The 72,089-nt window shown below is 43.5% G+C and overlaps 1 protein-coding gene, 1 long non-coding RNA gene and 2 pseudogenes across 2 annotated transcripts; 3 read left to right on the forward strand and 1 right to left on the reverse strand.

Annotated features, from left to right (window-relative positions):
* Positions 1-4,008: 4,008 nt before the first annotated feature.
* On the reverse strand, positions 4,009-7,541 carry LOC143269302 (uncharacterized). Its single transcript, XR_013045702.1, has 2 exons — positions 6,762-7,541; positions 4,009-4,279 (listed from the first exon to the last, which is right to left on the reverse strand). It is a non-coding gene; the product is annotated as an uncharacterized LOC143269302 (long non-coding RNA).
* A 4,872-nt stretch (positions 7,542-12,413) lies between these two features.
* LOC143269272 (serine/threonine-protein kinase PLK1-like) lies at positions 12,414-17,440 on the forward strand. Its single transcript, XM_076554384.1, has 3 exons — positions 12,414-16,100; positions 16,198-16,398; positions 16,532-17,440. The coding sequence occupies exons 1-3, from the start codon at positions 16,050-16,052 to the stop codon at positions 16,736-16,738; spliced, it is 459 nt and encodes a 152-aa protein (XP_076410499.1). The 5' UTR covers positions 12,414-16,049; the 3' UTR covers positions 16,739-17,440.
* Positions 17,441-25,141: 7,701 nt separating this feature from the next.
* On the forward strand, positions 25,142-26,763 carry LOC143269251 (nitric oxide synthase-interacting protein pseudogene; annotated as a pseudogene).
* A 2,087-nt stretch (positions 26,764-28,850) lies between these two features.
* On the forward strand, positions 28,851-30,818 carry LOC143269320 (SIN3-HDAC complex-associated factor pseudogene; annotated as a pseudogene).
* The last annotated feature ends 41,271 nt before the right edge of the window (positions 30,819-72,089 follow it).

The following is a 72,089-nucleotide window of genomic DNA, read 5'->3' on the forward strand; positions in this document are numbered from 1 at the left end:
AGATTCCAAAACACCAACAACCCCCTATGCTTGCTACCGCACACAGAGACTGGATGCCAAGGATCACAAACCGCATTCCCTGTTGTATAGCAGAGCCAAGATAAAGAGCACTATTGGCTCTCAGAGGCAGAACAAACTGAAGCTTCTCTTTCCATGCATTCATTCAGAGCAGCATCATGAAGGACTTTAGTATAGATATGGGAATGTGATTGAATTAACCTGCTACACACAGCAGAGCGAGCTGGGTATTTCAAATGGAGGTTCAGCACAGGGGTTATTCAGAAGCCTTAAGGACCCTCACATTCTCTTTCTCTTTGGTGGTTGACTAAAACAACATAGATGCTTCCATTGAGGATGACAAATTCTGTGGAGTAGATGCAGATGAAAGTATTTCAACAGAGAGAAAAACCTAGGTGTTTGGGGCCAAGAAGCATGAGGGCAAGCCATGCCTCTCTAAGGTCTTCAGTGATTTTTTTCCCATGGTCTCCCATGACCTAGTTTATTATAATTACTTAAGTAGTATAATTAATATTATTTTTTTTTCTTTTAGTTTTTAAAGACAGGGTTTTTCTGTGTGATCAACTTGGCTGTCCTGGAACTCACTGTATATAACATAGTGTTCTCAAACTCACAGAGAGTGTACCACAAGGTCTTAGCTGAAAATTGCAGAAAAGACACTATGAAAGTAGATTGCTTTGGAGCCTATGACATCTGTTAATCTTGATGTTTGAACTCAAAGATATCTGTACCTGTGAAACTGAAAGACCCTAGCCCTTCAGGCTTACACCCCCAAGCCTCAGGAAAGGAGAAACTTGAAGCACCAGGAAATGAGAAACTAAAAGAACTAGTTTTGAGGGCCACCTGACTCAGCCATTATTCAACCACCCCTACAATGTAACAATGTAAAGAGATTTCTGTTAAGAGATGTGCTCAACTGGGACCTGGATAGTTGCAAGTGTTCCAGGAGGATCACTGTGACCTTTTTGTAAACTCCACTCCTGCCCTGTTACCCCCTTGAGGTTTCAGGAAAAAATGTACCTGTTGACGTAACTGTCCCCCCGCTGTGATCACTCTGTAACCAGACCTTGTAAAACAAAACTATATGGGAATTGTAATCTTGTGAGGTTTCTGTGTTTTTCCCAGACCACGGCTCCTTCCATTCAGGACAAAAAGGAGTTCATTCTAACTATCTCTGTCTGCTGTCTGTCTTGGGACTTTGAAACCACTGAAGAGAATTTTATTTTTTTATTTTTTTCTGTTTTTAACTTTTTTTTTTCAAGATAAGGTTTCTCTGTGTAGCTTTGTGCCTCTCTGGGAACTCATGATGTAGCCCGGGCTGGTCTTGAACTCACAGAGATCCTCCTGGCTCTGCCTCCTTTAACTGGTTTTTAAATTTAGGTATGTGAGAGTTTTGCCTACATGTGTATGTGATCAGTATCTACAGAGTCCAGAAAAATACAAAAAACAAGAAACAGGAGGTGCCCAGGATTGGAGTTACAGCAAATGGTTAGCTACCATGTGGGTTCTGGGAATAGAACTTTGGTCTTCTGTAACAACCCCCAATACTACTAATTGCTGAACCATCTCTCTACCCCACTTTTTATTTAAAATATATTGCTATACATTTTATTTAAAAGATATTACACCACTTTTCCCTCTTTTCTCTTCATTCCATCACTTTCCTTTCCACTCCATTCTTCCTTGTAAACTAAGTATGAATTTCCATTCCAACTTCTTCCTTGTAAACTATGTCTGAATCAGTATGCTGATATATATGAAGACAATCTACTAAGTCCACTTTTTGGAGCTTTTATGTACATGGTTACAGGGATGAAAGCACTAAGGAATTATACATTAGTGACACAGAAAAAGACTCAAAGTTGTGTCTCATAGATCACGATTAAAAATGTATTTCAAGTTAAAGGTCTGGTAGATGTCCATGAATTGTCAATCTGGATTCTTTTCATTTTGAGCAGCAAACAGGGTGGTAGAGTAGTCTCTGTTCTGTTAAGTGGATAAAATAACCTGACCCAAAGTAACTTTGGGTGGAAATATTCATTTGACTCATAATTTTATAATACATCCCTATCAAACAAAATGTTTCTATCCATGTTCCCCAGAGTCTCATGTTAATCATAACATAAACACTTTCAAATTCTTAAATCCCATAGCCTTTAAAAATTCCAACATTTAAAAAGTCTACAGTCTCTTAAATGTATATTCTGTGAAAAAATAAATAACATCCCACTGTTTTCAAAGAGGGAAGAACAGGAGCATAGCAAATAATCAATCACATTTAAGGAAAACAAATTAGGAAGCAATACTTCTGTTCTTTCCTTTTTGAACAGCTTCCTGTATCACATTGTGCAAATTCTGAGCCTGTTAATGATATTCTGGGATCTCATGGACTAGGGAAGCTCCGTGTTTTAGATTTTGCCATCCCTAGTACACACAACTTTCCTTCAGTGCCAATACTATTCCACACTGGCAAGTCTCCTTATTTATCCTATGGTTCTAGAATCTACCACAGGTTCGGGTGTCTGCTGTAAGCAGTGTCCTCTCAGGCCCTTTCTGCAGGTGTTTTGAATCTCGACATGGTCATCAGCTCTCCATGAGCCCTTCAATCTTGGATTGGCAGTCAAGACACCAAGGTAGAAAAATCTCAGCAAACTCCCAAATAAATGGGCTCTAGCCAGATAGCAAGCAAGGGTAGTTTCTATTCCTTCAACCTATTGTATGTTAATTCTCCTATTAACCTGATCACCTTGTATCCATAGTCAGGAGTCAGAGAATGGTAAATGTTGGTTCTTCTTACATAATCCAGTAACAAGACAATGGGATGAAATGGTACTATCACTCCTGGAAGGGACAAAAGATTTCTCATCTCAATGAACTTCCTATACAAGATAATCTCTCATAACCACACCCCAGAGAAAAACATGATCTAGATAAGTCCTCAAATATGGGCCTGGAGGAGTCTCCCTTGGCTGATTTTAGATCTTATCAAATTGAAAAATCAATATTAACTGTCACACAAAATTAATAAAATTTGCTGTGTAGATAGAAAATTTTCCATTTTAAAGTGATATCTCAAATACAAATGAGCCATATTTAAGGCCAAAGTATGTAAAACCTTTTGAATAAGGACTTACTCCTTTCCCAGATGTGAGCAGCAATTGTCTGAGGATTGCAGGGCAGAATTATGAACCTCATGTAGCGTAAGGCACAGTGCAGAACTCTTCTGACCCATGTTTTTACCTCATTAAAACAGAATCACACCCAAACATCCTCAGGAACAGAACTATGATCTTGTTTCCAAAGAGAAGGAGACAGAAAGACACCGAGAAGTGAGACACAGAGAGAGAAACTCCCTAAGAACCCATTGAAATGGATCTTAGAAAGGCACACACTGTCACATGGCTTTCTATCAATTAAGTGTGGCTCTCCCTCACAAGACTACACTTTCCCAAACTTATTTCTACTAATATCTGTGCTAAATCCATAAGAAAAATTTCTTTTTACCCAGGTATCATCACATGAGGCAGAGGCAGGTGGACCTCTTCAAGTTCCAGGCCTAGCCCATCTACTACATAGTGAATTCCAGGCCAGACAAGGTTAGAATGTGAGACTGTCTCAAAACAGACTCACTCCAAAATTCTCTGTTTCATAAACTTTAGGGCTGTGAAAATGGTTCAACACATGAAGTGCTCACTTTGCAACCATCCCTTTACTTGTGTATTACAAATACAGTTTCAAGAGTGCATGCCTATAATCCAGTGTTTTTAAGGCAAGAGAAAAGGCAGACAAGAGAAATCCTGCAAGCCTATTTACATGAGATAGCAAACTAGAGACCCCATCTCAAACATGCTGAGGGGAAGGGACCAGCACTCCAAATTGTTCTCTGACTTTAACACCCAAACCATGACACATATGCACACCTTTCCACAAATAAATGAGCACATACATACAAACAATCATAAGTAAATAGATAATAAAATTAAAATTGGACAATGTGGCAAATAACTTTTATTCCAATACCTGTACAGCAGAGGCAGAGTTCTTTGAGTTTGGGGCCAAACTTGCCTACATTCTGAATTCAGTAACAGCTAGAGATACATAGAGAAACCCTGTCTCAAAATAAAATTCCAACTCTGATTTGTTTTGACTCACCCTGAAAACATTTTCCAATATGCACTCAAGGGTCCCAGCTTAACCACTGCAGAGGTCCTCAGGTTAACGACAATATCTCCAATTCATTTTAGGTGTGAGCCATTGATCCCTGAAAAATCATTTTCATAAATGAATATATTTGAGTATGTTAGCAGAGTCAGGTAGATCTCCTTGAATATGGTCTACATAGTGCTCACGTGTGCATGAGCACACACACACACACACACACACACACACACACACACACACACACATAGTTGAATATAATCTTACTTTGTTGTTTGAGACAAGGTCCCATTAGAAAATTCCAGCTAGTCTAAAACTCACACTGTATAGTTTAATGAATAATACGTATTGAAAATATGGAATATATAAAACAGATATAAAATAATATATATTGAACATTAGACAAATTTGCCATGTGGTGATGATACATGTCTTTAATCCAGGCACTCAGGAGGCAGAGGCAGGCAGATCTCTGTGAGTTCAAGGCCAGCCTGGTCTAGAGTGAGTTCCAGAATATCCAGGACTGTTTCACAGAGAAACCCTCTCAAAAAACAAACAAACAAAAAATTCCAATAAACATTTTATTCTATATCATTGACTCATTATTCAAAATATGACAGTTTCCTATATAAGAGGGAGCTTCCAAACAATTGTCTAACGCTGACTTGTCAATCTATAGGAAGAGCAGCAATTTATAATATCAACAAGCTCCATAATTTTGATAATAGCAAATATAACTAGATTTTTAAATACAAAATTAATAATGCTTCAAAATATAGTTATGAGTGTGTTTAGCTTATAACATTTCCAGTTTTACCAAGGAGCTTACCTATGAATATCACCCATGCTGTCTCTGGAACATTCCAAGACTCTTGCAGTACCTGAAGTCTCAGAAGGCATTGGGGCCACCCTGGAAGGCTCTGTAAAGCGGCTGGGCACCAGGAAGTATTTGGAATGGTTTTGGACTCAAAGAAAGGTCTGTAGAGTGCTTTGGGACTAAAGAATCAGAAGGTAACCTGGTGGCAAGAAGGTCCTGAATAAGACTAGTTGTATACCTGCCTCACTTTTCCTCCATCAGGTTCTCACCTATATGACCATGGCCAGCTATTCCTGTGATGTTTTCAGCTTCCTGCTATCCCAAAAAGATACCGTAGCAGCACTATGACCTCCACCTATCTGGGTTTCATCAGAAGCTTTGGTTGGACTCCTTTTTCAGCTAGATCCAGTTTCCTGGAGTTTCCAGGGACTAGTTTGAGGGCTGCAAATGATCAGGGCAGGTGACACTCCATGAACACCCCACTCAGCTTCACAGATATTTGAGATAGGCAAGGCAAGAACTGGGTTGGTGCACAGGGCCTGTGAGCTTGTGCATCCCTGCCTCCCTGCCTCCCTGCCTCCCTGCCTCCCTGCCTCCCTGCCTCCCTGCCTCCCTGCCTCCCTGCCTCCCTGCCTCCCTGAGCCAAGCCTGCCAATCACTTGGGAAAAACATCTTCTCCCTGAGGCAAACCCAACAGCAATCATCAAATGCACCTCCAGGCAAGTCCTTCACAGACACACCCATAAAACATGCTCACAAATATTCACTATCTCTGGAAATGCCCTTCCAGACATCATTTTTAGCCTGACTTGGAGAACCTGGGAATCCTGTGGTGACCTCAGATTTGAGGAAAGAGGTCCAGTGTGGAGTGATTGGAAGCTAAACTGGAGAGCTCCTTTAAGATCAAGGCCTGAGGAGACAGCATGGCAGCCCATCCACTACAACCACAGGGCTCTGGAAGAGGAGACCTGGACCTCCAGAGCTACATTCATACAGGATCTGGGAAGCCAAAGACACTGCTAACAAAATAGACAGGCCCTGAACCATGCAAGAAGATCTCATGTGGAAGAGAAAACATGGCCAGTACACATACTAACACAGAAGGTGTGAGGGGATCTAATGAGACCCTCTCCCTAGATCAAATACTACAGGAAACTACAGACTATTGAGGGGGAGAATTGTTTTTCCCAGGGATGAGTCCCCTAGTTGGTTATTCAAAACAAAGTGGTCTGCCCTGTAATCATATAAATAGAAGAAACAGCAAATGGACCCAGTAGCTCATATTTATTTATGTGCACAGACATATAAAGATATATGCCATAGTAATAGCAAAAGATAACAACCAGTTTCAGATGTAGTAAGTGTAGACATGTAGCAAGCTTTCTTTTGAGCCACTTTTCAGAATTCTCTTCTCTGCTTATCCTTCCTATACTTCCTGCCTGGCTACTGGACAATCAGCATTTTATTTGTACAGAGTGATATTCACAGCACTTCCCATTTTCTTTTTTTTTAAAAGGAAGGTTTTAACTTTCACATAGTAAAATTACAGATAACAAAACAATTATCAAGCAAGAATTACAGTTCTAATATCTAGTCTGTTTATAATAACTAGTCTATTTGTGTTTGGCAAAATTTAGAAGATATCCTATCTATCTTATATTTGTGAGTTCAAGGTTTTATATCTAACTTATCTCTTATCATAACTAAATAAAATTATAACTATCTAGTTTTCAACTCCATCAAAGACCTCAGAAGGATATAAAATTACCTGAGAAACGGGAGAAGGATCCAAGCAACTTTCAAGAGTCTTGCAGTGTAGACAGAGATAGCTGGCAGCCTGGACAGTCATCCAAAGTTCCCCTGTAAAGTCGGTGCATCTGTCTTCAGCCCACAGGCCTTGAGTCTCTCAGCCACTTCTCTCTGTGTCCTGTAAAATGTCTGGCAGTTTCCTCTGTGAAGCAGGAACCTGAAGGACCATTTTGCCAAGCAAAGTTCAGTGGTCACCTTGCTACGGGAACTGCATATCCAGTCAATCAAGCAGTCCAGTGTAGATGTAACCAACCGTCTTATTAAATAAGAAACACAGAAACAATGTAAAAGAGAGAGCCGAGAAGTCAGAGCTCAGAGCTAAAATCTCACCCTTCCTCCTGCTGTCCCAGCTTCGCGAAAAGAGACGTACTTCCTGTCGGTTCGTTTTTTTATAGTATGTTGTTCTGCCTTCTCATTGGTTGTAAACCCAAACACATGACTGCCTCGTCACTGTCTGAATGTACACCCCCTAGGTCTTAAAGGCATATGTCTCCAATGCTGACTGTATCCCTGAACACGCAGAGATCTTATGGGATTAAAGGCGTGTGCCACCACTGCCACACTCTTGCTATGGATCTAATAGCTCTGACCCCCAGACAACTTTATTTATTAACATACAATCAAAATAATAATTCAGTACAATTAGATTACCACCACAGTCCTGGTACAACAGTTTCTTTCCCAAATGGCTATTTTTGCCAAGGTGAAGATAAACTCCATATAGAGTGTCTTTGATGCCCATCTTTGTCTCTGAAGTAAATCGGTGCTACCAAGAGCTGACATGTCTCATTGTCCAGAAAGTCTACATTTTTAAAAACATTTTAAATGCCATATTCTGCAGGTCTTTGAAGTATTTGAAAATTATCTATCTATTTGAATCATATCTATGTATACCTAGAAAACTTAACATGACTATAAGTTTGACTATCATGGAAGATTAATTATTAATCTATTTCTTAATTATCCATTACAATTTTAAATGAGCTGTACAAACATACCTTAAACAAGAGTAAAAATATACACACAGTATAACAAAATTAACTTTAAATTTGTATCAATAAACTAAAATCCATAGCAATGTAAAACATTTTTAAACAAGTTGTTGCTCTTTAAAAGGAGGGTCAACAATATAACCTTTTATCCTATCGTATATATATCATATATATCTGTATCAGCTGGTTAATCCTGGGAACAAACATTTATATCTTATCATACTAATTTCTAACTGGCATGGTTAGCATATTACTTATCTTTCAGGTATTTGTGATGCAGTCCTCTCTTACCTAAATTTTAGTTTGTGAATTAATGTCTCCTAAGGACTGTAAAGACCTTGTACCATCAATTCTGTTACCATTGATTCTACTCTTCTACATCACAGTTTAACATGGGAGTGCAACTCTATGAAGAAAATACTGTATACAAGGTGCTAGAAGTAATTCCAGTTGGATCCTAAACCTTAATGTTAAATGTTCAAAGTGTAGAACTTCTGGAAGATAAGGGAGGGACCAGGCCTCTTTGAATTTGGCAAATCTGTGTTCCATAGAAACAACACAAGCATGGTGGTGCCAGTACTTCACAGTGATGTCACCGAGGACATTTCAAAGCACAGTCCCACTCCCAATGCTCTGCAGCAGCAGACTGAAGTTATTCAGAAGCTGCCAGCCAGCCCCAAGAATTGCAAAGACTATGCAGGACCATGCAGGACCACAAAGATCCACACTGTCGCATGCAGGATGAGCGGGATCATGCTGGACAATGCAGAATCATGCAGGAACATGCAGAACTCTGCATCTGACCACTTCCTTCCACCCAGCAAGTGGAGGACCCACCACACTGTCTCCCATGACTCAACAGCATGTCCCTCACTCACCATATCTTGCTTTTCAGCTCAGCCTTGCCCTCTGCTCAGCTCCCTGCAGCAATACTACCAGCACGGCAAACAAAACTACTGGTGACAGAGTCTCTCAAAGACAATTCTGAAGCTGGCAGCAGGAAGGACCCTACACACCTTCTGACTAGCAGGGCACCTGTAGGCCTGATTGGCTAGTGAGACCTGAATGACAAGAGCACCCCCATATGGCTAAACTGTGCTTAAAGACATAGCACAATGATTCCTGATGCTACTTTCCATTGCAGACCCAGAACTTTTGTGAACCAGCAGAGATTTGCATTTCAATACCATGTGCCCCTGGCTCTAATAACAGACCATGTGATCTTCCTGATCTCCACAGGCACTTCCCCTTCATCCTCCTGGACACAATGTGGCTAACATGTGTACTAGTCCCACATAGTATAGTATTATTCCTAAAATTCAGAGCAAACTGTTGGCAAAAGAATAATAATAAAGAGTAGTCTTCATGGATAGGTGAATATTTAGAGAATAATGGAGCTAGGGAGAATGTGTTTATGAACACTATTGTTAGTCAGCACATATTCCTCAGTGGGCAGGTGAAAAAAAACTGCATTATTCAAGGTTCTTTACATTATCAGAACTGGTAGAATGAATCTCTCCCTGTAGGAAGAAAGTGGAACTATTAGAATGTTGTACAAGCTGTGTCCATCTTTAATCTGAAGTGCTCTTAACTAGTAAGGTGTTTTTCTACCCTAAGTTTTCTATTCTTGATCATGTTTCCTATCCAAGGCAGCCTAGTCAGGGGCACAAACCTGGTGCTGACAAAAAAGTAGAATTTTCTTCCATTTGAGAGAATAAGGCAGAGATGAGCTCCCTAATTATTTGTCCAATACAACATGATCAGCCAACTATCCATATAGGTACAACCAACAAACCTGGATGCAACAGGTTGTGTTCATGTATTTCAGCATACTTATTCACCCATAATTAAAAAGGAAGAATTTAGAAGGGGTTTGGGAAGGGATGGAATGAAGAGATAAAAGGGAAAAGGAATGTAATATCTTTTAATTAACAATTTAGGAAAATAAACTTTAAATAAAAAGAGGGGCTGGAGAGATGGCTCAGCAATTAAGAGCACTGGGTGTTGTTACAGAGGACCTGTGTTCCATTTCTAGAACCCACGTGGTAGCTAACCCTTTTCTGTAACTCCAGTTCCAGACATCTCCTGCCTTTTTCTGACCCCTGTAAGCACTGTGCAATGATGCATGCATGCAAAACACTCACATAATTTAATTTTTTTTTAATGTGAGAAAGAGGGAAGAATGAAATTTTCTACAGTGATATCACAGCCCAGAGACAGACAGCAGCCAGGATATCCCTATGTTCTTGCATGGAAGGAGCTTTTCACTTCCACCGAGTCAGCCTGTTAAGAGGCAAAAGCTGCTTCATTCTGAGGTTAATATAGTTCATCATAACCACTCATCTAAGAGCAGAGTATACAGTGATGTAAAATGTCTTTTCCTTGAAGTCCTCTGTATTTTTGTTCTCTCTCTTTTCCATCTGTGGCAATGGCATTGGTACAGTTATCCTTTAGACTGAACAACAAGATTGACAGGTTGCATAGTTTCCAAAGCAATATTTTTTCCACTGTGTCATTTATTAATTTTCAGCTAAGACCTTGTGGTACAAGATGAACCTGCCAAGGGATTTCTTTCCATCATTTTTATAATTTACATAAGTTTCTGCATGACATTGCACTAAGAATATCCCTAAATATCTCTGCTTTTACATTCTGATTATGATCAAAAGTGGTTTTCTTTACCTGCCTGTTTAGGAATAGGGAGAATTCTACATGAACATGTTCAGACTTCCTAAGTAAAATCCACATACTTCCTTTGTTTAGGAAAAGCATGCTTTCCCTGCCTCCTGCAGGTAAGAAATTTTTCTCATTTCTTCTTTGTTGGCTATTGTGATGGCTATTCTTGGTAGTCAAACTGAGTACTTCTGAAATTAACTAAAACCCAAAGAGTTGATATACCTGTGAGAGATTATTTTTACTGTTTTGAAATTAAAGACCCATCTGAGGGGAAATCCAAAATTAGCTGCTTGCTGGTTGTGTACACCTTTAACTCAAGCACTCAGGAGGCAGAAACAGTTGGACTTTCCTGAGTTAGAGGCTCTCCTGGTCTACAGAATGAATTTCCAGGGTCACACAGATAAACCCTGTCTTGAAAACACATACACACACACACACACACACACACACACACACACACACACACACACACACACACAAATCAAAGGTTAAGATCCACCTTTAATCTGGATTGTACCTCTGGAAGCTGCCTACATATATAAAGTATACTGAAGGAGGAAGCTCTGTCTCTCTCTTTGGCTCCTTGCCCTAGCACCAAGTTCATTCCTTTACTAGCATTAGAGCCTACTTCCTTGGTATTTTGGTGTATAGTTAAGACCAGCTAAAATATTTAGCCTCATGAACTGAACAAGTACTGTACTCTTCAAATTTTCATTGGTAGGCAGCCATTGTTAGACTTCCTGGAACACAGCTTGTAAGACATTCTATGAAATCAACTTTCTACATACATGGAGAGATTCATTTTCCCAGTCCTGATCATGTAAAGAACCTTGAATAATACAGTTGATTTTTTTTCATCTGCCCACTGAGTAAGATGTTCTGGTTAACAATGGTGCTCATAACCACATTCTTCCTAGCTCCATTAGTCTCTAAGTATTCAACTTTCCATGAAGACTACTCTTTATTAGTATTTAATTTGCCTACAGTTTGCTCTGAATTTCAGAAATTAAACTCCTGAAGCAATAGAGCCCTCATTCAGTTTTCTGATGGGAGAAAGAGCTATTATCAAGTTTGTGGTCTAGCCATTTTATACTTAAACGAAAGTACATCTGTGAGTTCGAGGCCCGCCTGGTCTATAAAGCGAGTACCAGGACAGCCAGAGCTGTTAGAGAAACTGTCTGAAAAAGAAAACAAAGGATTAAATAGGTAGAAGAATGAACAAGAAGCATCTGACCCTCTTTTCCCAGTCTGTTTACATTTCTTTTGATGTTTTCATCATCAATCCTCTATGCGTTTCTCTTAACTGATTGAGAGCAAACTTTGTTTTTTTTTTTTTAAAGATTTATTTATTTATTATGAGGACACCAGATCTCATTACAGGTGGCTATGAGCCACCATGTGGTTGTTGGGAATTGAACTCAGAACCTCTGGAAGTGCAGTCAGTGTTCTTAATCACTGAGTCATCTCTCCTGCCCTAAGAGCAAACTTTCTTCTGTTAATGCTTCTGTGTATACTTCTTGAAAACAGACATGACAGACACCAGCACAACCTTCAGGACTGTGAGCATTAATCTAATCCCATTTTGTCTTCACAGTTTCTTTTTCTTCTTTCTTTCTTTCTTTCTTTCTTTCTTTCTTTCTTTCTTTCTTTCTTTCTTTCTTTCTTTCTTTCTTTTCTTTTCTTTTCTTTCTTTCTCTCTTTCTCTCACTCCCTTTCTCTCTCTCTTTCCTTCCTTCCCTTCCTTCCTTCCTTCCTTCCTTCCTTCCTTCCTTCCTTCCTTCCTTCCTTCCTTCCTTCCTTCCTTTTTGAGACAAGATCTCACTATGTAGCTCAAGCTGGCCTCCAACTCACAGACATCCACCTGTTTCTGCCTTCCAAGTGCTAGGATCAAAGGCATGAGACACCTCACCTGGTAGCATTCCTTTTTTTTTTTTTTTGACTCCCTCCCTTCCTCTTTCCTTCAATTTATTTATTTGTTTGTTTTTTATTTATTTATTTATTGAAACAGACTATGAAGCCAAGACTGGCCTCAGGTTTGAAATCTCTGGCCTCACTACCCCCTCTCCTCCCAGATGCTGGGCTTATAGGAATGTGCCACTGTATTTAGAATTACTAATTTTTTCTTGCAGTTTTGTTTGACCTTAATATATTTCATTAAGGGTTGTAGTCTTTGAGAAGTAGCTTGAAGGACTTTGTTTCTCTGTGTGGATATACCTCCAATTTAATACAGAGTTCTCAGTTAGTTCAATTAGATTTACATTTTTAGGCAAATGACTTGCGATGATTTAGTTTTGGTTTTGGTGCTTTGAGACAGAGTCTCAGGTTGTTCAGGCTAGCCTTGAACTGCCAAAATGCTGGCATTACCAATGTGTGCCTCACCCCTGACTCAATGACTTGGGTTTTTTGGAATAATTTTAGGGCTATACAAAGTGTTATAAACATAACAGAGCTGACTTCCTATGTGCCCTTCCCCCAGCGTCCTCCATTATCAGCATCTCTCTACTATAGAATAATTACCAAAACTAAAAAGTTAACCACAAGATAATCCTGTCAACAAACTCCAGTCCTCATGTCAATCAAACAGATTCCCCATTAACATCACCTTGTTCTGTACCAGGGTGCAAGTCAGTACTGCACATGGCATTTAGAGACCTCAGCTTCTTAGTTCCTCCAGCCTGTGACAGTCTCTGGGTTTTTCCTTGTGTCTTGTGACCTTGACACTTTCAGAGGGTGCTGATGAGTGTCTTTCCTGTTGGGTTTGTTGCTTCCTCGTGATTTAGGGAAGATTCTATATTCTGAGCAGGAATGCTGCAGAGGGAATGTGCTCTTTTCAATGTGTCCGGGAGACAAGGCTGTCTCTGCTACAGATACTGTTTTTTTTCGGTCATTGGTAAGTATTTTGCAGGAAGTTGTTTGAAAAACTGCTGCCCATCAAATTTGGCACCCACATGTGGGTCTTGGTGCAGTAATTATTGCTGTAATTTTTATTTTCCCTTTTAAATTTTTGAGAGAGTGTCTCATGTGGCCCAGTCTGCTTAGAATTCCCAGTAGCCAAGGATGACCTTGAGCTTCTGTTCCTTCTGCCTCTGTCTCCCAAGTGCTAGGATTACAGGCGTGGACCACCACGGCTAGTTTATAAGGAGCTGAGAATGTTAATTCAGGGCTTCACACTAGACAAGCACTCTGTTAATTGAGCTATTGCTGAGCCCCCTTTTCTGTTTCCCTTTCCTGTAGTGCTGGACTTGTGGATCCTATCTTATGGGGAGCTATTAAAATACTGCTCCTTTAGGAGTCTTTTTTTCTTAGTAAAGTAGCAATAAATGAAAATGTTTTATAGACATTTTCCAGATTATCCAAAGGTAGAAGATTGTATCATGTGTTATGTGATCCTGGAGTAGTCGTCCATTTTCAATAGTTTTATTTGGACAAATTTGATTTTACATATTCTGCAAACCGTCTCATTTTGTTTTTCCTGTGAATGGGTGTTTTACATGCATATATTAATGTGTAGCACATGAATGCCTGGTGACCACAAAGGCCAGAAGACGGTCTTGGATCCCCTGGAACTGGAGTTACAGGTCGTTGTGAGCCTCCATAAGAATGCTGGGAACCAAAGCCAGGTTCTTGACAAGAATAGCCAGTGCTCTTAGTGGCTGAACCATCTCTCCACCCCTTTTTGTCTATTTTTAAAGTCAGAGCTTAGATATTTTATTTTACACTTAAGTTCTTAATACAGCATGGTGGGATTGTTGTTGCTGTTTTTAATTGAAAATTTAGGGAATGTCCTGTTTCACGGGAGAACTGACACGTGCTGGTTTGGGGAAGTGAATTGTTCAAGAATAAAGACAGCAACAGTGACCAATGCAGCCCCATCAACATAGGCCAACTAATGTTTCAGTGTGGATTTCATTAGACTCAGTTATGTGTAGGCAAACAATGCATAAGAATTACACTGAGCTTCATCCATCCTTCCACCTTCCTGGATGCACAAGGTGCCCTTCGTTCTTTGCTTCACTCAGTCCCTTCAGGCTCCCTCCCTGAGGGACAGCAACAGCAGGTGTCCTGGAAGGGCATCCTGGAGCAGAGGCCTGAGCTCTTAAAGCTTTGTGGCCTCTCAGTAAGCACCATATACCTGACACACCAACCGAGTCCTCACTCAGTTCCCAACAGCAGTGACAGCCAATGGTACTGTGGGAAGAGTGCTAGCTGTGGCAGGCCGGCCTGTGTTCCCTCCAGTGGTTTTGTGCTGGCTAATGACCATGTCACCTTCTTAGGTGTAGAGAGACCCTTGCCTGACCATCCCTGGGAAAAGGAGGAACCAGTGGTTTGGGGGACAAGTGAGGCCATCGAGTGCCACCTCAGTGACATGCTGCAGCAGCTGACCAGGGTCAATGCCTCCAAGCCCTCAGAGCGAAGGCTGGTGCGGCAAGGTGAGTCCTGTAGGGGCTTCCCATCTGGAGAAGGCAGGGTTTCTCAGTCAGCAAGCAGAGCCCCCCATTTCCTGGAGATCAAAATCCAGATGAGTTAGCCTGACACCCAAGGCCCTCCTGGTGTGCCTTCTGCCTGCTTCTGCCCCATCTCACTCTGTAGGTGACTGATAGGTCACCTCTGCACAGCTGTGTCTATTGTCTCCTTTCTGCCCAGGGAATTAATCCCTTGGTCCTCAAGAGACTCAGGTCAGCTCCAGCCTCAGGGTTTTGTGCCCACTGTCACCACCCTGACTCCCACTGCCAGCACTTCCTAACCTGACTTAATTCTCCATAACATTTCTTCCCGACACGTTCATGTATCTGCAGTTGGGACTCGTGTGCACTGAGGTGGTTCCAGCGTTGCAGGAATGGTTGGGTCTGCTCAGTTTCTTCAGCACTTTAATCTGGGGCACTAGGCTTTCCACCAGCCCTGATGTTAATGACTTTGATTACTCTTCATCCCTCTGGTCGGTATGTGGGTCCTTCTAGAAGCCTAGGGTTTTCTTTTTCCTATCCACACCTACCACAGTTCCTGAGACACAGTAAAAGGGCCCACTTAACGAATTGGGACTTGACATCCTGGGCTGCAATTTGGGTGTCTGGGTTTGTGCTGTCAGAGCCCTCCACAGGCTTCATGGGGTGCACCCCCCCAGCTCTGGGGAGGATTATCTGAGAAGACAGAAGAAGGGACTGGCCTAACCAGTGCTCTGTTTCTATCCCAGAGGAGGCTGAGGATCCTGCATGTATCCCCATCTTCTGGGTCAGCCAGTGGGTAGACCAATCAATGAAGTATGGACTTGGTAGGTGTCTCCAGAATGTGCGATGGGCAGGGGATGGTGCTGCCATAGTAGCCTTTGAGTGAACAAGTGAGTGATATCCGTAATTGTGTGGCTGTGTTACCAAGAATTGTTAGGGCCTAATACATGCAAGCACTGTACTACTGAGCTATTCCCAGCCTTTGTCCACCTCTTCCTGCCTTTCTAAGACAGCCCTCCCCCCGCCATTAGGGTATCAGCTCTGTGAAACAGCACAGGGGCACTCTTTAATGACTCAACATGCCTCGTCCTCTACAATGATGGCGACAGCCTCCAGTACATAGACCATGATGGAATGGAGTCTTACCCCACCATGAGCTCCCACCCTGACTCCTTGATGAAGAAGGTGGGAACTGGCTGCTGTAAGAGGGTGTGGCAGGGTATGGGGTCTGCCTCAGGGTCAGGCTCTCATTCTGCAATCCCTGCCTCAACTTTTCAACCAGATCATTCTCCTCCAGCATTTCCGAAGTTACATGAATGAACACCTGCAGAAGGCAGGGGCCACCATGACAGCAGGGGCCAACACCACACCCCGGGAAGGTGATGAGCTTGCCCGGCTGCCCTACCTGAAAAAATGGCTCCGCACAAGCTGCGCCATCGTCCTGCACCTCAGCAACGGCACTATACAGATTAATTTCTTCCAGGTGTGCAGGGGCCTGTACTTGAGGTGGCTGGGTGGGGTGGCTGTCCCTTTCACCAGATGGGGGGTCTTCCTCCCCTTTGCCTCAACCTCAGGCCCCAGCTGAGCTTTTCACTCACTCCCTTCTTCCCTCCAAGGACCACACCAAACTTATTCTGTGCCCCATGATGGCAGCTGTGACCTGCATCAACAAGAACCGGGACTTCCACACATACAGCCTGAGCCTTCTGGAGGAATATGGCTGCTGCGAGGAACTGGGCAGACAGCTATGCTATGCCCACACCATGGTGGACAGTCTGCTGAGCTCAAAGTCTCCCAGCAGCAGACTGGAGGACAACACCTAGGCCTCTGTCCTTTGGGCTGGTGCCCCTTCACTCTGCAAGCTCTGCCTGGGACTGCGTTGCTGGGCTTCCGGGACTGCTGTTCAGTGCCCGTGGCCTTGGGGCTGGGTGGGGAAGGGGTTGCTGTGTGAGTTATTTCTGTATATATTTGGATCTGAGTTTATAACCTCTTCCCCTGCCCTCAGTCTAATGTGTAACTTGTATAGATATATTTCTATTGAATTTGACTGTTCTTTCCTTGGCTTTATATTTATTCAATATATATGCATATCTTTTCTTATCCTGTGTTTTTGTGAGTACCCGGAACCCAGAGTATTCCTCTGTTCCAACAGCCTCAGGCTGCTAAACTGCTGTCCAATATTTTGATGCTCCCTAGACAAGGTTGAGCCATAGCCTTAACTCCTTGGTCCACCTTTGGGGCACCTGGTTGTCTCAGATCTTTGACATCTGGCAGGACCTCCCAGCATCCAAAGTTGGTGACTAGTAGGGCAGGAAGAAGCTCTCAGAAGCACAGGTTCTCAGGGCATGGTGAGTGTGTAGCAGCAGCCTCGGGAAGCGGTGTGTGAAGTAAAGATGTAGCCAGTAGGGACTTGGCTCAGAGCCTGGTGTACTTCAGTTGGGAGCTCCCTGTAGTGGTGCTTCTGGGGATGGACAGGACAAGGACACTGACTCAGTTATGGCAGGCCATCCCTGATCCATGTCCCACCCAGGCTCTAGAACACAATTTATTCTTCATGACATGGAGCAGGTCTTGCACTGATAATCCTTTTAGGACTGGAACATCTTCAGAGATGTGAATGGAGAAATGGGCTGTAGGGATAACCCTCTGTGTCCCTTCTCTCAGGAAGAGGCCCCTCCAAGCCTGCTCATCTATTCCCAGGGGATAAACCACTCCCTCTTCCCCAAGGCAGTCTCCATCAGGGCTGATCTACAGCTGAGAGGACAGTAGGCAATGCATGCAGGCATTTTGGCTGGCTTGCCTTGGGAAGAAAGTACCTCTATCAACCTGTGAGGCCAGGGATGCTGCTAAGCATGCCAAGTATAACATGGCATAGGATATAGGGTACCACCCACCCTTTCCCTGACAGTTTTCTCTTCTGAATCAGTACTCCAAGGTTGAGAAACCATGACTTAGAAAAGGATTTTGTTGACATGGGGTTTTACTCCCTAGTTTAGGCCGGCCTTGAATTCTCTACTTCCCACTTCCTGAGGGCCAGGGTTACAAGCATCATGCCAGGTTTAGAAAATGACTCGTTAACCTTCACTATGATTCACATGATTGTGACTGGATAGGTAGCCTGTAATTGTGGCACTCAGGAAGGTGAGGCAGGAGGATCCTGAGTTCAAGCTACATAGAAAAAAAAGGTGCTGGTTCTCATCTGTTCTGACCTAATGAGCTAGGTAGGACTTAGTGTTTACCTAAGGTTAAGAATGTGGGGAAGTGAACTAATGTCACAGCAGTACAAAGGACAAAGTGGCACCTTCTGATCCTCCTGCCTCTGCTTCTCATTTTCTGAACTACAGACATGCACCACCACGTGAGGTTCTGTGCAGTGCTGGGAATAAACCCAGGGCATCATTTACACTAGGCAAGAACCCTACCAAGAGGATTACTTTCCCAGTCAGGCTATGGCACACCCCTTTAATACCAGTACTTAAGAAGCAGAGGCAGGGGTATCTCTGGACTTGAGGCCAACCTGGTCTATAGAGTGAGTTCCATGACAGCCAAGACTACAGAGAAGCCCTTTCTCAAAAAAACCAAAAGTCTCAGAAAATGATTATGAAATACAAAGAAAACTTCAGAACTAAGCTTCTACACTGAAGTCACTCAATTCCAACAAGTTTATGTATAATTTCACTAGATTTTTATAAAACTTGAGAGAAAATTGTCAGATATTCATACATACAAGCACTTACAGATTGGAAATACTCAGTTTGCGACCCATAGGCTTCACATCCCTGAAAGACACCCAGTCATCAAACACTCTAAAATTGCTCTGTAGGCTGGGCTAACAATCTGAATACAGGTTCACACATGTTTTGGAGGGAGGCTATTGCCAAGTGGTAGTGACACATGCCTTTAATCTGACACTCAGAAAATGGAGATGGTTACACTGGCATTTGTGTTAAGGGTACAGTCATGGAAGCCATGTGCTAAGCTTTAGAAAATTGCTCCAGGATTCCCTAGCAGATTGAGAATGCATCCAACAGGGTGTTGGCAGCCTCCAGCCTCAGATTTCCTGGCCATAGGAAAGTCACAAGGTTGGAGGCCGACTTAGCCATCTCATCCAGGAAACAGGAACCCCTCTTATCTGCCCTTGATGGGATACTGTTGCTGTGCTAGACACCAGGGTGGGATGGCAGCTGACATTGCTGCCATCAGCTGGCAGGTGCCAAGGATTCTGCACGTCTTGTGGCAGACACAGGTGTCCATACCCAGTCTATGCTAACATCAGGAGCCTAAGCAGAGTGGGCAGATTGCAAGAGGTGACACCCTGACCCTTGCTCCCTCATGCATCCCTGTCTTCAGGAACATTCTCAGACCCACCTGGGCATTCAGGATGGCATTCTGCTCCTGGTCTTTCTGCTGGAGCAATAGCTGGTGCTGAATCTCCAGCACCCGTCCTGTAGCCTCTCCTCAAGGGCATGACTGCTGATTCCTTCTCATCCTTCTCCAGCAGAATCATGTTCTCTTCCACCTGTGGGTGCAAGACCAACTCAGGTGGGGTGGGGAGATGACAGAAGACACACTGGTGCTCAGAGGTCCAGCTAAGCTACCCACACAGACAGCAGGGTCAGCAGCATCTGCGACTCCATCATGTCCATGGTCTGCTGCAGTGTCCAGCTGTTCAGTTCTCAGTATGCCACGTTCACCTGGTTCTTCTGGGTATGGCGGAACCCCCAACCTCTGTGTACTTCATAGGTTCAAATGGAAATAGTGTCAGAGGGGTTGTGGGTGGAGCTAGGTCTATACTTGCCTGGAAATTGTATGGGTGTCCCCCACCCCACTCAGTATATGAACACTCACCTGAGCAGGTCTAATGGGCACCACAGTCCTGGCCTCTGTCCTAGAGGAGGACTGGCTGCCTCTGACCTGAAGCCTTAGGTGCTGGGAGTCAGATATACCCACCGCCCAATACCTTTGTACTTACCTGTCTCTTCTTGTGAAGGGTTCACTTTCTCTGAGGGGTGGTAAAGGGCTTGGAGTTGGCTTTCTTTGACATTGTCCTGTCTAGCTGGGGAGCCTCCCTGAACATGCTTTTGTCTAAAATAGACCATCTTATTTATTTAAAAAAGAGTCTTTCACTTGGTTTTTGGAGATGTAGTCTATGTTGGCCTAAGACTTAATAATCCTCCTGCCCCAGCTTGGGGCTTCAGGCTTGTACCACAATAAGTGACCAAGAACATAACAGGTGCCTCTTGACTCATGACTCAGACTGTCACAAGAGGAAGACGTCACCCTCAACCCCAGCACCCAGGCCCTCGTGCCCTTTATGACAGAAGCACTGCCTGGGACCTGTACCTGCTGCTGTTACTCTGCCTGGGACCTGTGCTTGCTACCTCCATCCTGCCTGGGACCTGCATCTGCTGATGCCACCTCATCTGAGACTCACACCTGCTGCTGTCATCCCACCTGGGACCCACACCTGTTACCACCACCCAGTCTGTGACTGCACAATGAGACCTTGTCTCAAAAACAAACAACAACAAACCCTGTCAACTCTCCAAGTACAGGCATTCTAGACAGACTAAAGTGACCATGGGTGCCATTAGGCTAAGTGTTTCTTCTTTGTGGTGCTGAAGATGAAGCCCTACTGAGCAAGTTTTGGGATGATCATAACCCACAAACCACAATAAGTAATTCTTAAAGATAAACATGAATCTATTCAAAGTGGTGACCTATAAGAGAGGTAGGGAGGGGCGCTATTTGCCTGCTTTTACAACCGTGCTATGCAGGGAAACAGTTAAGAAACTTCACAGCACCACAGGAGCTACTGACTTCTGGAGCTATGAAGTTAGAAGTTCCTGTGCTCAAGACCCAACCCAGCACTCAGGAATTCAGAGCTGCCCTCAGATGCAAGGCAACTTTTGGGCCAGTCTGGGCTACATGAGACCCTGTATCAAACAACAACAACAAACCCAAAAACAAACAAAAAACCCCAAACAACAAAGACAAAACAAATAAACAAACAACCCCCCCCAAAAAAAAGAAAAAAGAAAAAACACTGGAATGGGTTGGCTGGCTCAGCCCATAAAGGCTCTTCCTTGCATAGTAAGACTGATGATGGACTCAATCTGGGGAATGCACAGGAAGCTAGAAGGAGAGAAGAACTCCACAGAGCTGTCCTCTGATGCCACATGTGCCAAGGTGCCAGGCACAACTACCTATGATGACAAAATGAAATAAAATAAAAGTAGTTCCTCAGCTTTGATACTGCTGACCTCTGGGCTAGTCAGGGCCTATCTAGGGTTACTGTGTGCATCAAGGGCTCAACCAGCAGCTGTAGTTCCATCCACCAATGACAAAAATCCAAATAAAATGTCTGCATACATCCCTAACCAGTCATCATCACTGTTAGATGAGCACTCTGTTTAATCCAGACAGGTCCTGGACCCTGACTGGCCCAGCTTTAATCACAGCCTTCACTCAGTCACATGAGAAAACCCTAGCCAGACTCGTGAGCTGCTCTCATCCCCACCTGGAGAATGTTTTGTTGCTTTTTTTTTTTTTCTGAAGTAGGGTCTCATGTAGCCCAGACTGGCTTCAATCTCCCCAGTGTGGTCAAGGTGACTTTGAACTCCTGATCTTCCTATCTCCAGCTCCTAAGTGCCCAGATGTCAGGCACCCAGTGGGGTCTAATTCTGCAGAGCCCCTAAACCAACAGCAAACAGTAGCTCCTGGCCAATCCCCACATGGTCCCTGGATCTGCAAGCAGTTCCTTGGACATATGGCTGTGCCCTCAGACACACTGCCCATGCTCCCATCACAAACTCTTGAATCACATCCTTTCTGACAGAGACCCCTTGGTGGTCAGTTTTCACTGCCCACCTGACACAATCTAGGATCACCTGGGAAGTGAGGTGTTGTCTGGATCAGGCTGGACTGTGGGCATGTCTGTGAGAGGTTGTCTTGATTGCTCTGGGGGAGGCCTGGCAGCTCCTTCCCTGATGCCAGAATGCCAACCCCCAAGCCCCAGCCAGGCCCTGCTTTTGGTCCTTGGCAATGCATTGGTCCTTCCTTCAGGTGGCTTTCCAGCAGCCAGTACAGAACCCTGTTATGGAACAGTCAGAGGTCAGGCCACTTGACCTTTGATGTACTTGCTTAGAGGTCAGAGAGAGATGCAGGAGTCTTGAAACTGTGTATACAGGACAAGCAGGATTTGTTTAACAGAGACATTCATCAGACATGGGAAATTAATGGCACATCTGCTGGACTGCCTTCAACACCCAGCCATCTCGATGGGCCTGTGCTCCTGCGTGCTGTGGAGGTGCTGGCAACTGACTTCCTATGGCATTCTCAAGATGTGCTTGTTTTCTATACCTGTTGCTTTAGACTTAAGAGGACACCAAATTTCTACACTGGCGTAAGTCTTCAAAGCTTACAAACAGCAACAGTGGGTGCCAGGCTGCCAGTGACCCCAGGTAAAGCAAGAAGGAGCACGGTGGGGCAATGTTGTGGTCCATGCCCTTCTCATTCACCACTGGAGCCGGGGACCCTCCCTAGGAAATAAAGGGACAGCAGGGTGTGTCGATGTAACGGTCTTATTAAATAAGAATCACAGAGCCAAATGCAGAGTTAAAAGCCCAAGAGGTCAGAGCAGTAGCTAAGAGCTGAGACTAAAACAGTCTTCTTACCCCTTGCTGCCACTGCATCCTTCTCCTGAGAAAGAGACCTACTTCCTGTGTGTCTGTCTACTTCTGTTCTGCCTTCTCATTGGTTGTAAACCCAACCACATGACCTTCTCGTCACTACCTGTCTGTACAGACCTCCAGGTCTTCTATGGTTGGTATTGAAATTAAAGGTGTGTGTCTCCATGCTGGTAGTGTCCTTGAACACTCAGAGATCTGCCTGTCATGTGATCGGGGATTAAGGGCGTGTGCTACCACTGCCAGACTTCTGCTATGGCTTGCTATTAGCTCTGACCCCCAGGCAACTTTATTTATTAACATACAAATAAAATCACATTTCAGCACAAATAAAATATCACCATAAGGGTGGAAGAGGAAAACTTAAACCTATTCCTTGCAGAAACTACCCAAGCAACCATAGAACTCCCTGAGGTCTGGGAAAAGGTCTGTGCTAGGACTAAAGTCATGTCACCATGTTGGATCGTGTTTTTCTTTAAAAAAAAAAAAGAAGGAAAAAGATTTATGTGTACAAAGTGTTGCCTGCATGTGTATCTACACACCATCACACTAACATTAGTTAGATCAGGGTTACATAGAATGCAGAAGACAAAAATAATTAAATCTCAATTATAATAGAGTTAAGGGGGGGACTGAAGAGATGGCTTAGTGGCTAAAAGCACTGGCTGCTCTTGCAGAAGACCCAGGTTCAGTTCCTGATGGCTCATAACTGCCTCTAACTCCAGTTCCGGGGCATTGCTCTGGACTTCATAGGCACCAAGCATGCACATGGCGCACAGACACACATAAGGTAAAACACTAGTAAATAAATAAATAAAAGTAAATAAAAATATGGGGCTAACAGATCTATAATTTAGGGATTTCTGTCTCAGTGGCTTTGGTTATCACTTCTCTCTCCTGAAGACCTGCTTTCCTGACAATTCAGCCCTATTGGCTTCTACGATAACACCTACCTCCATAGGGCATGAACTAGTAAACAGTAGGCCAAGGTTTCCAAAGCAATCTGCACCTCACTATTACACCTTCAGTATGGTTGTCCCTAAGTGTACAGAGTTGGAAGGGTACAGGTCCAAAGCCATAGTCAAATCTATTACTGTCCTCAGTATACAACATGAGGGATTTTGTTTTGTTTTTCTGAGACAGTGTTTCTCTGTGTAACAGCCTGGTGGTCCTGGAACTCTATCTGTAATCCAGGCTGGCCTCAAACTCAGAGATCTGCCTGCCTCTGCCTCCTGAGTGCTTGGGGCTGTAACTCCGTGGTGTCTGCCCAGTGCTGAGGTCCTGGGTTCCATTCCCAGTGCTGAAAAGAAAACAAAAACAAATCCCCAAAACTCTAGTGCTGTGTACACAGGAGTATGCCACCATGCCAGTCTTGTGTCTTCTAAGAGTGGCATACATTGCATTTAGGGCTTGTTCTAATTTCCTACGATATGTGCTCTACTCTCAGTTTCTCTCAAGACCCTCATCCCAAGAAATCAAGGCTCTCAGTGGGTATGGATGCCAGCAAGCAGCCCAGACAACTTCCTGCCTGGCTAATGGTGCCCTCTATGTGGGCTCACATTGAGAGTTCTGGCTAGAAGTTTCAGACTCCTGCTTTGCTCCTAGCCTTGTGGCACTTCAGCATTCTGGAATGTAGCCCTTCAGCAGTGTGTGGGCCTCTAGACACCCACAGTTCTCTTGGTTTTCCACATTAGACTGTGGCTGGAGTCCAGTCAACCCATGATGCATTCCTGGGGCCACCTACACTGTTGTTATTTTCTTTATTATTTTCAGTGCTGGGAATGGAAGCCAGGGCCTTCTGCAAGGTAGCCAAGTGCTGTAGCACTAAGCCAGGCCTGCAGCCCCCTGCTGGGGGATTCTAGGCAAGGGCTCCATTGGTGAACCATACTGGCACCCAGCCACTCACTGTGAGGTTTTAGGCACGGACTCCACCCATAAGCCACACTACTTCCACTTGGGAGAGGGAGTTCTGTGGTTGATATATTTGTACCTTAATAAACTTATCTGAGGTTCAGAGAATAGAACAGCCAATAGATTAAACATAGAGGCCAGAAAATGGAGGTACACACACCTTTAATCCTATCACTTGGGAGGCAGAGATCCATCTGGATCTCTGTGAGTTCAAGGCCACACTGGAAACAACCAGACATGGTGACACACGCCTTTAATCCCAGGACTTGATAGCTCAAGTCTTGCTTGGCAAAGACACACGCCTTTAATCCCAGGAAGTGATGGCAGGAAACAGAAAGGTATATAAGGTGTGAGGACCAGGAACTAGTGCCTTTTCAGCTTTTAGGCCTTTAGCAGCAGTTCAGCTGAGATCCATTCTGGCGAGGACTCAGAAGCTTCAGTCTGAAGATTCGTGGAAACAGGATCTGATCAGGAGTTGTCGAGGAAACAATTACTCTTTGTAAGAAATCCCAGTTGAAAGAAAATTTACAATATCTACATTTATTTCCCAGTGTGTTATTAAATGGAACTTTATGTGTCATCACAATACAGTAGAAGCAGCGACGGGTCGGATAACCGTTTGTGAGGATGACGCGGCACAGTAAGAACTGTACCACAGGGGCTGTCTACACCTACCATGAGAAGAAGGACGCAGCGGCCTCAGGCTATGGGACCCGGAACATCCGACTGAGCCGGGACGCTGTGAAGGACTTTGACTGCTGCTGTCTCTCACTGCAGCCCTGCCATGATCCTGTGGTCACCCCAGATGGCTACCTGTACGAACGGGAGGCGATCCTGGAGTACATCCTACACCAGAAGAAAGAGATTGCCGGGCAGATGAAGGCCTATGAGAAGCAGCGAGCAGCCCGGAGGGAAGAGCAGAAACAGCTTCAGCGAGCTGCAGCCCAGGACCAAGTTCGAGGCTTCCTGGAGAAGGAGGCTGCCATCGTGAGCCGGCCCCTCAACCCCTTCATGCCCAAAGCTGCCACCTTACCCAACACAGATGGTGAGCGGCCAGGGGCCAGTGCGGGTCCCCAGGCAAGGACAAGAACAAAGCGCTGCCCAGCTTCTGGATTCCCTCACTGACGCCTGAGGCAAAGGCCACCAAGCTGGAAAAACCATCTTGCACTGTGACCTGCCCGATGTCTGGGAAGCCTCTATGCATGTCGGACCTGACACCAGTGCGCTTCACGCAGCTCGACGACTCTGGAGACCTCGTGGGACTCATCACACGCAGTGAGTGCTACGTGTGTGCTGTGACCCGAGACAGCCTGAGCAATGCCACACCATGTGCAGTGCTGCGGCCCTCTGGGGCTGTGGTCACCCTGGAGTGTGTCGAGAAACTGATCCGGAAGGACATGGTGGACCCGGTGAACGGGGATCCGCTGACAGAACGTGATATCTTCATGCTGCAGCGCGGTGGTACAGGCTTCGCAGGCTCAGGAGTGAAGCTACAGGCAGAGCTGTCCCGGCCAGTGATGCAAGCCTGAGCTGAGAACTAATAAACCTGCCTGTGAATGGAAAAAAAAAGAAATACAATTTAATGCCAGGTGGTGGGAGAGCATGCCTCTAATCTCAGCACTTGGGCAGACAGGCAGATCTCTGTGAGTTCAAGGCCAGCCTGGGCTACAGAGCGAGTTCCACTAGAACTAAACTAGAGCTTTTGTTACACATAAGTTAAAGTTCATCAACACAGTAATGTCATTAAGAACCAGGAATGGAAGTAGTCGTAAGAAGATCCTGGCTTCTTCTGGGCATTTGAGTTGTTCTTCTCCTCAGGAAGGGCATCTTACAAAACCTAAGGATTTCATAAGAATCTATTGGATAGGTCTTAGGACTCCCCAAGATTTTCACTGCCAAAGGGCACATACTGGAATTATCTGGAAATATAAGCTCCAGAGAACAGCAAGGACCTCATTGGTAAATAATTATCAGGAATAGAAGTGGCCAAGATGAGAAGATTTTAATCTTTCATTTTATCTATCATCTATCTATCTATCTATCTATCTATCTATCTATCTATCTATCTATCTCTATTTATCTATCTATCTGTCTATCTCATCCTCTTTCTTTTTGTTTTAAGTCTAGCCACCCAGGCTGATCTCAAACTTGAGTATTTCTTTCTTTTATGTGTGCTACTGTGCTTGGCACCAAGATTCCATACCCTGAAGCGTGTCTGAAACCTGTTAAATAAATCTCATCAAAAGTGAGTACTGACATAATTCAATTCACTCTCTCTATATATAACTAAATTTACCACCACCACCACCACCACCACCACCACCACCACCACCACCCCCCCCCACCCCCCCCCCCCCCCCCGGTGCATCCCATGCTTACCTTGCACTGGTTGATTGGGCATTTCACATCTAAAGAAATCTGAAATACAAAATGCTATGAAATCTGAAACTGTTGATCCCAAGCATTTCATATAAGGGACATTCAGCCTGCAATTAGCATGTACTTAATAATTAACAATGGCGGTCATTTGCTGTTAGGACTCTTAATGCTCTTCACAATCACAAAGAAGGAAGGTGGCCAACTCCAGCAGTTCTCATCTCACCATCTGAAATGAAAGCTGGGAGGTTGAGTGAATGTCTGAGAACAAGGCTAGCAAAGCCCTGGCTCTGGAGACCCTGCCTTGCCTCCAGGCTCTGAGTTCTGTGCCATCAATCACCCTGTGCTGCCTTCATAAGACCCAGTGACCTTGACCTCACCTTGAGTTCAAAGCATTTTTGCATACTTGCTCTAGTTAGCTCCTGGGCCTTAATGGATTCTTTGGAAAGATGCTGGATTTTTGTTTGGCCTCAGTTTATGACTGCACCCTGCAAGTCATCTGACAAAATCATGTTTGTTTTAGAGGCAAGTGTTAGTACTGCATTATAATCTCTGTAACTAAAGTCTGGTGCTCTTTTTCATGTTTAGACATAGGCAGCTAATAACAGAGCACAACTGAGTTAAATAAATTTAGAAGGATATGTGTTTTTTTAAATCTTAATACAAAGTTAACACAGATTTTGGGTTTATAAAATATAGAAATCAACATAATTTTTATTGACATACAGCTCCAGTAAAACTTAAAATTCTGTGAGATAGGCATAACAATATTCTCCATCAATTTTAAATTAGATTTATTATTGCTATTATTATTTCTGTGCACTTGTGTGACATGCATGCACAGTACATGTATTGAGGTCAGAAACTAATGTAAGGGATTGGTAATCTGCCCCCTAAAATGTGGGTCCCAGATCATCAGGCTTGGTGGTGAGTGCCTATTTACCAGCTGAACCATCTTGTCAGCTCCTCTGTCAAGTCTGAAATTTAACAGTAAGGCAGAAAAACTTCACTTGGAATTTAAATAAAATTGGGGGGGGGGGTTCTTCTTCAAGAAACTGAGGACTAGCAATGCTTATTGGGAAGAGGCATTTCCAAGTAGACCAGAGAATTTATGTTCAACCCTGAAATCCCACAAGGTAGCAGGATGGAACATGTTGTACCCCGAGTCCCCCAAAGACCTCCAAGAGACCAAATTCTGCAAAGTCTATTTATTGCTGCCAGTTAACTTGGGCATCTCCATCCATCTGATGCAGCAGAGCAGGAGAGACCCTGAGTAGCACTCAAGCAGGGTTTTTCTAATGGTTTGGGTAGAAGATCTAGGGGAATTCCAACTCTATAGCATTACAAGCTCAAGACTGGTGCTTACGTCAGGTTAGAGATGCTTGGTTTGAACTGATTAGAGAGTTGCAACTGAAAGGAAATTGCCCTGTCCTCTAGCAATCTATGTTATTGTATCCATTTGACCAGCAGATCCATTTCCTCTGATAGCTAGGCATCCCATTTTTATCTGCAGGAAACCCATTCCCTATGACAGCTATGGTATACAATCTATAACAGCAGAAAATATCTCAGAGGACATATCTGGCGCTTTGTTTATTATGCCAGTTATGTTATATCCTTTAGGTCATGGCAGGAAATGCCTGGTGTGCAGCTCCTGACTCTCTAGGGGTGAGGGGGCAGCAGATCATCTGGTTGTCCTCTGTCTGACCCTTCTCTAAGATGGCTGCAACCCTGGCATCCTCTCAAAAAGACTTCCAAAGAGTTGTCCTCTTTAAATCCACATGCATATCTCTCCCTATCCCATACCCCAAAGCACATAAACTAAATTAAATTAAGTAATTGGTGAAATGATAAATAAAAAAGAAAGCGAGGTGATACCGAGTACCTTTCAGCAGGTCCTGCCAAGGTATGCCACTAAGCAACACACACCACCAGCAACAGCTAGTGCAAAGAGGTTCATTGGGGAATGGTGAGTGGAAGTGTGAAGGGCTATGTTGGAGTGGAGACTTAGAGAGACAGAATGACAAGAGGAAGAAGAGACACAAGAAAGAAAAGAAGAGGCAAGAGAGAGGAGAAGCAAAGAGATGTGAAAAAGGCAGAGGGATGGAAAGGGAGTGAGCTGTACCTGGCGGGCATTTTTAAGGCTGCACATGTGGCAGAGCTGAGGGTGGACAGAACCTGATGACAAGTGATGATGTAACTGCTGTGGTGGCAGCAGCAGATGTAGGCTGCTGAGGCATGGCAGAAACTAACAATTGGGGTGTGTGTCAAACACTGCATCCTGCCTCTACCTCCCTAGTGCTAGGATTAAAGACAGGCACCACCACACCTCATGATATGGATTATTTTTGATGTCTAAATAGGAGCTGATGAAAACATTTTCATATCTTTGTTCCTCAATCATCTTCATTATTTCTATTTTCCACATGGTCCATATCATAATAAAGTAACCATAAGTATATACTATAGGATCTTCTGACTACAAAATAGAGGGAGATAATAAAAGTGTTATAAATATGGGGGGCTTTTGTTCTATTAAAATATTTGCATAATGAGGAGCAAGCAATGAATGAGAACTATGAAGTATATCCCATCAAACTCATTTTTCCCCCTGTGGTTCGACTCCATCTCTTTTGCTACAACCATTAAAATAGCTCCACACTATCACTTTAAGAATTTTGACAAGTATATACACGTTCACATTTTTTTTTATCATTAATCTGCCTTAGCATTTTTGTTTCATTATTGCTCTAGGCTAAACCATTTGGGTAGGTTGTAGAATTTTTTTAACTTAGGCAGCATATAAAATCAGCAAACTTGCTGGATTCACTGTGTGCACAGTGAGTGCTTGCAGGGATTTCTCGGTGCAGCCTGCTGTGTGTGTGGATGCTGCTGCACATGGAAGCTGTTGCCCAGAAGGAAATGTTTGGTTTTCATAAGCCAAAGATGCACTGAAGAACAAAGGACTGCTGTATCTGCAGAGACAAATCTTCCAGCTCTTGGTTCATGGACAGTAAACATTAAAAAAAGGATTTTCAGAGCTATTTTGGGTTGCACATGACATCTGCAGTGTGTGTGTGTTGCTTGTGGAAAGATGGAAGAAGTTGAAGATCCAGAAAAACAAAGCAAAAACAACAACAACAACAAAACAACAACAAAACTGGAATCATGTTGTAGACACAAGGGCAGGACCCAGTCTAAAGACATTTAAATCAAAAAAGTGAGAACTCTATCTGGAAACAAGATGAAAAGCAATCACATCAGTAAACTGCAGAAGGAATTTAAACACCACAATCCTGATGCTCATAGCACCTCAAGTGCCCCTCCGGCCCAGTCTCTCTGCTTCAGGAACCATCAGATCAAGGCTCAGATACAGAGATGGCTTCCAGCTCTAAGAGGACTCCAGTTTTTCCTTTTTAGATATTACCTACTGGAAAAGGCAGAAAATACGTTGTGGGATCATCTCTAAGGGCAGTTTTGGCCAAGTCCTCACTGACACCCATCTCTTCCAGCCTTGCTGCAGCACAAAGCAAGCAGCTGCTGAGAAGCCTGAGGAGGAGGGGCTGGCACCTCGCCCAATCTCCCCTCAGGAGTAGTGACTGAGGTTCATGTAGAAGGGAACAAAGATTGATTTAAACTTTGAAAAGAACATAAAGCAACAAACTGACCCTCCTATTTTTAACTTGGATACCTATTATTCTGCCAAAAGACATTTTATATAACAGTTTTAATGTGTTACCCATTCCCCATCCAACAAACTCAGAAGCCAGTGTCTAGCTTAATGCAAGGAAAAAAGTGTACATAATATTTAAGATGCTGAGTATTTCATAGGAAAGCTGAATGCTGTTGTAAAGTACTCTTTAAGTGTTTTTTTTACTTGTTTAATAACCCCAAATGAATGAAATAAGGGGATTTCAGAGGCTAGAGGTGCAATTGTTCTATGATAAACCATATGTAGTTTAGTCTTTCTGTGGAAAGGTTGTGGTTGAGGCATTTTTAAATGTGTGGCTACACTTATTTTTCCTCATGATAATTTGTCATAATTCAGTAGCATGATCTGCCTCTAGAGACAGTTAAGTATTTTGGAATGCTTCAGCATTACCAAACTTCTGATGATTCAGACCCGTACTACTGACTATTAAGCAGAGGAGCCTGAGATTTCTCCAAATAGCTTAGAAGAGGAAGCAATTTCTGAACACACAGGTAGCATCGTGCCACCTCCCTTCATCTTAATATTTGAAAATAAGACTTTATGTGAATCTTCTAAAACAGAACCGGAGCTTCTTCTGGGCAAGGCAAGCCTGTAGGATGGGCAAGGTCCTATATGGATAGTATCAAAACATCACCATACAGTAAAGAACACATGGTTAGAAACATTTATTAATATGTGTAAGTCCTGGGGATGCACTGGGCATAGCTGATGCTGTTTGAGGCACATTTCTTAGAGAACTTGCAGTGTGTAAATAATTGACATTGCTGTTAAATGACTATCTGGGACTCACTGAAATCTGTATGATTCAGTTCTAGATCTGGATTTCCTCAGTTGACCTTTGTGGAGGTTTTATCTATAGAGTAGCCCTTTGCCTTGTCTTGACCTTATTAGGATTTGGGCTTTTGTTGCTTTTCTCCCACTATTTAAAGTAGACTTAAGAGAAGAGTTGTATATTGAGATTAAGTTGGCTAGTTGAGTTGGTTTCTTGGTGTTGGGCTTCTGAACATCCAGGTAGCTGAATGGAATGCCTCACATTAAGATCTCAGAGAGGGTTTCTCCATAGAATGCTCCTAAAGCTGTCCAATGGTTTCTTCTCAAAATTCAGGAAAAAACAACACTGCCATGTCAGACATCTCTTAGAGGGAAGGGTACATGCTGCCTTAGTATTCTGTCACTCATGATTATTTTTGAAAACTGGATTTTTAAAGTCTGTTAGTGTTTCACAACAAGGAGAGCCACAGTTTATGACAACCTGTAGTTTTATAGTTTTACCTTGTGTGCTTCTTCCTTTTGTGAAAAACCTACCTAGTACAAGCCACCATATGCAGAGTGCCCAATGATTGATCATCTTTATTTCTGCATTTATATATTTATTATTAGACCTCAACTCCGTCTTCTCCCACTCAACTCTGCCTGTAAGCATACTTTATCTAGGCATGCACTTTGTATTAATACACTAGAAATCTACAAATATGTCATACTTTTTATACTCTTGGATAGTTATTATCAAAACCATTACTCTAGGGTATTGAATAAATTTAGTTTTATTAGAAAAAAATAAAATAAACAACCTTGGTATTTTATGCCAAAGTAGGATAGTGAATTCTGATGTAGCCTGAGAAAAAATCTGGAGATAATATTTAAAAGTAAAAGTAGATGAAGCTTTTCATCTGCTAAGTAGCATTAAGTTAGTTGGTAATACTCACCTATTTTACTTTTATGTATACTTGTGTGTGAATGTTTTTCTTGCATGTATATCTGAGTACCAGAGGCATGCTTGGTACGGAGGTCAGAAGAAGTCATTGGGTCCTCTGGAATTAGAATTTCAGATGGATATGAGCCCCCTTATGTGTGCTGGGAACCAAACCCAAGTGCTCTTAACTACTGAACCATCTCCCCAAGCCCCAAACTCATACTTCTTAAATTTAGCAGATGGAATTGGTATTCTGAGTAACCTATCTGAGACAGCCTTATGGAATTTTATCAAATGTTTTGTGTCATAAACCAACGGGAAACACCATTTCAGAGATTTGAATGAATCCTTCAGGCTTTGTTCACAGTATTCCTAATGGAAGCAGATGACAGAGCCAGAGCAGGTCATTACTCTACATCTCCCCAATGTAACAGTCATGCTTAAGGAGTGAGAGGTCAGAAGGCATCTCCAGTATTCACACTTGCAGCTCAGCAGCTCCCCTCTGCTGTGGGTAGTGGTAAACTTTGTTCATGCATTTCAAGGCCATTTTCACTGTTTTGCTATCCCAGAACTACAATGGGCAATTGTGAAAGGGCGTGGGGAAAGGACTAATGTAGTGCAGAAGGGAGATTCCTTTCTTTCCAGAAGCTCATCATTGTTACATTCTCTAAATCTGGCTGTTAACATAAAGGCTAGGTCATGAAGACTGGAGGTGACCATGCCATCCACATTCAAGGTGTCAACCCCCTATGTAGCCCTGGTTAGATGGGAATTCACTTTGTAGCCAAGGCTCCTGGAACTTGCAGAGATTCATCTCTGCCTCTGAGTTCTGAAGTTACAGGAGTGCAACACCATGCCTGAATAAAGAAGAGTTGGAAAAGTGAAGAGTTGAAAATTGCTTTTTTATTCATAAAAAGTCTTCAGTGGGGACTTTTAAAAGGCTGTCAGAAAATGCAGTGTATATATTTAGCCAACTATTAAAACGCTGACAAGAATAAAATAATTAACAAAAAAATAACAAAATTTCTAACTAAAGTAAACACCAAGCAAACAAAACCCCAGCAAAGAAAAGACCTCTCCAAAAATTTAAGCTACAAATATCCTTCTACTCTAGATCCAACAAATCAATGGAGCACATTTGGCTTTCCAAAGCACAAAGATGACTCAGACCTCCTCTATAAGTTCTTTCTCAGGACCAGGCATGCCAGTCCAGGCTGTGAAGCTGGAGAATCCCTAGTCATTTTCTTTATGGAAGACCCGATGACTGACTCACATAGGTGTGAGGGAGTGCTGTAGTCTCTGCAGTGCGTCATCTTCAGCAACACTTTTGCGAGACATGGAGTTGGCTTCAGCATTGCCCTGGGGAGGGAATCCTATTCTTCTCCATGTGGTATGTATAGATAACAGCATGACAGCCATGCAGGCTTTCTTGTCAGGTTTCTCACCACATGTGGAGGACTCAGACAGCTTACTAAAGACATGGAGAGTACACTGACAGAGTAACTCTGGCTCACCAACATACCCTCCCCATGCTGCTGTGCCCCGTTTGAGGACCACTTGTTAATAGATGGCTGGGTTCTGAGTAATCTTGGCAGGTCCTCTGTCGCTCAAGCTTCTTTCTGATGATTTATCTTCTCCTGGAATAATGCACCAACAGACACATGGATCCCTGCTGATAGGTTGGGAATTTCCTCACTGGTTAGTTCACAGCTACAAGATGTCTTTTGTTGAGGAGGTGTTGATGCTAGAGTAGAGTTCTCTTAAGTGGTGCTGTCAGAGAAAGAATGGCAATTATTCCCATAAGCATCCTAACTCTGCCATGGCCTAGACAAAACCAGGGCCTATTCACTCATGGGACACCAATGTGAAGGAAGAAAGACCACCCCACGGATGCCATGGTTGCAGGGGACAGGAGTCAATGGTGGCTCTTTTGCCTGGCACACTTAGTGTCCCTGCTGAAGCAGGTTTGTCTGCAGCAGGCTCTGACCCTGGGCTGTGGCCTGTTCTAGATCATGCTGGAGTGTTTTAGACCTAGGAGAGGAAGGCAGCTGGAACACAGGCCTGGTGGGGACCTGCCATGCCAGCATTTGAGTCCCCACTGGCTCCATTCAGCTGGACAATCAGCATTACCTTTCAGCTGAGCTTATTCCTTTCTTCCTCAAGAGAGAAGGGCCAGAGAGCAGCTGGCCCTGGATTTTTTCTCAGCCATTAAAAATTGCTAGAGATTGAACTGAGAAATACACACCTAAACTAAAAACAAAAACAAACAAACAAAAAGAAACCAGCACATTTCTCCAATAGTTCAGATACATTATTTTGAAAAAGAAAAAAAAAAAAAAAAAAAGAAGCAGCATAGCAATGTCAGAGTCACAGTTCAGGAGAGCTATGCATGGCCTTGAACAGATGCCAGGCAACTCAGCAACCTTGGAACCTAACTGTATGAGGCCCTCTAGTGGTGTCTACACAACACTGCAGTGTGCAGGCTCTGTTTACTCCTGCAGTACAGAAACTTCCTTGGCTTCAACCTGTCAAACTCTAAACCTGCTTATTTCCAGAGAAACTTTCCCACAGCAAACAGATGCACACTGCAGAACGCCTGTAATCAGTAAGAAGGGGCTCCATGCAAATCTGCACCTTACCTCTAAAGGTGCCATCCTGAAGGAAAATGAAGAGGCAGGAGGGCACACTGTCTTCCATCTAACACTCTCCCTGTTAGGTTTGGGCTGCCATAGGAACATGTGTAGGGAGACATAAAGATCAATGAACTCAGGACATATGAGAGCTCAGAAACGAAGAAGGGGACACAATCTCTAGCAAGATTAAGGATAATACGTATTTTTCCTGGACAGACATTTCTGTTGACTGAACCAGCTCATACACTCAGATGTTCTTTCCCTGGCTGTGACTGAAAGGCCATGCAGATGGGCAGAAATCCAAATAGGACAGAGATTCAGGTAGAGGGGAACTACTGAGTGCCACTCCCTCCTGGCCTGGGGTCCTACCTCATCTGGGAGACAGTGAAGTAATGCTCTAGCTTTTCTGCCAAGACCTTGTGCTTGGTGACCAGATCTCTCTGTTTCAGCAGGTATTGCAGTCTCTCCTCCAATCTTTCCTGCTTCTGTTTAGTAGAAGATTATGTTCTTAGTGCAGGGTTGAACACTCATATGCACACACACACACTCCTAAACACACACACTCTTGAACACACACATACAAGCATACTACATTGCAGTCACATGTTTAGGTTCCCAGATAATGCTAATATAAGAAAAGATCACCCAGGACATTTAAGAAGAAACTGAGCATTCCTTAGATGGAAGAACACAGTGGACAGGACGGAATGACAGACCAGTCAATGAAGTGCACAAACCTTGTAAACCCAGTGCACAAAAAAATGGACTTGTGGGGTGTTTGGCCTATAAGCCGTGCCTGTTCATCAAGTTCCCCAGTCCATGCACTAAAGGCTTGGATCCCCAGCACTGGACAACAGGATGGTGGTGAAGAAGCCAATAGCTTCACCCAGTGCTTCCCAGTGTCTCCAAGGTAAACAGCTTCCTCCAAAAGGAGCTCGCTAAACCACAGGCTGCCTCACTTCAGACACAAAACAATGAGCCCAGGAAACTAGAAAATCCTCAACCAGGTGCTAATATAATCCTTTCCTCCCTGTAAGGTGATTGTGTCAGGGATTTGTTTGAATAAGAGAAGGTTGACTAAGTCACAAATGATCGCATGTATTATTTCTTACTGAACAAGATTCCATGGAAAGCCCGGACCACATTGTACGTTTACACTCACAGATGATGGGTATCGGAATAGTTGTGACTTCAGGGCTGCTCTGAAGATGACTGCTACAACCCTGGTGTCAGCTAGTTTCTCTGTGAACAATTGATTTCCTATTCCAGAATCACTGGGTTACTTGCGGACTGCAGTTCAACTTTCTGAAAAATTGTACATAGCTTTTCATGGGGCTACACCATTTTACAACACCAGCAATGTCTGAGACTCTTTATTTCTCCTAACCCTCCATAAGGCCCATTTTAACTCAGACTTAACAATTTTGGAATAAAATCAGTTACTGAATGCTGCAGACACAGCAGAGGGTGAGTGCTTTAGACTATTAATGAGCGTAAGTGGGATGCACTGAGACAGCCCTATTTTCAAATCTCAGCATGGCTATGGAACTTCTGCTCAGCTGAGATAAAACCACAAGCACCCCTGCAAATTCAGAATCTCTCAGGGAATAAAATTCAGGCCAAGCTTCAAGGCCAAGGTCAACTCAGCAATGGTGAGGCCAAGGTGGAAAGAAAATGGTAGTAGGCCATGAGACTGAGAATAAAGCAGGGTGAGGGACGGCACCTGGCCATCCAGTGGGCAGTCACCATTTACTAAGAACAGAGAAGGGACACAAACCCTCATGCAGCCTTTCCTACCTCTCAGGCACCGTGATATGCCTCACCAGCTCTTTCCTCACCATCATCTACTGTAGAGAGCAAAAAGCCTTGTGCACACAGGTAAGTACTGGAGAAGCCAGGAAACTTAAACACACAGCTTACATCTTCAGTGGAATGAGGAGCACAGCTGCTCTTCCTGGAATGCTAGGAATGATGTCATTTTATAACCTGGTGACCCTTTGCTGTCTATTGAGACAGGCTCTGCCATATCTCTCAGAATCAATGTTATTACTAATCCAAGACCTAGTCCCCTGAATATTGAGCAATGCTTTTAGACCATAAACTTACCCTTATGACTGAAGTCACTTGTGCATTACAGCAGCTTAAGTGACTTCTATGTTATCTTACTGGTGGCTAATCCTGATGCCCATAGGTATTATGTTTACCTCAGTCATGCTCCCTACAGCCTAAATTGTGGGCACCATCTATGTGTCAACTGTACCAATTCTTGTGAAAGAAGTCCAATATACTTTGTAAGGAATCTCAATGTAAACTTACCTTAAATTGTTGTGGACTTGGGACTGAGTTAATTGTTATCTGAATACTTTTTTCAAAAATTGAGCTGTGCTTACATATGGCTAAAGTTAAATGATCTGGTCCAGACTCTTGGAGTCCTGTTCCAGCACTGGTCGCAATAAAATTGGGCTGAGCCAAGTTTCATTATTGTCTTTTCATGGATCATTTCCCCTCCCTGTTGTAAAGCCTGCAAGGGAATCACCACAATGTATCCCATTCCTTTGGTTTTCTCCAAAGGATTTCTTTTCTGACTTTTTAAATTTTTTGTTTTTAATATTTATAAATATTTGTGACTCTGAGAACACTTGAAAGACTTTTAGTTACAGCAGTTTTTATGTGTTTGTTCTAGGGTGCTGTGTGGACATGCAGAAAGATGGGCAGCTCCATGTGATGTTTGATTACATGGTTTCCAACAAAGCTGGCACAGGATTTTCTCATTAAAGTTAGTCTCTATCAGTGTTAAAGATGTTCCATGAGCAGGTGAACGTACACATAGAGGTTCACACACATTCTAAAGTGCACAAATCTATACACACATGAATATAAACAACACACACACACACACACACACACCACCACCACCACCAACAACAACAAAAACAACAACAACAACAACAACAACAACATAACAGGAATTAATCATGTGATATCTCTCTGTATCAATGGTCTCATTTCCCAAATAAAAAGGGAAACACTAACAGAATGGATTAAAAAAAAACAGGAATCATTTTTTTTTTTTTGCTGCATACAAGAGACAAACTTCAACATCAAGTATAGACATTATGTCAGAGGAAAGGATTGGAAAAAGATATTTCAAGCATATGGACCTAAAAGGCAAGCTGGTGTAGCCATTTTAATATTTAACAAAAAGGACTTCAATTCAAAATTAATCAAAAGAGATGGGAAAGTATACATCACCAAGATGACATTTTAATTCTTAAAGGCTTGCCCTAAGCACAAGGGCACCCACTTTTGTAAAAGAAACACTACCACAGCTTAAAGCACACACTGACACTCACACACTGATATTAGGGAACTTAAATACTCCAATCTCAACAATGTTCATGTAACCAGTGTGCAGGTCATATAGACAAAATTAATAGAGAAATGTTGGAGTAACTGAAGTTATAAACCAAATAAACCTAACAGGTATCTACAGAACATTCTACCCAAACACAAAAGAGTATACCTTCTGAACAGCACCTCATGGAACTTCTTCCAAAACTGACCACATATTCAAACATAAAGCAAGTCTCATCAGACACAAGAAAATTGAAATAACTCCCTGCATTCCAGCAGACCACCATGATTAAAGCTGGATATCAACAACAGAAAGAACAGAAAGCGTATAAGCTCGTGGAAACTGAAGAACTCTATACTGAATGAAAAGTGGGAAAACAGAAATGAATAAGAAATTAAACACTTTCTAGAATTCAATGAAAATGAATACATAACATACCCAAACTTATAGGACACAATGAAAGTGGTGCTAAGAGGAAAGTTCATAGCACTAAGTGCCTACATTAAAAAATTAGAGAGATTTCTTACTAGCAACTTAATAGCACACCTCAAAGCTATAGAACAAAAAGAAGTATATCCAAGAAGAGTAGACTGCAAAAAATAATCAAACTCATAGCTGAAATCAGTAAAATAGACACAAAGAGAACAACACAAGAAAATCAATAAAACAAAGAATTGGTTCTTTGAGAAAATCAACAAGATAGATAAATCCTTATCCAAACTAAATAAAGATGGACAGAGGATATCCAAATTGATAAAATCAGAAACAAAAATGGGAACATAACAAGAGACACTGAGGAAACCCAGAGAATCACAAGGACATACTTTAAATCCTGTACTTCATCAAATTGGAAAATCCAAAAGAAATGGATAATTTTCTCAATAGGTACCACTTACCAAAGTTAAAGCAAGATCAGATAAAGAATTTAAATAGACCTATAGCACCTAGTGAAATAGAAGCAGTCATTAAAACTCTCCCATCCAGAAAAAGAAGAGTTAATGCCAATATCCTCAAATTAGTTCACAAAATAAACATAGAAGGAACATTACCCAATTCATTTTATGAGGCCACAGTTACCTTGAACGCCAAACCACAGAAAGACTCAACATAGAGAATTACAGACCATTTTCACTCACAAACATAGATGCAAAAGTACTCAATAAAAATACTTGCAAACCAAATACAAGAACATATCAAAGAGATCATCTATCATGACCAAGTAGGCTTCAACCCAGAGATGTAAGAACAGTACAACATGAAAATTAGTCAATGTAATCCACCATAAAAATAAACTGAAAGAAAAAAAATGATCATTTTAATTAATGCCAAAAAAAAGCCTTTGACAAAATCCAATACCCTTTCATGATAAAAGTCCTGGAGATATGTTACATGAATCTGAAAAGGTCTTATAATAAATAAAAAGCTGGAGCCCGAATGATCAGAGAGACAGAACAAGCCACAGCCAACCTCACCTCGCCAACTCCTGAGCTGATCCTGTTTCCTCAGATTGAAAGTCTCTGAGTCCTCACTCAAAAGAGTCTTAGCTGAACTGCTTAAATCTTCTAGTTCCTGGTCCTCATGCCTTATATACCTTTCTTCTTCCTGCCTTCACTTCCTGGGATTAAAGGCGAGTGTCCTTCCCAAGCAAAGACATGAGATCTCAAGCCTTGGGTTTAAAGGTATGTGCCACCACTGCCTAGCTGTTTCCAGTGTGGCCTTGACTCACACAGATCCAGACAAATCTCTACCTCCTAAGTGATAGAATTAAAGGTAAGGAGTGTGTGTCACCACAGTCTGGCCTCTATGTCTAATCCAGTGGCTGTCTTGTTCTCTGATTTCCCAGAAAGTTTTATTAGGGTATACCATAGGGATATTATAGACACAAGGGATATACCTGAATATAACAAAGATAATTTACAGCAAGCATATAACCTACTTCAAATTAAATGGAGAGAAATTCAAAGCAATTTTACTAAAATGAGGAACAAGGCAAGGCTGTCCACTTTATCCATATCTATTCAATAGAGAACTTGAAGATATAGCTAGAGCAATAAGACAACCGAAGGAGATCATGAGGATACAAATTGGAAAGGATGAATACAAATATCATTATTTACAGATGATATGATAGTATATATAAGTGCCCTAAAAAATCTACCAGGGAACTCCTACAGTTGAAAAACATTTTCAGCAAAGTGGCTGGATACAAAATTATCTTAAAAAATTCATTAGCACAAATACATACAAATAATAAACATACTAAAAAAAATCAGTGGAACAACACTCTTTACAACAGCCAAAAATACTATAACATGTTTTGTGGTCACTCTAACCAAGTAAGTAAAAGACTCGTATGTTTAAAAACTCCAGGTCTTTGAAGAAAGAAAATGAAGATATCAAAAAGTGGAAAGCTCTCTGATGCTCGTGGATCAGAAAGATCAACATAGTAAAAATGGCCATTCTAGCAAAAGAAATTTCAGATTCAACACAATCCCCATCAAAATTCCAACAATTCTTTAAAGACCTTGAAAAGACAATTCTCAACTTCATGTGGAAAAACAAAATAACTAGGATACCTAAAACAATCCTCATCAGTAACAGAACTGCTGGAATGTACGAGATGGATAAAAGGTAATAACTTCCTCAGTTCCTTCAGGACAGACATCTTATCTCTTTGTTCCAAGTATAGCTTACTTCCTGGCATTTATGTGACTCCCAAGAAATATTCTTGAAAAGCAACCATTATGTTATTTTTTTAAAGCTACCTGTCTACTAATGATGACACATCTAAATTATATTTTCACTGATGTTTTTGAGATCACTAATAAATTAGCACCTATGTCTTAAAAACACATATTTGTAATCCATTGACCTTTGACATTTGGTTTAACTATTAATTTTAATTGAAGTATTTAGACTAGGTTTGAGTTTGTGATGCACACCCCTCATCCTAGCTACTCAGAGGCTGAGACAGAAGAACTGAATATTAAAGGCTAGTCTGAACTCTACTGTGAGTTCAAAGTTAATCTGTGCAATTTGGTGTGACCATTAATCAAGATTTTAAAAGATGGGGTATATAGCTCATTGTTAGAATATGTAACAAGCATTTGCAAAGCCCGGGGTTCAATGTTATTTTAATAATTAAATAAAATCATGGGAGGCCTGCAACTTTTTGAAGGGAAATTAAGGAGGAGTGGACCTGGGGTAGGAGGGATCTGGGGGTGAAGGAGTGGGAGGAGGGGTGGAGGGGGAGCTGATGTTGAGATGTAACATATGAGAGAAGACAAAAAGGGTGACAATGAGAACCACTCCTTTGGCATTTTCACAGGGCACTGCTCCTCAAAGCTGTTTCCAACCTGTGATCTCATAAGAGGCTAACTCTCCAGAAAGACTTAGGAATGATCACAGAAACCAACAATTGGATGAGATGTTGGTGATCTGATGGATAAGTGGGTGGATGGTCCCATGAGTGTGTGTGTGTGTGTGTGTGTGTGTGTGTGTGTGTGTGTGTGTGTGTGTGTGTGTGTGTGTGTTTGCGTGTGAATGCACATCTGTATGATTAAAGATGGTGGGCAGCCTGCACACAATACCTCAGCCTACCTGCTTTTCCTTGGCCCAGAGGTCATAGATCTTCTCATGGGCCTCCCCACAGAGCCTCCTCATCTCCTCACAGGACTCTTGTAGTGAAATCTGCTCCCCCCTCAGCTTTCGGTTCTTCTCTCTCAAGATGCACACTTTTTCCTTTAGATGAGTCCTCTCACTCAGGAGCTGGCTGTGAAGGATGCTGAACCACCACAAAGAACAAGGTGAGCCCCATCCAGCCTCCATATGCCACTCCCACATCATCCATGCAAGGTCCCATGCCCAGACTAGAGTCCACTGTAGCCATGCCAGCATAACCTAGTAGCTGGCAAAGCCAGAGAAGAGCCAAATTTCAGAGAGAATCAGACTGTCTCTGAAAACCCTGAAACTGAAAGGGATCCATGTACTTCTGAGAGCACGGTTTGCCTCCCCCAACATGTGCTTAACTGTTCATGGTATTGGGAAAACAACAGCAGGTAGAGGGTAAACATTCTTGATGGAGAACAGAAGATCCAATGGGAATAGATTCCACCTGTGGGTCCCATGGGAACCAGCTCTGTAAGCCCTGCCAAAGCCCCAGAGACACACAAATGCCTGGTACCCCATCATGGTGCTAATAGTTTTTCTATCTAGAGGCCTCTGAGGCTGGCAGGACAATGATGGGAGTGGCTCACAGACACTTCACTCTTAGCAAAACTGGTCCAAGAGGCCCAAGTAAAGAGCACAAGGCAGACTGCTTGCTATGGGGCAGACAGGCGAGAACAAAAGGCCTCACTTTGGTTCAAAGACAAAAACATGGTAAAAAGCAGTCACTCCCAAGTAATGGGGTTGCAGTGAAGTCAGTTACTCACCTGCAGGAGACAGTTTCCTTGGTCAACTCCTTGCACTTGTTCAAGGCCTCACTTATCTCATTAGGGAATTTCTCCAGGTCCACCATCACTTTTTTATGTTCCATATTCAGCATCTCCAGCTCGAAATTGAGCCTGTGGTAGGGCATGGCCCAGGAACAAAGAACCCCATGAACACAGGACCCAATGACCATATGAATTCAGGTGGTGCCCTCAACTACCCCAGCACAGTTGATGTCATATTATAGAACCTATAAAGTAAGACAATGTGGTGCTTATTAAACTCGCTGTCCTGGCCTCAGACCAGCAGTCAGGTGGTGCTAGGGGAGTGAGCCAGGGCTGCATGGGTGCCATCACTGGCTCTGGAGGAAATGATTAGCTCTCCAAGAAGTCCTCAGGGGTCTGTGTCACAAGTCTGGGCCCACCAGAAATGTATGATAATGTTGTTTGTGTCTTCAGAATGGGGATTTTTGATCCCAGGTTCCTATTGCTATATGGATGCCCAGATCACATAATCAGTATTTTCAGGGAGTAGACCCAACTTAAGGATAAATTTATAAGTCTTCAGTGGATTCCAATGGGCTGCCAACATGAGCACACAGGCCAAGAACACTGTTGCTCACAGTGAGTTACTGACATTGCCTGGAAACTTCCTGACACAGGAAGAACCACATGTCCTGCCAGAGACCTCCAACTGCCAGGATTGGGTACACATGCACACACACATACACACACACACACACACACACACACACACACACACACACACACACACACACACGGTGCCAAATAAATGTAGGGAGGTAGCATTGTCTCAGAGTATAAGGATCAAGACCAGAGAGGAGCAGTGAAGAAGTTCAGCCTTCAAGCACACACTGAGATGGCACCTGGCCCTCCTGCTGCTTCCAACAGCCACCAGCACCCAAGCTCCTGCTGGTCAGAACAAAGAGTCACCATAAACTCACAGCACATAGCATCTCCCATAAGCCAACACCTGTCAAAGACTCTTGAAATGCATGTAAGAGCTCATATACTACTGCCCTTATCCCCAGACTGTGATTCAGGCCACAAGCTCTGCTTTTCATTTGGAGGAAGCAGGGCAGCCTGTATCCCCATCTCACTCCCAACTAGGCTTCTGTTCTGCCTCTCAGATGCACTCAGAAAAATTAGCCTGGGCATGAGGATACTCTGAAGGTACAGCCTCCAATGACCTGAGGATTGCTGGGGTTCACTCAGTAGGATCAAGATAGTCACCGTAGAACTGGACATAATGACTACCTGTTGTTCAAATCATTGTTGGTGAAATTGGCCAGGATTATAGAGAGTTCATTCCTTTCATTGGTCATCATCTGTAGCTGACGGGTCAGTCTATCCACCTTGTTCATCTGCTGCTCTTGCTCAGTGAGGGAGGTTGGAGTTGATGCCTTTCCAGTAGTCCCTGTATAAAGAAGAACATAAGTGAATTTGTACGGCTGTATGGCACAGGGCCCGGAGAGACCATGTTGAGTCCCAAGAAGAGGCCTGAGAAAGAGGGAATGCATGGAACCCAGTGAAGACCCAAAGAGCAGGACAGCTGTCCTCAAGTTGGGGCTCAGAAGCCATGTCTCTGTCCCCAGTCACTTTGGCTAGATATGTGCACCAGCCCCTACTGCAGCTCCACTGTCCCTGGAAGGCATATGTTACCCAGCCATGCAGCTCTGGAAATATCAGCTCATATCTGACGTGAGACAGCAAAGTCCTGAAGTCCCTAGTGCTTAGCACCACCAATCCCTTTTCACCCGTATCCAGGACTAAAAGTAACTGAATGTCTAAGACCTTGGTGCATGGATAGGGAGTTTCCCTCCTTGGTACTCACATCATGGAACCTAAAGGAACCTAAAGGAATCCGCTGACAATGAACTGTAGGAACACCCTATCCTGAAACCTCCTTAGTCTGTGACTCCTGCTGGCCTTCTTTGCCACTCAAAATGAAATTAAGGAACTCCCAGAACAGCAGCTGCAGCCTTGACAACTCCTGGCTCTCTGCCAACTAACCATCAGGAATCCTTGACTCTGAGTCTACCCTTTCAGGAATCCAGAGAAGCAGCATAGACCTATCTCTTTTTAAGACCCCAGCTACTGAACCCTATTTTTGGAAGGTCCACCTCAAGCCTCACTTCCTCCTTAGAAAGCCAGATCTCTCTGCCAACCACTGTGTTCAGTCTTGCCAACATGTCTTCTGGTGAGCCCTGTAAGCACTTAAGGTATGCCCCAAGGACGGATGGTGTTACCACAACCATGGTGAATTCACAGATCTTGTCAAGTGCTCTCCAGGAGACAATAGAATGTTCAGAGGAGGGACTGTTAGAGTCACTGCCAACTGTCATCACTTATTTGATAACTATCTCTTCCTCAATTCACTAAAAGCCAAGCTTCCCTTTCCAGTAGCCTTCCTTGAGACACAGGGGAAGGCCTTCAGCACCTTCAGCATTAAGAGATCTCTGATTCATTAGAAACTTTTCACTAGGTCAACCTGTGGAAGTGAAGACTCACTTTCCAAACACTCTCCAGGAATGGGTTCATCCCTTCCTTAAGATCTCTAATCAATAAGATGAGAAGTAAAGTATACTAAGAAATCAGCTCAGGATGATGGGGGAGGAAGATAAGTTCCAGGGAGTGAATGAAGATATCAGGAAAGATGAACAGGGAGGGATGTTACACTGTGGGTGAGTGGGGGGAGAATATGAGTGTCCTGTCAGACCAAAAATAAGTCACATAGGTAATGATGAAAATTTCTCCAAAACTTCAGCAGAGTACAGTCTATCCATCATGATGTTAGCAAAGGTGTGATCACCTAGTGACAGGACAGACTGGAGATACCTAAGGACTGGGCATCCTCAGGTGAGCCCTCAGACACCAAGAACAAACACCTGCAGGAAGAGTGATAGCCCATTCCTGCACCCAAGTTAGAGAAAAGATGACTGGCTAGTGAGCGGGCAGGAACTCAGGAACCTTAGGGGTCACTGAAATGCAACAATGCTTGGCGGCTCCTGCCCTGCAAGTGGCTATGAGGTAAAATGAGAACCTCCCACTCTGGCCAAGGGACTTTACTCTGCCTGTTATTAGCATCACACAACCAAACAATGTCCACTGAGGGTGAAGTTCAGTGCTGTAACTGAAGCCTCGTTCTCCCTCCTATGCTTCTTCCCACTCGGAGTGAAAGCAGAGGCCCTGAGCAGAGCAGCTGCAGGCTTGACCATTCCTGGCTCTCGGCCAAACTAACCACCAGAAATCCTCAACTCCAGGTCTGCTTTTTAGGAACTCAGAGAAGCTTAATAGGTCCATTACTTCCAAACAGCTCCAAGATCCTGAGTCCCATTGTGAAAAACCCAGCTGAAGCCTTTCCTCCTTCAGGAAGCTCCCCATCCCTTGTTCAGGACTCACTGCGCTTTCCCCAGAACCATTTATTTCTTGATGTGTGGCACTGAGAATGAAGGCCAGCTTCCTTCCTCCTCTCTCTAGTCTCGTTATGTTCTGTCTTCCGTCTCCCAAGGAGCCTGCTCAGTCTTGCCAGCATGGCTGCAAGTGAAACCTTTAGGTAATGAACAGATGCCCCAATGGCAGTTGGTGTTACCACAACACTGGTGACATCACATGGAATGCCAGGGCTCTCCAGGATACAGGAGAATGTCCAGGGAGGAGTTGGCTGATGTCCATCCACAGTACAGCCTTTATCTCCCTGATAACTACTTCACTCCAAAATGATCTGAAACCAAGGTGCCATATCAGAAGTCCCTCTGGGGTGTCACACACAAACTTCTTTGGCACACTCTCCTTCCAAAGTCAGAGATCTAGCTCTCTGCTTCATTAGGAACTATCTATGGGGAGTTGAAGGCTCACTTTCAAAACACTGTACAGGAATGGCTCTTCCCCTGCTTCAGATCCATACTCAGAATGATGAGAAATAGATGATGCTAAGAATTGGGTCAGGATGATGGGGAGTAGGAGTGATGAGTACTCTGAAGTAAACATCATGGGGGAAGATCCTCAGACTTTTAGAGATTCGGGAGTTCAAAACAAAGATAAGTCACATAGATAGTAATAAAAATTTCCGACGGGCGGTGGTGGCGCACGCCTTTAATCCCAGCACTTGGGAGGCAGAGGCAGGCAGATCTCTGTGAGTTCGAGGCCAGCCTGGGCTACCAAGTGAGTCCCAGGAAAGGCGCAAAGCTACACAGAGAAACCCTGTCTCAAAAAAAAAATTTCCCCTTGAGAGTAAACAGAGCTCACTCAAGCTATGAGGCTGTGAGTGAAGATGTGATTAGCTGGCACAGTCATGTCTGAATGGAATGGCAGAAGTTATAAAGCCAGCTGTGTGACAAAGATCCAGCAAAACTGAGCCACATCATGGCTGCCATGCCACCTTTGGTTTTCATCTCCACCTGTTACATACTTGGGCACTTTTAATATTTGTACAGTTTGAGGATATTGGGTTGATGGAAAATTCCTTATGAGTCATTTATACCTTCTCCCAGGAATGCTGCTTCTGAGCTTACCCAGGAAAGTCCTGAACATACTATTTCTGCCCTGCTTTTAGGGAGATATCCTTATCTACTTGAAGGTCTTCCTTACACCTTGTAGGCTGTGACATATAAAGAAGCCAGAGGTCTCTTCATGAGGCTATGAGACACTCTTGAAACATCTGTCCCTATACTTACACTGGAACAAGATATTCAAAACAAAGTAAATTCAAAAAGGTCAAGAGGAGTTGGCCACAGTTCATATTACAAGGCTCTTCCCACTGTACACTCAGACAATTATGTGGCATACAACTCTGCCCTACACAGAGACATACTGATGAGCAAAGTATGGAGTGGAAAGATGATAAAAGTATGAGGACCTCCCTCTCTTAGAAGTTAGCTCATGTAGAGCCACTATAATGTCATTTGACCAAGGAACAACAGAATGCCAGGATTAGACATATAGACAAATTCTATAAAGTTATAAATGTGAACATTGATTGTATTGTGCCAGAATTTGAATAATAACTGCAGCAGCTTTAGCCTGAGGATTTTTCCTGGGCACTCTGACCACTGAGAGTTAATAATACATTGCTTGAGACATAACAAAATGCCCAAAGTGGCTGAAGCAACCAAAGCAACCAGCCTGACCACAGGCTGTCAAATGCCTCTAGATTCTCAAAAAATTGAGCTATGGGGTTAATGAGTAAGAATGATAACTCTGTTTATTAATGATGTCAAAACTTGAGGGAAAATGATTTGAAATAATAACTCTATTCTGTCATAATTTATTAATGATAACTAAAAGATGAGCAAAAGGAAGTGAAACATGCGTTTAAAAAAAAAATTATATGTTCTAGTTCCTGATAACTAAATACTGTATAAATAAAGAAACACTCTGGCTGCTAGTCAGTCAGGCTGTAAGATTCTCTCAACCACCATGGCCTGGCTCACTTCCTTCCCCTCTGATGCCTTACATCCTCTGCTGGACCCATCCACCACCGGGGATGACTCCCAGCAATTAGCTCTTTACAGGTCTGGCTGTAGACACATGCGCCCAGTTAAGCCCTCAGATCTTTAGAACAAACAGTCCTAGGAAGTGTATGATGGTCCAAATATTGAATCAATAGACAAAGGAAAGGTCAGTGGCAAGGCAGTGCTCAGTCTAGACTATGTAGAGGCACCGTGAGTGGGAAACACACATGCACATGCATATGCACTCACACACACACACACACACACACACACACACACACACACACACACACACACACACACACACACCAGGCATTCAATAATCATGGGATAGAACATGATGTACATCATTATTATGATGCTTCAACCAGCTAACAAAAGTTAAATTCCTTGGTCTGGAGCCACCTGCTACACTCTACATGCTTGGGAATGGTTGGTACTGCTATCTTTGGGTCCAATACACATAGGAGATCATGAGAAGGACCGGCAAGGGGAGAGGCTCAGGGTTGTTGAATCAAAGAGCTTTGTTATAGCCTAACCTCACCTCTCTGCTTTTGACAGTCCCTGTAAAGAGGAGCCACCCCACTGTCAGCCTGGAATGCACGCTCTCCAGATCTCTGGACTTTCTCCACCAAAGCATGGAACCAAGGGCTGTAAATGTGATTATTAACTTTATTTCTAAATAGGTCTTGTAGAGACCAAGTCGAGGACCTATTGAAATTTAAGAGCAAAGCATGTGCCAAAATTGGTATGAAAATTTTTATGAACACGCAGAGCAGTGCTGGGGTAAAGAAGCAGAGGAGAGAAGTGAGATAGAGAGAAAATGTGAGAGATATGAGTTTGCAAATCAATCTGAGATGTGAAAAGATCTAGAAAGCAAGGTATAATGGATTGCCTGCAAATTCCAGCAACTAAGAAGGAGGCCTGGTGTTGCATAATTGTTAGAAGGTCTAATTAATAAAATCAAACCTGGGAGCCAGGTATTGGGGTGAATGCTTGAAGATCAGAGAGACACAACAAGCCACAGCTACCTCATCTCGCCAATTCCTCAGCTGATCCTGTTTCCTGAGACTGGAAGCTTCTGAGTCCTCATCCAAATGGATCTCTGCTGAACTGCTGCTCAAAAGCCTAAAAGCTTAACCAGCCAAATGCTTCTAGTTCTCTAGGGTCTCGTTGGTCAGCTAGCTTTTTTCCTTCCTTTTAAATCCTCCAGGTAACCAGGGGACAGCCTCCTCAAGCTCATTTAGAGTGGCACAGGATACAGCTTAGTTTCACAACCCTCAAGTCTGACCTCAGAAGCCAAGAGAAAATTGGCACAGTTCACAAACACTCATGTGGACGGAGATGCCCAGGTCATCTGCCTGATCACTTGAGAACCTTGCTGCTGATGCTGGAAGTGAGATGCTGGGACAGCACATGGTCACCATACTAAGCAAGCCATCTTCTCTAATATCATCCCAGGACACTCAAAGCTTGCAGGACCCAGTTCTGTTTTTGTCCACTGCCTCTTAAAGCCCTTAATATTGTGAGGTATGTAAATGTATTATTTCAGCTTAGACATTTGCCTAGAAAAGAAAACTGATGTACCCAAAACATAATGACTTCTGATCTCTCTGGCTCCAAGAGAGTGTTTTTCTAAGTGTGTACTCTTTAGTAAAAGGCAAAACACCCATACACATAAAATGAAAATGAAGCGAGATCTTTAGTGTCCTGGATATTAGATCCTTACTGAAACATTCACAAACTATTCTCATGTGTAGGTTCATGTGTTATTCAGTTTCTTTTTGTTTTTCTTATTGTTGATGATGTTTGAGACACGGTCTCTGCATGTAGTCCTGAAACTCATCATGTAGCCTGTGCTGGCCTACAGACATCCAAATGCCTCTGCATCTATTGTGTTGGGATTACAAGTGTACATCACTATGCCCCACCCTTTTTTGGGTAACTTCTTTTTATTGTTTTCGTTTTGTCTTTTGAGACAGGATCTCACTCTATAGCCAAGATTATCCTAAATTTCACTCTGTAGACTAGGCTGACTTTGAACTCACAGAGATCTACTTGTCTATGCTTTCTGAGTCCTAGAATGTAAGGCACGAACTATCATGTATGTTGGAGACCAACTCTGGACAGCTGTGTCTTGAACCTTGTGTTACCTGCCAGGATTTATCAAGCCTCGTGTAAATAAGAGGCTTTTAGTCTAACCTAGGAATGTAGGATTAAATAAACCTCTTTAAATCAGCTAGCTGCAGGGGCCTGGGACCAAAGCGACCTCCTGCTGACCCTCCTTAGGAATTTTCTTTGTCCTCTCCTCACTCCTGCTCCCCCTCCCTACCTGAAGCCCTGTTTATAAGCTCTAACACCAGTCAATAAACCGAGACCTTGACGCAACTCAGACTGACTCTGTCTTTATTCACGCGCTTGGTCTCCTTTCCCTCTCACCCCCCATTGATTCACAGGTGGTCCCTCCTCGAGACCCTCGAATAACCTGGCCTGCTGGACGGGTCAAGTGGCGCCCGAACGTGGGGCTCGAGGCACGGCGGCTCACTACTGGACGGCAAAGAGAAAACGTGGTCTGGCCAGACTCACTAGGGTAGAGGTGCCCCAACAGCATCACTCGTGCGCCGCGGGCAGCCTTGAGGTAAGTGCCGTTCACTAATCAATGGGTAAAGCACTCTCTAAAGAGGCTCTCTTCATTAAGGAAATGAAGAAATCAGGGAGAGGGGAATAAGAGTCAAAAACAAAGAAAGAAAAAAAGATTTAACTAAGTTTTTCTGTTTCGTGGAAGAAAAATGTCCCTGGCTGGTTATTAATGGCCCGGGCATCCACCCTTTGACGTGGAATAAAGTTGGAAAGGATATCAGTAACTTACTTAAGGACTGAGAGAACGTCCTCAATGCATTTTTTAGTTTCTATGGAGTAATCAGAGATGTTTTAAAGGATTCAGAAAAGGATAGTAGGGTGTCACATCTTCTGGCACTTGCTGAGGACCTATTAAACAATGTGTCCATCCCAGAAGACGGTAAGAGTGAGGTTGTCACAAATCACATTGAACAAAAGACCAAAAGACCCCACCGGGACCCTCAAGGGTCTAGAGGTTTATTGACATCTACCGGTAAGAGCGCTCTCTGTCTTGTCTCGTTAAGTTTTGTGCCGGTCGACTGATTTGTACTTTGCAGGCTCTCACTGGGACGGACGTGTCCGGACAGTGATCCTGGGAGGGAAAGAGAGACGTCTCATTCCCTGATTTGGGCAAGGGACCCCTTAGTCCCGAGCCATTTGGGGCCACCTCAGAGGTGACCATTTGATTTTAGGTGTCTCCTCCAGGGAGTGCTCAGGAGAGGAGCATCTTTGGGTACCTTTCCCCATGGTGGGAGGAAGTGCCACTTTGCATTTTGTCCCGGGAAATTGTAAGAGCCATTTTGTGGGGTTTTTTTGTATGTTTTATTGTGGTCATTGTTACTTTACACTCTGTTTCTCTTCCAAGAAATAAGGTACATGTCTGACTGACAGGGATGTGAAAGCCCCCTGATGTCTGTTTGATCAAGGACAGAGATCCTCGAGTCTGGATTGTTTTTGGTGTGATTGAGACTGAAGGGTCACTCTCCACAGAGCACATCAGGCTGTCATTGTTCTTGGAGCTTTGTTGATTGTCTCGTTGGGGCAAAGTTTTTCTTTCGTGTGCCCTTGGTCTTGTGTGTAATGTGTTAACTGTTCTCATTGTTGACTTGACTGTGACGGACGCTATGGGACAGTCCCCTTCTTCTCTACTAGACCTTTGCCTAGCCCACCAGAAGGATGTGTGAGCCACAATCGAGGGGCTTGCTTGCTGTGAGTGAGGCCATCATCATCTCAGTGCTGATGTGCTAGTACTTGGATTGCCTGTGTAAATATCATCTGTTTCTGCTACTCATCTCCCTTATTTTCCCGGGGAGAAGGAGAGAGAGGCACAGCGAGGGCCACCTCCCTCCCTCCCTAGCTCTCTTGCTATCAGGACTGCAGGCAGCTGGCTGCTCTCACAAGGGTGGGGGTGCGTGCTCTCGGTACAGGCGGGCTAAGATTCTCATGTCCTGCTCTGGACAGGGCAATGGCTGCCTGCAACTGACAAAACTGTGTGAACACTGAACAGAGAATCTGACTTTAGTCAGAGGAGTTAACAAAAACTTTTTTTTTCAGGAACACTGGCAGCCAAGGACATACTTTATGACCACCACTCCCCCTCCCTTCCTTTACTGTGATAACTTCAAAGTCTCTTCTGCCAGCCAGGAATTTCTCTTGTTAACCCTTCTCTGTCCTGATTGCAAAACCTCGGTAACCACCCCCCCAACTTCATGCCCTACAGACAAAGAGAAGCTAAAACCAGGATTCTTAAATGTAGATAAGAACTTAGACGCCTTTTTCCAGGTGGCTTTATCAACTACAGAAACTTAAGAAAACACAGAGTTAGGATATATGACCATCTGACAGAGACTAAGTGGTCATAAAACATCCCAAACTCCCCAAACTCCCCAAACCCGGGAGACAGCTCATAAAACTCCTAAACACGGTTGCTAAACAAAGGAGAAATTAAGATAACATGAAAAACTACTGATATGAACCTAAAGAGGGACACGGGCGGTGGGAGATCAATTATGTGGTCTGTATTAGCTTCACAAAGAAAGGCACAAGCTCCTTCCAACCTCCCTGCTGTGTGTGAGAGGTTTGGAACTAGCCCCCCTGCCGAGGCTTGTAAACTTCATTTGTATAAACCTTGCTTTTGCATTCTGTACCTGAGGTCTCCAGTGGCTTCTTTGGGGATGTGATCTGGGCATAACACTGATATTGCTTAAAAAAGAAATGTTAAATTACCAGTTCAAGATACTGGGGAAATTATGCTTTTGTTTCCACAGTAAAAATAAAAATTTACATGGGTTTTGGTCATTTGAGTTCAATGTGTTTCAAATACTTGCCATCATTTAAGAAAATTGGTTTCAAATTATTGTTGGTTAAAATAAAAGTTTAAATAAATGATTTTTTGACTTGAGGAAGCAGTTTAAGATATAAAAATTTAAAGGCTTAAGCATGTCGTGAGGGTTTGAAAAAAAATAAAATAAAACTTTAAGGTCTAACTTTAAAGTTTAAGTAAACATGTTTCAGATTTCTTTCTCTTGCTATTCTGCTGTTACATGGAGACTCCAAAGGGTCATAGTTTTAAAAATGTCTGTCTCTTCTGCAGGTATGAATGAAAATGTGGCCACATGTATGTTTGGTTTTGAATGTCTGAGTTTGCATGCATGTTCTTCTGTGTCAAGGAATACAAGTTAATACTAGTCATCTGGCTATTCGGATACTAGTTTAAAGCATATACGGTTCTATTTAAAATAAAAACAAACTGAAAGGTATATTTGACTACTATATCTATAGGAAAACAAATTAGCCTGGTCATTGTTACCAAATTTAGAGATATTTTCAAGATCAGGCCTAGATTTGTTTGGCTCAGATACATTTAATAGATAATGGTCCTCAAACCTGTCAATGATCTGATGAATATGACATTTAAATTATTTGATTAAAAACTTACTATCAGAAACAGAGACTCCCAGCTCCCCAGCTCCTAGCAATGACTCCCAAGGTCTCCAAAGAAGATGACAAGAAGATGCCACCTGAATTGCGAACAACACTGACCACAGGGCAAGATGCCCTGATGCAATACCTGCCTCCAGGACCCAGCCCAGACTGTGGACAAGTGGTAGGACACTGTCAGTTTTCCTATTTCCTATTCCACAGAAAAGGTACTCTGCCTTATGGGCTTGATGGTGGTAGAAGATTGATGTTGTTCTGACTGGTACCTCCAACGCTATAGAGACCTGGGTAGGGATTGATCACTGTAATTTATAGGATTGGAAGCTTCTTGGTCTGCACTCAGATATAGTTTATCTTTCTCAGATTTCTGATAGTACTGATGGCTAGCTCTAACTTTGTCAGCATGGCAGCATCAACCAGATCCTTCTGCAAGGCCATAGCTAGCCTTTTAGCTCACTTTAAAAGAAAATGTTCTAAGATGTAAAAATTTAAATAAATCATAAAGGTTCAGATATGAGTCTAAAATAAGATATGTTTCAGATTACTCTCCTGTTCTATGGTTCAGAGCTTAACATTTAGGAGTCCTGATGAGCTGATAGAGCAATGACCACTTACTGTTCAGTCACAAGCTCAACATTTTGGATTTGTTTTAGATGTCATCTAGATATGTCTAAATGTAAACCTAAAAGTGCTTTCACCAGGCTTAAAATCTCTGTCCAACTTACACCTGGCGTTCTGGACAGAAGTAAAATGCCCAAATCTGTAGTTCTTGTTGGGACTCAAAGGTATAAGTCTACTTCTGCTGTTTTACAGATACCCATTATCTGCTTTGTCTACAATATGGATTTCAGTACAGATTGGTAATACTAATGTATCTAAAACTTTTATGTCATTCTGCAAGTAGGCCTCAAAGGATCAAAAGAGTCATAAAAACATAGACCCACTTCACAGAGGTCGAAAGGACCCCAGATAAGTATTCCTAAAGATGGTATTTTTCCTTTCTCCTGGTCTTGGGATTACTGCTTTTCCCATTACTAAGGGTATAAACCTAAGGGTTCCAAATAAATTCATAAATTTTAACCTCTGTTCCTAGTTTAAATCTGTCTCAACAGATTTCTACTTGGCTGGCAGACACCTCCAAGTTTCAGTTGCTGACTCCACCACTCCAGACGACTGTGGACTCCGGACGTGCTAAAGGCTAACGTGGACCAGCCCAGCTAACATGATTCTTCTCTGTCCCTATGGGGTCAGGCAGCTACATGCTACTGACAAATGCCCCCTGCCCAGTCTTTGACCAGCTTTTCAGCCTTTTTGGGGAAGGGCCCTGATAACGACACCCCAATGCCAGCTTGAAGCAGTTCCAGAAGAGAATACATCGTCCCATTTTCCTTGTTCAAAAAAGGCTGAAATGCTGGGTCAAAAGAAAACTCCCTGGCATAGAAACAAGATGGCTAATTATACATAGACTATGCATGGACATTATAGGCCATGAGTTATTAAATGTAATGCCATAATTTTAAGATTAAAATTTGCCAAAAAGAAAACGGGGGAGTGAAAGACCCTAGCCCTTCAGGCTTACACCCCCAAGCCTCAGGAATAGAGAAAACTTCAAGCACCAGGAAATGAGAAACTAAAAATCTAGTTCCAAGAGCAACCTGACTTAGCCATTGTTCAATCTCCCCTGCAACCATATAACAATGTAAAGAGATTTCTGTTAAGAGATGTGCTCAACTGTGAGTGGGATAGTTGCAGGTGTTCCAGGAAGGACCACTGTGACCTTTGTGTAAACTCCACTCCCACCTTGATACCCCCTCCCCTTGAGGTTTCAGGAAAAATGTACCTGTTGATGCAAATTACCCATCTATGATCACTCTGTACCCAGACCATAATCTTGTGAAACGAAATTGTATGGGAATTGTAATCTTGTGGGTTTTTCCTTTATTAGCCTTTATGGGGCTGCAGTAAGATGTGGCTCTTGCTCTTAGGAGCAGGTTTTGCCCTTCTATATAGAAGCTTTAAAGAATCCCCTTGGCTTTCTACCCTGATCCCCACCCTCCTGGCCCCCCTGATTATTTTCCTTCTCCTTCTCATTACCTTTGGTCCCTGGGCCTTTCAGCGGTTGACTCGGTTTATCAAAAATCAGATTGATTTGGCCTTACCACGACACGTCTCTATTCATTATCACAGAGTAGATTCCTAGGAGGCCAGCCAGGAGCCCCATCAAGGATTCAGATTCAGTGTCCTAAAGCCCTAACGTCCCCATGGTCTTGCTAGAGAGTACTCAATGACGGGAATAATACAGGGCCCACGCAGGAGACAACAGCATACAGAGGTCGTTGAGACCGGCTCAACATGGCACCTGCCATGTGTGGGAGTCCCCCTGTATAGCCTAAGACAGAGGCTCTCTCGGACCTCCACAACCCCGATCACATGGACTTGGTCCATTTTTGAGAAAAGAGGGGGATATGTTGGAGACCAACTCTGGACAGCTGTGTCTTGAACCTTGTGTTACCTGCCAGGATTTATCAAGCCTCGTGTAAATAAGAGGCTTTTAGTCTAACCTAGGAATGTAGGATTAAATAAACCTCTTTAAATCAGCTAGCTGCAGGGGCCTGGGACCAAAGCGACCTCCTGCTGACCCTCCTTAGGAATTTTCTTTGTCCTCTCCTCACTCCTGCTCCCCCTCCCTACCTGAAGCCCTGTTTATAAGCTCTAACACCAGTCAATAAACCGAGACCTTGACGCAACTCAGACTGACTCTGTCTTTATTCACGCGCTTGGTCTCCTTTCCCTCTCACCCCCCATTGATTCACAGGTGGTCCCTCCTCGAGACCCTCGAATAACCTGGCCTGCTGGACGGGTCACATGTAGGGCATGATTTTGATGTGTTTTTAATATATGGAGGAGAAAGAATATATTCATAGGAAAGAATTTCAGTACTATGGACTTAATGTAGTCAACCCTTCTATTTTCATATGAACTGTTATGTGGATTCCAGTTCCCAATTCAGACTCTCAGAGTGACATGGAAGTAATCCCTCATTTCCACAAGTATCCCAGAGATTCCTGTACATTAACCTAAGTTCAGACTTGGTTTTCTATCTTGCCAGGTGGAATAGAAGTATATTTTATATTCTTCTGCTTTGATTGTGTTCAGCACTATCAGGCAGTCTGTTCAGTATACTCAAGAAGTAGTGATGTCCAGGAGGAGGACACGTTTCTCACAGAGACACTTCTGTGTGGACTCTGTGAGCATGGCTGCTGCTGGGAACCTCAACTTCCTCTAATACTGAAATGGCAGAGCCTTAAACACTTAGGAAGTGAATTAAAAAACAAATGAGGAGCAAAAGCTTGGGCTGGAACTCTACATTGTCAGTATGCTGCTGAAATGAAAAGCCCCACATCCTTCCTTGTTCATTGACAGGGACAGGAACTCAACAAAAATGTAAACTTGCCTTTGTGAGACATCAAGTAATTAATGAAAATCACAATGTGCCACAGGTTGCACCCAAACCTCCTCACCTCTCTAGGCATAGAAACTGCTCAATGATTAAAAGAAATATCCTGGCTGAACAAGCTCTGAACTCTCCAGTCCCTCCTGTGTGGAATAAAGAAGTGGGAACTTGTTGAGTGTGGGTGGTGATTGAACCCCAAGCTTCCTACATGGTAGGAATCATTCTGCCAACTGAGCCATGTCCACAGCTATTGTCTTTTCCCCCTTTGCCTTTTCTTTTTCTTTTTTCTTTTTTATTTTTTTTGAGACAGAGTTTCTCTGTGTAACACTATGGCTGTTCTGGAACTTGCTTTGTAGACCAAGCTAACCTCGAACTTACAGAAATCCACCTGCCTCTGCCTCCCGCATGCTGGGATTAATGGCATGCACCACCACTGCCTGGCTGCCTTTTCTTTTTTCAACAGTTAATCTCAATGTGTATCCCACAGAGGCATGCAATCTATCTCGTTTTGGTCTCTTAAGTGCAGAATGGAGGGAACCACACTCAACCTGAGGGATTTTTCTCCTGGGGGCTGCACTGTTCAAGTTACCTCTGCCAGCCGTTCATCACAGCTTCCTCACAGGTATATTGTCTATCTGCTGAGGCACCTCTGAGGCAGTTTTCAACAGCTAGGCATGTGGCTTCTCTGAGTGTACCCCCAACCCAATTCCAACATTGTAACCAGCCCTGCAGGATCTTCCCGGGTGTGTTTCCATGCTCCTGTATTTGAGGCAGGTGACCCTCCCTCCTTCCCATTCAAACGATGTTATTTCCCAGTAGTATTGAAAGACCCCCAGCTGAGATCTTCCTCCGGGAGAGACCTCATAATGGATCTGAAAGCGGGGGTCTTTCAGTATTTTATTTCTCAATATGACGAAAAGGGGGATTTTAATGAAGGAATGAGACTTCCTGTGCAGTGCTTGTTGCTCGGGGCTCCATTCCGCCCCCATTTTCTTTGTTAGTTCCTGGTCCTCCGGGCTTCCGCCATCCGGAGGGCCTGGGTCAGCGCGATCAGCTCTGCCTTTTGGGCCGATGTTCCAGGTGGCAGTGGTGAGGTCCAAACTATCTCCGATTCGGTGGTGACGGCTGCTCCGGCCCTCCGTTCTCTTTCTTGGAGGAAGCTGCTCCCATCCGTGAACCAGGCAGCAGGGTTGCGGGGTTGAGAGAGACAACTGGACTGAACACCTGAACACCACTCGATCTGGGGGCTGCTGGACCAGAGCTTCCACCGCATGGGAGGATAACACAGTTAATGGCTGTCCCAAAGTCAGTTTCCCTGCATCCTTGAGCAAAACAGCAATGGCGGCTACCATGTACAGACAGGGGGGCCATCCTGCAGCTACCGGGCTTCCATGGCCCCAGTCTCTGTACCAGCATTTCTTTTGCAAAGCCTGAGTTCTCGTCCACGAACAGTTCAAAGGGCTAGGACTTGTAGGGGGGTCCCTTTGGGTCCTGTCTAGATGCCAGCTGAACCTTTTTCTCGGTGGTCCTTCGATATCTCCTGTTACCTGTGGCCCCCTGGACCAAAGCTGTGCAGTCACTGAGAGAGCCTCCGGTATGGGTCAGGACTGAATGTTGAGCCCCGGTGTCCACTAGGAAGGTTACTGGCTGCCCCTCAATCTTGAGAGTTATCTTAGGCTGGGGGGGGGGGCTCCTGGCCGTGACCTCCCCAATCCTCCAGATTGAGGAGGTCCGTGGCCCTTGGCTTAGGTCTCCGAGACCCTTGAGGCTTCTTTGATCAGTCACGAGCCCAATGTCCTCTCTGTTTACAGTAAGCACTTTGTCTTTGTCAAGCAGTGTCCTTTTTTTTGATCTCCCGTCCTAACATCCTAACTCCCTCTCTGACCTGTCCCTGAGACATTACAGTGGCCAGGACCTTTTTTTTTTTTCCTCTCCCTCCGTGTCTCTCTAAGTCTTTTTAAAAACGCTGCCGGCGTCTCTTTCTGGTAACCTGAGCCGAATCGGTAGGGGGTCTAGAGCCCCTCGGAGACCCGCTAAGAGCAACTGGCGATAGAGACATAGGTGTTCCCTACCTTTTGGGGTCGCGGAGTCCCAGTTTGGGCGGGTGAGGGGAAAGGCTGCATTAGGCAATTGGGTGGGTCTTTTATTGTCTCCTGGAACCTGCTTTCGAGCCTCCAGGAAGGCTCGCTGTCTTTGGCTGGTTTGTCCCGCCTTCTTCGTAGGCGACCGGCAATTGGGGAGGGAGCAGGAGCATCATCCTCCGCTGTTCGGGGGCCTCTGCAGGAGCCGCCGGTCCCTCCGGCGCTGTCGGGGGGGGCTGTAACACTCGGGGCGGGGTGACTCGGCGTCCACGGGTGACGCCGCCCCCGAGCCACCTTCTCCACACAGGGCCCTCTCAGCCGTCCCGGTCGCGCGGCGCGCTACCAAGGTGGAAGTGCGCTGGGGGGGCAGTCCCCCGCCGACCCCATCCCTGGCCCCGCCTGCGCGCCGGCGCCATAACCTGCGGCCGCCTGCGCGCCCGCCTGCGCGTTCCCACATCCCACGCCCGCCTGCGCCGCCACGGGCCTTCGCGATCAGATTTCCCTGGTCCGCACCAGTTCTAAGTCGGCTGCCAGGCGCAGGCCGAGGCGAGGTGCCACGCGGAAAACCGCGGCCCGGCGGGGCGGACTCCTCCGCCCGCGCGGGAGACGCAGACGGCCGGGGAGAGCGGGGAGCGGGGAGGGGAGGCCCCCCCAGCGCCGCCCTGGACCCCCGCGACCGCGCCGCGGCCGCGCGGATGGGAGGAAGCGCGGGGCGCACCGGCGCCCGCCGCCGCCGCCGCCACCGCCAGAGCGGCAGAACGCGGGGAGAGGAAACGACACGCTGGTGGAGGGGTCGGGAGGAACAGGGAGCGGGAGAGATCCGCCGATCCGGCTTCCTATGACTGTTTCTAGGAGGAGAACGGTTAAACAGAAAACAAAAAAACGACAGACCAATACAAATAAGACTAACACGCGCTGCGCGGCTTTGGTTCCAAACCGAAAGCAAAACCAGAAAAACCGTGCCCCAGAGGGGTCTTCAGACCGTGCCCCAGAGGGCACTTCAGACCGTGCCCCAGAGGGGTCTTCAGACCGTGCCCCAGAGGGCACTTCAGAAGAACCGTGGAACGTCTTCCAGGTTCCCAGTGGCGAAGTCCAGGCCCGTCGGCCCCCCCTTTCAGATCCACTGACACAGACAGATTATCAGGCGCGCAGACAAACAAACAACATTTAACATTCAGACAAACAGACAACACTCAGACAGGACAGGGATGACATAAACCAAGGCCGGCCGGCTTACCTCCTGATGGTGGGTCGGTGGTCCCAGGGAGGGGTCTCATTCCTCGTACGGGCCACCAAATGAAAGACCCCCAGCTGAGATCTTCCTCCGGGAGAGACCCCAAACCCAAGGAACACACCGAAACCACAGATCAGATGCAAAAGCAAGAGGGTTTATTTAGACCAGGTACCTGGGGCGAAGTCTCTTGGAGGACTTGCGCGCTTTCCTAGGGCAAGGGGGACTTTTTATGGGATCCCAGGGGCAGAGGCGCGGTTACAGAAGCAAGAAGCATAGTTACAGGGTCCCTATTGGTTGTTTCAAAGAAGGCCAGGGTGAACTTGGGGTCGTATGTGTGTGGCTGATTTGGCCTTGCCCAGGCCAGCTGCTTATTCCTCAAGGCCAGGGGGCCAGCCATAAAATATCCTGATTCGACTCAACTGTTTTTCTCCCAAGGCCGCCGACCACAGTTATCTCTCTCAAGGCTGGATGGCTGGCCATAGTTATCTCTGTCAAGGCCGGGTGGCTGGCTACAGCTGTTAACTCCTGTTTTTCTGATTCCTTCAGAATGGCGTTTCTTAGTCTAAGTTATTGGGGGGGGGAGCATTTCATTGGCCCAAAGCCCCATGTCCTCATAATGGATGTGAAAGCGGGGGTCTTTCAGTATTTTATTTCTCAATATGACGAAAAGGGGGATTTTAATGAAGGAATGAGACTTCCTGTGCAGTGCTTGGAAAACAAGCACTCAGTTCCCCACATATGAAATACTTCCAAGAGGCCTACTTTGTTCCTGGTGTACTGAATGTCCCAAGCAGATACCAGAAATAAAATGACTGAGGATAGCACTCTGGGTATTACTCCCAATGGCAGTAATAGGGTTGAGAGAGGATCTCAGCTGCAGAAACCCTTGAATCCTTCAAGAACAGCAAAGGCAGAAGAAGGTGGCAGCCATCAGAAATGGAAAGAAATGAACAAAAAACAGAGGTAAGACTAAAGAAAAAGAAGTCTATGAGCAGCCAGAGAAGGGGACCTAAAAGCTCTGGGTATCATAAGAGTTCAAATGCATGATCATGTCTCCTAGAACAAGAGTCTCACAGTCCAGGATGAAATCAGTAATGCTGGGAATGGGCACATGTGTGTGATAAATCCCATGAAGTTCCTGATCCATTGGGCTTCAGGAGAAATATAACACTAGAAGAAACCACTTGTCATTGTCCTTGCCTAGTCACTGTCCCTACCAATGCTCCCCATCAGGTAAAACAGCAGAAGTTGCCAAAGAACAACATTTGAAGAGTTTCACCTTGTCTACCTATGGTTTTGTTCTGTTATAGAAAATGGGTCCTTGGCCATCTGAACCTTCATAGAACCGTGATTTACTCCACTTTTTAGAATCCTGTACATTACCTTCCAATAAAGGGACTCATCATTGCAGTACTCATCAGGTGGATGACCTCAGATAGGAAACTTCGAATTTAGACCTGTGAGGATATAGGAAAGACAAATTGCATAATGAAGAGGGAATGCTACTTCTTTACTAAGTAGTTAAATCACTGTGATGAAAACATCTCTGTTAGCCGATGCCATTGACTAACACATGCTTAACATATCTTGGCATTGACCAATGAGCGTGTGTATATAATCATCTCTTGTGCTGAGAAAATGGAGTAATGAGGGACAGGTAAGGGTTCCATCAACTCAAGATACTTCTTCCCTTGCTTCCATAGCTCTGGGTTTGCAGGTGTGCCTACCGAGGTTGATAGGATTGGTGTAAGCATTGGGAAACTGTCCTACCCAATAAGACAACACCACTTTTATTTCTCCAGAAACAGAAGACAAACAAAGTAGGAGGAAGGGATATGAAAATTTGCCACTTTTCTCACATTAGTTCCCTCCTCCCTCTCTATTTACAACAAATTTGAGCCTGGAGTGATTTTCCATTTAAGTTAAATTGTCAACATCTTTATGACATGAATACAAACACTAGCCTCACAGCACAGTGCTATCTTCTTCACACAGGCACAGCTGATTCAAACCACTGGCACAAAGCCAATGGTTCTACCAAACTAACAGATGGACTTGAGAAAATTAAATGATAGGTCCTTTAAAACAAAGTAGAAATTCACACTTTTATGAGGGAAGGATTGAGAGTTTCATAGCTACAAAATTAAGGGGGAGATTCTCTTTTGGCTATGGTTAAAAACTATTATCTCCTAGCAAAGGTGATTTTCCCATGATTTTAAACAGTTTTTGTTTATTCAGTCATTATAAAAATAAACATTCATACGATGAATATATGGAAATCTACTGATGGGTACTTTAAAAACAATATATTTATTTAGAGAGAAGGCGAAGATGATAGATAGATGACAGATAGACAGACAGACAGACAGATGACAAACAATACATGCCATACTATTCTGTCATTCTGCTCATGTGAAGACAAAGAAATAAATTGGGAGGAGGAAACTCTCTCTTTTCACCTAAGTAGCCATCTCAGTGTCCCTTCCCTGGTACTTTTCATGATCAACTTGAGGATTTGCCTTAGAGGGGTTTTGATGGTTCTGAAATTTAGAGAACAATGTATATTAAAAGGAACTGTGAATGACTGTGTAGACATTTATTTATTTCAAATTATGGATGCTCTTAATTAAAGCTAACCCTAGGGGTAAGATTCTTGATGGAAGGACTGTTATCTGTCTAGCTGGAAGAAATCTCGTCTGAAAAAAAAAAAAAACTTAAGTAACGGAGTCAAACGACTTCCTGTTTGTTCATGTTTCAGTTAGGTTCCAGGGTACTTCATAATCAATATTTATTCACTAAAGAAAGAAAATGAAATGCCACTTAAGATTACCTTTTCTTGAACATGATGTAAACATTTGTGGAAATGCTCAATAATAATCACAGGCATTATGAAATTCTTCCTAAGGAAGGTAAAAAGAAGATAGTTAAAAGCATAAGTGAATGAACTGAGCCATGCTGACCATCTGTGTCTGCAGAAAAAATCTTCTAGTCCCAAGTCAAAAATCTGAATTGTGGTGACAGTGACTGTCTCGTACTTTTCTTTAAGAAGATAAAAGTGATCCTGCCCAGAACTCCCATCTGGACCAGAGGTGAGTGTCTGGGATCATACCCAAGGAGGCCTGCCCCTAGGTCCCATCCCTGGGCCCAGCCATTCCTGGGGAAGACCCGCCCAACTGGGCCCCAGTTGATGGCCAGCAGGCAGGGCTCCCCTGGGAAGGTTCCCCTTCTCTAAGACTCCCCACTGGACCCTGCAATCTACACACCCTGCCCCCACACCCATCCACCTGAGACCCCAACCACTTCCTGATAGAAGAGAAAGTAGGAAGTAGTCTTGAATGCATTGGCATAGGAGATCACTACCTAAATATAACACCAGTAGCACATACACTGAGAGAAACAATTAATCAATGGGACCTCTTGAAACTTAAAAGCTTTTGTAGAGCAAAGGACATGGTCATCAAGACAAGCAACAGCCTACAGAATGGGAAAGGCTCTTCACCAACCCCACATCTGACAGAGGGCTGATATCTAGAATATATCAAGAACTCAAGAAATTAGACATCAAAATGCCCAACAGTTCAATTCAGAAATGGGCTATAGAGCCCATTCTTACAGAGATCAACAGAGGAAGCTCAAATGGCTGAAAGACATTTAAGGAATTGCTCAACATCCCTAATCATCAGGGAAATGCAAATCAAAACGACTCTTAGATACCACCTTACACCTGTCAGAATGGCTAAGATAAAAAACGCTGAAGACAGCTTATGCTGGAGAAGATGTGGAGCAAGGGGAACTCTCCTCCACTGCTGGTGGGAATGCAAGCTTGTACAGCCACTTTGGAAATCAATATGGAGCTTTCTTAGAAAATTGGGAATCAATCTCCCCGAATATCCAGCTATACCACTCTTGGGCATATACCCAAGAAATGCTCAATCATACCACAAGAGCACTTTGTGGTAGTCAGAACCTGGAAACAACCTAGATGATCTTTAACTGAAGATGGATAAATAAAATGTGGTACATATACACAATGGAGTACTACTCAGCAGAGAAAAACAATGACATCATGAGGTTTGCAGGCAAATGAATGGATCTAGAAAAAAACCATCCTGAGTGAGGTAATCCAGACTTAGAAAGACAAACATGGTATGTACTAACTTATAGGTGGATACTAGATGTAAAACATAGGATGAACAGACTGCTACTCACAACTCCAGGGAGGCTACCTAGTAAGGAGGACCCTAAAAAAAGATACAGGGATCACCCAATGACAGAGAAATGGATGATATACATGAGCAAAGTGGACATGGGGTGGTAATGAAGGGCAAGGGTCGGGGGAAAGAGAGTGTAGGGGAGTGGGAGATACCAGCTGAATCAAGAAGAGAGAGGCAGAACAAAGAAAGAGACCATGACAAATAAAGACCCCATGGGAATAGGAAGAAGCAAAGTGCTAGAATGGTCCCCGGAAATCCATAAAGATACCTCCACAATAGACTACTGGCAATGGTCGAGAGAAAGCCCGAACTGACCTACTCTGGTGATCAGATGGCCAAACACCCTAACTGTCATGGTAGAACTCTCATCTAATGACTGATGGAAGCAGATGCAGAGATCCACTGCCAAACCCCAGGTGGAGCTCTGGGAGTCCAATCAGCGAGAAAGAGGAGGGATTGTATGAGCGAGAGATGTTGAGACCATGGTTGGAAAAAGCACAGGGACAAATAGTTAAACAAGGGGAAACACATGAACTATGAACCAATAGCTGAGGAGACCCCAACTGGATCAGGCCCTCTGGACAAGTGAGACAGTCAATTAGCTTGAACTGTTTGGGAGGCATCCAGGCGGTGGGACCTGGACCTGTCCTTAATGCATGAGCTGGCTTTTTGTAGCCTGGGGCCTGTGCTGGGACACTTTGCTCAGCCTGGGTGAAGGGAGGAGGGGAATGGACCTTTCTTGACTGAATCTACCAGGCTGAGCTAAATCCCCAGGGGAGTCCTTACCTTGGAGGAGATGGGAATGGGGGGGTGAATTGGAGGAACGGGGGCTGGGGGGGGCGGGAGGGAGGACAGTGGAATCTGTAGCTGATATGTAAAATTAAATTAAATTATAAAATAAAAAACATAAAAGTTTGTATTAGATTTTTAATGCTATTGAACTGTAAACTTTTAAATAATAGAGTTTTAAAATTCTTTGATAATTTCATCCATGCATACAGTGCATTTTGATCATATTACCCCTCATTCCTCTCAAATGGTTCCTGATCCACTCTGCTAACCCCAACATTACTAAATCCATACCTTTTTTTTTTTTTTTTTTTTTTTTTTTTTACAGTTTTTGGTTGTTGTTTACTTTTTTTTCTTTTTTTGTGATATATATTTTTTATTTTACAATACCATTCAGTTCGACATATCAGCCATGGGTTCCCCTATTCTCCCCCCTCCCACCCCCTCCCCTTACCCCCAGCCCACCCTCCATTCCCACCTCTTCCAGGACAAGTCCTCCCCCGAGGACTGTGATCAACTTGGTAGACTCAGTCCAGGGAGGACCAGTCCCTTCCTCCCAGACTGAGCCAAGTGTCCCTGCATAAGTTCCAGGTTTCAAACAGCCAACTCATGCCATGAGCACAGGACTTGGTCCCACTGCCTAGATGCCTCCCAAACTGATCAAGCCAATCAACTGTCTCACCTATTCAGAGGGCCTGATCCAGCTGGGGGCCCCTCAGCCTTTGGTTCATAGTTCATGTGTTTCCATTCATTTGGCTATTTTTTTTAATAATTGAGTAAAACTGAAATTTATTATATGCCACAGTCGTCCTAGGGACCTCCATGCTATATATATAGCCTCTATGGTTCTATGGGTTGTGGTCTGATTGTTCTTTATTTTATATCTAGAATCCACCAATGAGTGAGTACATACCATAACTGTCTTTCTGGGTTTGGGTTACTTCACTCAGGATGATTTTTTCTAGTTCCATCCATTTGCCTGCAAATTTCATGCTTTCATTGTTTTTCTCTGCTGAGTAGTACTCCATTGTGTATATGTACCACATTTTTTTCATCCATTCTTCCGTTGATGGGCATCTAGGTTGTTTCCAGGTCCTGGCTATTACAAATAGTGCTGCTATGAACATAGCTGAGCATGTATCTTTATGGTATGAATCAGCATTCCTTGGGTATATGCCCAAGAGTGGGATGGCTGGGTCTTGAGGTAGTTCGATTCCTAATTTTCTGAGAAACCGCCATACTGATTTCCACAGTGGTTGTACAAGTTTACATTCCCACCGACAGTGGAGGAGTGTTCCCTTTGCTCCACATCCTCTCCAACATTGGTTGTCATTGGTGTTTTTGATCGTAGCCATTCTAACAGGTGTAAGGTGGTATCTCAGAGTCGTTTTGACTTGCATTTCTCTGATGATTAAGGATGTTGAGCATTTCTTTAAATGTCTTTCAGCCATTTGTAGTTCTTGTTTTGTGAATTCTCTGTTTAGCTCTTAAGCCCATTTTTTAATTGGACTGTTCAGTGCTTTGATGTCTAGTTTCTTGAGTTCTTTATATATTGTGGAGATCAACCTCTGTCAGATGTGGGGTTGGTGAAGATCTTTTCCCAATCTGTTGGCTGTCTTTTTGTCTTATTGACTGTGTCTTTTGCCCTGCAAAAGCTTCTCAGAATGGATCTATTTGTAATCTTTTACATATTGAGATCCAGTTATGCCAGCACCATTTGTTGAAGATACTTTCTTTTTTCCATTGTATAGTTTTGGCTCCTTTGTCCAAAACCAGGTATTCATATGTGCATGGATTAATGTCAGGGTCTTCAATTCGATTCCATTGGTCCGTATGTCGGTTTTTATACCAGTACCAAGCTGTTTTTATTACTATAGCTCTATAGTAGAGTTTGAGGTCCGGGATGGTGATGCCTCCAAGGGTTGCTTTATCGTATAGGATTCTTTTAGCTATCCTGGGTCTTTTGTTTTTCCATATAAAGTTGAGTATTTTTCTTTCCAAGTTTGTGAAGAATTGTGTTGGGATTTTGATGGGGATTGCATTGAATCTGTAGATTGCTTTTGGTAAGATTGCCATTTTTACTATGTTAATCCTACCTATCCATGAGCATGGGAGATCCTTCCATTTTCTGATATCTTCTTCAATTTCTTTCTTTAGAGATTTAAAGTTCTTATCAAAAAGGTCTTTCACTTGTTTAGTTAGTGTTATCCCAAGGTATTTTATATTATTAGTGGCTATTGTAAAGGGTGATGTTTCTCTGACTTCTTTCTCAGCCCTTTTATCATTTGTGTATAGGAGGGCTACTGATTTTTTTGAGTTGATCTTGTATCCTGCCACTTTACTGAAGGAGTTTATCAGCTGTAGGAGTTCCCTGGTAGAGTTTTTGGGGTCACTCATGTATACTATCATATCATCTGCAAATAGTGAAAGTTTCACTTCTTCCTTGCCAATTTGTATCCCTTTGATCTCCTTTTGTTGTCTTATTTCTCTAGCTAGAACTTCTAGTACTATATTGAATAAATATGGGGAGAGTGGACAGCCTTGTCTTGTTCCTGAATTTAGTGGTATTGCTTTGAGTTTCTCTCCATTTAATTTGATGTTTGCTGTTGGCTTGCTATAAATTGCTTTTATTATGTTTAGAAATGTTCCTTGTATTCCTAATCTTTCTAAGACCTTTATCATGAAGGGGTGTTGGATTTTGTCAAAGGCTTTTTCAGCATCTAAGGAGATGATCATGTGGTTTTTTTCTTTCAGTTTGTTTATATGGTGTATTACATTGACTGATTTCCGTATGTTGAACCATCCTTGCATCCCTGGGATGAATCCTACTTGGTCGTGATGGATGATTGTTTTGATGTATTCTTGGATTCGGTTTGCCAATATTTTGTTGAGTATTTTTGCATCAATGTTCATGAGGGAGATTGGTCTGTAGTTCTCTTTCTTTGTTGCATCTTTGTGTGGTTTGGGTGTCAGGGTAATTGTAGCCTCATAAAAAGAGTTTGGTAGTGTTCCTTCTGTTTCTATTGTGTGGAACACTTTGAAGAGGATTGGTATTAGTTCTTCTTTGAAAGTTTGGTAGAATTCTGCACTGAAACCATCTGGTCCTGGGCTTTTTTTGGTTGGGAGACTTTTGATGACTGTTTCTATTTCTTTAGGGGTTATTGGTCTATTTAAATGGTTTATCTGGTCTTGATTTAATTTTGGTATTTGGTATTTATCCAGAAAATTGTCCATTTCTTCCTGGTTTTCCATTTTTGTGGAGTACAGGTTTTTGAAGTATGATCTGATGATTCGCTGGATTTCCTCATTGTCTGTTGTTATGTCTCCCTTTTCATTTCTGATTTTGTGAATTTGGGTGCTCTCTCTTTGCCTTTTGGTTAATTTGGCTAGTGATTTGTCTATCTTGTTGATTTTTTCAAAGAACCAACTCTTTGTTTCATTGATTTTTTGTATTGTTCTCTTGTTTTCTATTTCGTTGATTTCAGCCCTCAATTTGATTATTTCCTGGCGTCTATTTCTCCTGGGTGAGTTTGTTTCTTTTTGTTCTAGAGCTTTCAGTTGTGCTGTTAATTCATTGGTATGGGATTGCTCCATCTTCTTTATGTGTGCATTTAGAGCTATGAATTTTCCTCTTAGCACTGCTTTCATAGTGTCCCATAAGTTTGGGTATGTTGTACTTTCATTTTCATTGAATTCTAGGAACTCTTTAATTTCTGTCTTTATTTCTTCCTTGACCCATTGATGTTTCAGGTGGGCATTATTCAGTTTCCATGAGTTTGTGGGTTTTCTATAATTTTTGTTGTTATTGAGTTCTAACTTTAAGGCATGGTGGTCTGATAAGATACAGGAGGTTATTCCAATTTTTTTGTATCTGTTGAGATTTGTTTTGTGTCCAAGCATGTGGTCAATTTTTGAGAAGGTTCCATGGGGCACTGAGAAGAAGGTATATTCTTTTGTGTTAGGATGGAATATTCTGTAGATATCTATTAGGTCCATTTGAGTCATAACATCTGTTAGGTCCTTTATTTCTTTGTTAAATTTCAGTCTGGTAGATCTATCTTTTGCTGAGAGTGGTGTGTTAAAATCTCCCACTACTAATGTGTGGGGTTTGATGTGCGTTTTAAACTTTAGTAGTGTTTCTTTTATGAATGTGGGTGCTTTTGTATTTGGAGCATAAATGTTTAGAATCGAGACTTCATCTTGGTGGATTTTTCCCATGATGAATATGTAATGTCCATCCTGGTCTCTTTTGATTGATTTTAGTTTGAAGTCTATTTTATTAGATATTAGGATAGCTACACCAGCTTGTTTCTTAGGTCCATTTGCTTGGAAAACCTTTTCCCAGCCCTTTACTCGGAGGTAGTGTCTGTCTTTGAAGTTAAGGTGTGTTTCTTGTATGCAGCATATGGATGGGTCCTGTTTTCTTATCCATTCTGTTAGCCTGTGTCTTTTTATAGGTGAGTTGAGACCATTGATATTGATGGATATTAATGACCAGTGATTGTTAATTCCTGTTATTTTTTTGGTTGTGTTGTGTTGTCTTTCTGTGGTGTATGTTGGTGTAGGATTATCTATTGCTTGATTTTTCATGGATGTGTTTAGCTTCTTTGGGCTGGGTTTTCCCTTCTAGTGCTTTCTGTAGGGCTGGGTTTGTGGACAGGTATTGATTAAATCTGGTTTTATCCTGGAATATTTTGTTTACTCCGCCTATGGTGATTGAGAGTTTTGCTGGGTATAATAGTCTGGGTTGGCATCCGTGGTCTCTTAGTGTCTGCATGAGGTTTGTCCATGATCTTCTAGCTTTCATAGTCTCTATTGAGTAGTCTGGTGTTATTCTGATGGGTTTGCCTTTATATGTTACTTGGTCCTTTTCCTTTGCAGCTTTTAATATTTTTTCTTTGTTCTGTGTGTTTAGTGTTTTGATTATTATGTGGCGAGGGGACTTTTTTTTGGATCCAGCCTATTTGGTGTTCTGTAAGCTTCTTGTATCTTCAAAGGTATTTCTTTCTTTAGGTTAGGAAAATTTTCTTCTATGATTTTGTTGAATATATTTTCTGTGCCTTTGAGTTGGTATTCTTCTCCTTCTTCTATCCCTATTATTCTTAGGTTTGGTCTTTTCATGGTGTCCCAAATTTCCTGGACGTTTTGTGTTATGACTTTTTTGTCTTTATTGTTTTCTTTGACTGACGAATCTATTTTCTCTATCTTGTCTTCAGTGTCAGAGATTCTCTGTTCCATCTCTTGCAATCGGTTGGTTATGCTCGTTTCTGTAGTTCCTGTTCGTTTAGTCAGGATTTCTATTTCCAGCATTCCCTCAGCATGTGTTTTCTTTATTGTCTCAAATTCATTTTTCAGATCTTGGAATGTTTCTTTCATCTGTTTAATTGCTTTTTCTTGGCTTGATTTGATTTCTTCCCATTTTTTGTTCGTTTTTTCTTCCATTTCTTTAAGGGAGTTTTTTATTTCCTCTTTAATGGAGTTTTTCATTTCCTCTTTAAGGGAAGTTTTTATTTCCTCTTTAAGGGAGTTTTTTATTTCCTCTTTAAGGAAAATTTTTATTTCCTCTTTAAGGTAGTTTTTCATTTCCTCTTTAAGGAAAGTTTTTATTTCCTCTTTGAGGGAATGTTTTATTTCTTCTTTAAGGGCCTCTATCATCTTCTTAAAGTCATTTTTAGGATTGATTTCTTCTGTTTCTTCTGTCATGGTATGTTTAGGTCTTGCAGGTGTAGAATCACTAGGTTCTGATGTTGCCATATAGGTCTTTATGTTGTTGCCTGTATTTTTGCACTGGCGTCTACTCATCTCTTCCTCTGTGCGGTGCAGGTGGTGTCTGTGTCTGAGAGTGCCTCTCTTGTTCTAATTTTTAGTCTTGGTTTAGTAGTGGTTCTTGGTTAAATTGGTGCTATTGGGCTATTTCTTCAGGGGCAGCTGATTTCGATCGGTGAATTATATACTTATGATTCTGGTGATCTGGTTTGGTGTCTGGGTAGCGCCTTCTTCTGTGTTCCCAGGTCACGTTTTGTTCATTTGTCAACTCCTCAGCTGATCTTGTTTCTTCAGACTTTAAACTGTAGGCATCTGAATCCTCTCCCAGATGGGTTTCAGTTGAGCAGGGTAGTCTCACCAACACCTCCAAGTTGTTGGGTTTCACAGGATCAGCAGCTGGGCCCTGGGTTGTCCTCAGATGGAGTGTTCAGATTCCTTCTGGTTCTGACCCACGGAGATAGATTCTTCCCCAGATCTTGGGGTTAGGGGCGTCCCTGTTCCAAGCTGCATCTGCTTGTCTCCGTCCCTGGGCCTGTCTACCTCTGCGGTCCGTCGCCGGGCCTGTATGTCCCTGTCAGCTGCCGCTGGGTCTGTCTGCCTCTGGGGGCCACCACAGGGCCTGAATGTCTCTGCAGGCTGCAGCCGGGACTGAATGTCCCTGTCGGCCGCTGCCGCCGGGCCCGTTTACCTCAGCGGGCCGCCGCTGGGCCCGTCTACCTCTGTGGACCGCTGCTGGGCCTGAATGTCTCTGCTGGCTGCCGCCGGGTCTGAGTATCCCTGTCGGCTGCCGCCACTGGGCCCATCT

This window comes from Peromyscus maniculatus, chromosome 18 (genome assembly GCF_049852395.1).
Source record: "Peromyscus maniculatus bairdii isolate BWxNUB_F1_BW_parent chromosome 18, HU_Pman_BW_mat_3.1, whole genome shotgun sequence".
In the NCBI taxonomy this organism is placed as follows: Eukaryota; Metazoa; Chordata; class Mammalia; order Rodentia; family Cricetidae; genus Peromyscus; species Peromyscus maniculatus.

Excerpts from the sequence above, each read along its gene's own strand:
- LOC143269272 (XM_076554384.1), top strand. The coding sequence starts at position 16,050 with ATGGAGTCTTACCCCACCATGAGCTCCCACCCTGACTCCTTGATGAAG. Across the intron at positions 16,101-16,197 it reads CTGACTCCTTGATGAAGAAG|ATCATTCTCCTCCAGCATTT; the intron begins GTGGGAACTGGC and ends CTTTTCAACCAG. Across the intron at positions 16,399-16,531 it reads TACAGATTAATTTCTTCCAG|GACCACACCAAACTTATTCT; the intron begins GTGTGCAGGGGC and ends CTTCCCTCCAAG.